Source organism: Spermophilus citellus (assembly GCF_964194105.1).
Source record: "Spermophilus citellus genome assembly, chromosome: 2".
In the NCBI taxonomy this organism is placed as follows: domain Eukaryota; kingdom Metazoa; phylum Chordata; class Mammalia; order Rodentia; family Sciuridae; genus Spermophilus; species Spermophilus citellus.
Window position 1 is genome coordinate 204589030 of NC_138183.1, and position 72089 is coordinate 204661118.

Below are 72089 nucleotides of genomic sequence, written 5' to 3' on the forward strand. Positions count from 1 at the left end.
ACAGGCCCCACCTTGCACAGGGACATCGAATTTACTCCTCTACCCTACTTTTCAATGACTGCCTATATATAAATTGAGTCAGACCACAGGATGCTCTAGGGAATTACATAATAAATCTGGGAAGAGAAGGTTTACTTGCCCCTCAAATGACAAGATTTGTTAAATTACAGAAGCCAAATGCTAGGGATATACATAGGAAGAGACTCCAAGGGTGCAAGATCAGAGAAAGAACATAATTTTAGATTGTGATGACTTGGTTGATATGAGAACACTTACTAGAAATTTTGGAGTCATACTAGTTACTAGTTTGGGTAGCTAGGAGTGTTCTAGATGTGTTCAGTTGATTAATTAAAAACTAGACTCAATTGGTGACTAAAACTGAGTTAGTTGCAGAATTTCTTGGTATGATGTTGAAAACAAATTCCAATGTTTTCAGAAGAAAGCAACATTGAAGTGTTTTTTTTAAGATCATCTACTCCTGTATACCCAAATGGCCTAGAGCACATTTTCTTCATATCATAGCATGAAGAAACAGATTGGTAAGGAAGATACATGAATCCCTAAACATTACTGTAATGGCTGTCCCTTGGGCATAAAGGTTTCATGTGCTAGCATTGAAATGGGCTTTTTAATTTAAGGATGGTGAAGGATCTTGAGGTGGCAGAGGCCAGGTAGCAGAACATAACTGCCATTATCATGTTGTACATGATTACCAAGTAGGGTTAGAATGGTAGATCAAAGTTTTGATCTACAGATCTTTGGTGGTGGCTAATTGATCAGTTTCTAGTACCAGAAAAATAGTTTGGATCTATAATACCCACTAAAAACTCTTGTGTTGAAAGCTTAAAATCCCAATGCAGCAATGTTCAGAAATAGGGCTTATGGAAAGTGATTGGATCATGAGGGCTCTGATCTAATCAATGGGTTGGTTCATTGATAGGTTCCTAATTGAGTGGTCTATTAGGATGTGGGGCCTAGTTGGAGAAAGTATGTCACCATGGGTGTATCCTCAAAGGGTGTCTCTTGTCCCTGGCCCCTTCTCTTAACCCAGTTTCTCTTATTCCTGGCTTTCCATGAGGTAAGCAGCTTTGTTCCACCACCCCTTCCACCATAATGTACTGCCTTACCACAGGTCAAACACAATGAATCCAGTTAACCATGGACTGAAACCTATGAAACTGTAAGCCAAAATAAATCCTTCCTCCTCTAAATTGATTTTCTCAGTTATTTTGTCACAGTGATGGAAAGCTGTGTAACAGGTAGCTCATTAGGACTTAAATATTTATACAAATGAATACTCTAAGCTGGGAAAACAGAGGCCAGACTGTGGATATTATTCAGCGTAAAAGCCCTCAACCATTTTTTAGTCTTGGGAAGTTCAGACCCTGAGGCCCTTCAGTACAGAGTATTCTATATACTTTTAAGAAAGGAGCTTTTGATTATGATATGTAAATCTTTTTCTCAGCCTTCCCTCAAAGGGATATATAGTTATTTGCTAGGGTAAAACCAAACATGGGGAATGGAAACATTTTTCTCTTTAAAGGGATTATTAGGCAATAGTGCTAATCCCTGGTTGCCCAGAATAATATACTCACAAGACTCACTAGAATCTTACTGTATAGTATATCTCATCATCCAGAAGCAGTTGGTCTTAAGAACTCTTAAATGGCCTTTTAAATACCAATGCCAACAGGGAAGGAACACTTTGCAAAATTAGGTGTTGCCCTATCATAGCAAATTAGAGTCTGAGGGCAAATATGGCCCACATCCTGTTTTGTATAGCTTTTAAGAATGGTTTTTACACTTTTCAAGGGTTGTAAACAAAAAAACATGTTATGTGGCCCTTAAGCCTGGAATATTTGCTACCTGGCCCTTTATAGAAAAGAAGTCCTCAAACTTCTCTCCTACAGCATTATGTGTAGGGAACCAATAATCAACATAAAATGCTATTTTTCTTTTATCTGTAATTTATCAGCTGGGAAACCCAGAAGTGAGATGAATACCTCCACTATCGTACCTACTGATCCACTCATAATATGTTTTGCTTTCTATTTCCCACAACTTTGAGCTTTGCCTATTTAAAGGTCTTTGTGTCCAAGGAAGGAATACTCTCCCCAGAGAACCCAAGAATGGTTTTACTTAACTGGAAGTTTTATTCTATTACTTGGTTATTTTGAGCTTTTCATAACATTGGAACAATAGAAGGAAAAACAGGTTACTGCACAGGCTTGATATCAGGGAAATATGATTGCTGCTATACGTTGAGCACAAAGATGAGGAAGTCTTAAGCTCAGGAGATACTTCAGATCATCTCCTTGTATTGCCAGGTACAGTGGCAAATGTTAAAAGGACCACAGGAACCTATTAAAGCAGAACATCAAGAACTCAAAATTTCTCAAGTTTGAGGATCAACACATCACACGGAAACTTTAACCAGCTGAAGATATTGAAAAAAAGAATATGAAGAGATGAAAGGACATAGTAAACTGTGGCACCAAGACAAGTTATGGAAATAAAGATACAATAGTTATTCATTTTCTTTTTTTCTATTTTGCATTTATCTGTGTACATTAATCATTCCCGTTGACTTGTTTTGCATCCTTGTTTACATAAGGCATATTAATAATTTGGTTAATGGTACTGAGCTTATGTTAATCGATTAATTTTGATGATTACACTGTACTTATGTAAGTTGATAACAGGGGAAGCTGGGTGAAAGGTATTTTTGCAACTTTTGTTAGGTGAAAATTTATTTCAAAATAAAGTTTGAAAACCCAGCATAATTGTTATAAAAACATAAAATATAATTTAGAAATACATATTACAAAGTGATGGAATTTTAGATGCAAATTGTAATAAAAAATAGATACACTTATGTAATGCTTGATCATTTTAAAAAATGCAAATGGCATTTTTAAATATAAATTATGCTAGAGTAATACTAAGAATTTTTCTTTTATCACTTATTCAATTATTCCCTCCCCCAAATTCTTGTCTCTCTCTTTAGAACTATGAAAGAGACATTAGTTTCTGGATCTATAGTCTCTAAAATCATATTCCCCCAATCCTTGTTCTTTTTGGAATAATTTTTTCAGCTTACTTTTGCAGTTTTGCTAATTTGCACTTCATCAAAGTTCATTTGCTGTTTCATTCATCTTTTAATTTTTTAATTTTCACAATCTTTAAGTGGTTCTTTTTCATAAGTTAGTTCTCCTTTCATGATGCAACATTCTCACATTCCTCTGGGATAGTCTGTATAAGAATTAAATTAAAATTACATTTAAGGTCCTTAGAACAATGCCTGACACCATACCAGTATGCACTAAATAAATATAATCATAATTTCTAAGATCCTCCTCTGTTTACTCTAATAACTGGTTTCTTGGGTGTTAGTCTTTTGTTTGTTGATTGGTATTACCTTTTCATGATATTAGTCTTCTTTGGGTATTTGGTGTTTTGTTTTTTTTTTTAACCAGGGACTGAACCACTAAGCCACATCCTCAGCCCTTTTTTTGTATTTTATTTAGAGATAGGGTCTTACTGACTTGCTTAGGGCCTTGCTAAATTGTTGAGGCTAGCTTTGAACCTTCTCAGCCTCCCAAACTGCTGGGATTATAAGTGTGCGTCACCGCGCCTGGCTTTTTGTTTTTGTGTTGTTATTTCCTGTTTTATGTACATGATACCATTTCTGTTCAACATAGTTTGCTCTAGTGATTGTAAGGGAAGAATAAAATATAATCTTGGACAGGGTATGCCACTGGCTAGTGTTGTAGGTATGAAGTTAGGTTTCCTTTCCTGGACATAGCCTTCTGGGTTACTGCCTGGCTTATCTGCCCCAACTTTCCAGTCACTGTGCTAGCAAGGGATAAATACCTTTCTGGGGTACCCTTGGTTTTGAAGAGAGTGAATGGGGAAAGAAACCAATTGAACTAGAAGTTTCAAATTCCATTCTCCAACAGTTACCCTTTATTTTAGGACATATGTACTCCCTCCATTCTCACACCCCAACTCCATGTTTCTATCACTGCTGGTCCTGAAGTTTGACTGCTGTTTTGCCAATCAGATCTCATCTGTCCCCTATATTTCAGAAAATACTCAAAATTTCAAATTTGCTAGGAATCAGCTTAGGCTCCAATAATCTTGGACCATGCTAAATTATGTTGTTATATGGGTATATAACAATGAATCCCAGTATTATGTATAATTATAATGTACCAATTACAAATATGGGAAAATAAATACATAAAAGCAACACTGCCCACCCCTGCAAAAAAAAAAAAAAAATCTTGGGCGATACTTTTCTTTTTTTCTTAAAACAACTCAGTGCCATAATAACCTGATACACTCAGATCCATGGTTCAAGTCTCAATGTATTTTTTTTCCTGAACGAATTCTTCATTAACACAGGTCTTTCACTATATTTCTTCTCTGAACTTTATACAGTTCCATGTATACATCTTTATTGTTATTTACAAATTTTTATGTTCTTCCCCATTCAAAGGTGAATAAAATTAACAAAAAGATATGCTCCCCAAAGGCCCATTAGTAATACTGGTGTGGCTACCAAGTTGTTTCCTTTACATAATCTTGCTGAGAAGTAATTTCTTTGTATACTTTCTTAAAAATGAAAATTCTATATTGCCAAAATGTGGAAGTTATTATACAGACCAAGAATAAAAATGGTTTACCTTGACCTATCTATAAAGAAAATTAGGATGAACTATCCTATGAAAAACAATTAGAATGCAGATGGCTTATTCTATCCTTGAGAAAAAGACTTGTAACATTTTAGAAGAATTCTAGGAAAGTTTATTCTAGGAAACTTTATGCTGACAGAACATCATTCCTATGTATTTACCAGAAGAACAGATGAAAAATAAAATAAATAGATGGAAACACTGTGGGTTTTGTTGGCAGATTATGACATGAAATCCCAGGTTTGCTACTCATTAGCTTTGTAAAACTGGATCAGCAATTTGTACATTCTCAGCCTGTAGGAGATGCCTTCTAAAATGGCTCACAATGACTTCTGCCCCCTGGTATTCATGCCTTTGTGCAATACACTCCCTCCTAATATGGGTTAGATACTGTGCTTTTTTTGTGTGTGGTGCTGGTGTTTGAACCAGGGCCTTGTGCATGCTAGGCAAGCACTCTACCAACTGAGCTATATCCCAGCCCTGTGACTTACTTTTAATGAATAGCATATAACAAAACTGATGGCATGTCAACTCCAAAATTAGGTTACAAAAGATTGACTTCAGTCTGACATTATTCGACTTGCTCAATTTGATAAAGCCAGCTGAGATGTTGTGAGCTGCCTACAGAAGTCCATGTGTCAAGGAATTTCCAACAACTTGTGAGAAACTAAATCTTGTGGGCAGGAGTGAGCTTAGAAGAACATCCTTTGTTAGTGGAGCCTTGAAATAACTGCACTTCTGGCCAACACTTTCATAATGGCTCGTGAGACTATGAAGCAAAATCTGAACTAAGCTGCATCTGATTCCTGACCTATAGAAACTATGAGATAATAACTGTTGATGATTCAAAGTCACTAGGTTTTAGGGTAATTTGTTATGTAATAGATGACTAAAGCCTTAGTTTTCTTATCTCTAAAATGGGGCTGATAGCCTACTGTGGGGAGCCACTCTGAATGACTCATGCTTTCCATCCTGAAGCGAGAGGCTTTGACTGGTCACTACATTTTTTTAAAATAATTTTTTAATATTTATTTTTTAGTTTTCGGCAGACACAACATCTTTGTTTGTATGTGGTGCTGAGGATCGAACCCAGGCTGCACGCATGCCAGGCGAGCACGCTACCGCTTGAGCCACATCCCCAGCCCCATGGTCACTACATTTTGTAGTGACCTGAACATTGTCACAGTTCAGGAAGTTGAGGGCGTGTCTTCAGATGTAGTCATGTCACCCATGGGGTTCAGCTACACTCACCTATCCCTTTGTAATACCACCCCTTTGCCCTGTTTGGGATAGAATGTTTCATGGAAATGCCCTTTGTGTGTCCCCTTCTCTTGCTCTGGCTTTGGGTGTGGCCTTCCTAGATGTCAGTCAACCTGCTGACAGCAGACATCATGAAGCTAGACTCAGCCCCCTGAAACCTGACCCCTTGCCTCATTTGAATGGTTTCTCCTCAATAAAAGGGTTCAGCATGTGCTCTTTCTGTGGACCCTTAAGGTCAGAGGAGCTGTCACAGGACCCAAAGAAAAAGATATCTCTGTCTCTTGTGTGATTATTTCACACAGCCCAGTTCACCTGGAGTGACCCTGAGTGTTTTAGTCGTGAGGAATGTGACAGCCTACCTCATAGAGTGCTGTCATAATTAAATGATATCTGGCACCCAATATATGGTCAAAAAGAAAAAAGGATATTATTAACCAAGTTAATAGGATCTCTACCAGGCAATGTTGTGTTATAACACTGTTGGTATTAAAATAATGATTTTTAGTAATGAGATAGCACATTACATAATAATTTTACATAATAGGATTTCTTGTCTCAGAGAAGGCCTGTGAGTAAAACAGAATAAAATATTCTTAAAACAGATGAAGAAACTTAAGCAATGAAGATACTTCAGTACCTTGTACAAGTCTCTACAATTAGAAAGTATGAGAGCTGAGATTCAATCCTAGACCTTTTCACATCACTGTAATGCTGACATTTGACATTTTAGCAAACAACTATTAGGTATCAGACATTATTCTAGGCCCGGAGAATACAGAGGCAAAGAAATTCGACATCCCTGCCCTCTTGAAGCTTATATTTGCTTTTATACTCTATTATAAAATTGGAAAAATGAATTTAAACATCATTAATTAAATCTTTCTTATGTGTAGTATGGATGTTTTTGGATATTTAATAATGCAGAAATGCATTACTCTATCATCAACTTTGTCTTGATTTGAGTCCATTTCGCTCACAGTGATATTACATAAGACAGAGGCATGGCTGGGTTTCAGTAATTCACTGGCTAAATTCAAGACCACTATATTAAGATGATTTTGCCTATGGTAGTAGGAAACCCAACTTAAATTTTCTTAATAAAGGGCATTTACTGCCTATGTAACAACAACAACAAAAAAATAAAGGCAAGGCAGTGACCGATTGTTCTGGTATCTCATTAATTTTTTGGGTTGCCCTCTTATGCGTTGGCTTTATCCATAGGCTGGCAGCTAGGGAGCTGCAATATTCCAGCTCTTACATACATAGGATATTTATCTCTTCCTCAGAATGAAGAAACACCTTTTGAAAGCCCCCCCTAAATTGTCCTTGCTTTTTACTGGCCTGTATTAGGTCACTTGCTATTCCTGTGACCAGAGCAATACAATACCTTATTAGGCTTATCCAGGTTCTGAACAATTTTCTGTAAGGGCAATGGCATATACTCATCAACGTTTAACAGGGGCTATAAGCCAAGAATGGATCATGAAATTAATTTCTGGGTCCTAACCATCATTTAAAAAGTTACATATAGTATGTAAAATTCGAAATTAAACGTAAGGTTAGTTGTTTATTATTAGTGTACATGCACACACTTGGGTCATAATGTAGTGTTTCTTTTTGTGGATTATGATAAACAACCAGTTTGAAACTACTGCCTCAAGGGTCTCATGCTCTACTGACTGAGCTAGCTGGGCCTAATGAAATGTTTGTTTCCTCTTCAATATTTTCTAAATCTAAAAAGTATGTCTCCCTTCCAAAAGTTCATCTTTCTTTCCATCCAGTAAGTATGCATGATGATGCAATTTACAAATTTTCTCTTTTGGCTAATAGAAAGTGTTATGATAAGACTGAAAAAGCTTGTTTTATAAGAAAGTTCTGTTTCAAATAACTGAGCATGTATCATCACTGTAATCTTCAGTTGTAAAAATATTGATCTTATGGATAAAAACTTTTAAGAGTTCATTCTAGTTCAATCCCTTTCGTTTACTAAATGAAGAAACTAAGGCCTAGAGAGGGAAATGAACTTATCTAAGGCATTAATTAGTTGCAGAATACAAATCTCTTGACACCCACTTTAGAATTCTTTCCATTGTACTCATTAACAGTTATACCAACTTTAAAAAACGAAATAAGCATAGATAAGTTCCAGAGGTACTTAGGTTTACATAGCTGATGGATTCTTGGCAACAGGGGAGATTAAATAAATGTTGACTTTGAAATCCATGATAGACAAAGTCTAGTTAATCACTGCCTTTTCTGTTTAAGTAAAGCTAGGGGTCATGTTAATTTTCATAATAAAGTATGAATTATATTTCAGCTTAATACTTTACTTTTTAAGCTAAGATATAAAATTCACTAAGTACCTTTCACGATTAGATATTTGTGAAGTTTTACAAATGACCCAAAGAAGCCTTAGCTACCGAGAGCTTATGAGTGTTATTATTATTATGTGCAGTGGGGTAAAGAAAGTTGAACAAAAAAAAAAAAACATATTCATTAAAGCCAATTACTTGAAATACAGGGAATAAGGTTAGAGTCCTTTGGGCTTGGGCACATCAGAACTTTACTGTTTCATTGATAGGCAAGGAGGGTAGCTATCACTTGAGGGTGCCTCAAGAATATCAGTTAGACCCAAATAGCTCTTCTATTATTCAGTGAAATGTCTCTCGTTTCTTCTTTAATAGTAGTTCTTTTTTGTGTGAAAGGTTTTCAGAGAATTCCTGCTAGCTCCAGTTAGAAGCTCTAGTGTCAGTCTTGGGGATGCTGTCTGGCAGAAGGGTAACCAAAGGACTGTTAGTAGGATGGCAGTGCTGCTTACTCTGCTTTTTATAGAAGAGAAAGCCAATTCTGAAGGGCAGGTTATGTTAAACATAACCTGAAAAGAATATTGTTTCTGGATTCTATCATGGTAACTATACTAGGTTAATTTAGATAGTTGCTGTCAGGAAGTAGACTTACCTATCATACAGCAGGTACCAGACCCACCTTTAGGTGCTAAAACCCTGTTCTTACTAGCCTCACAACCCATAGGAAAGTCCTGGTAAATTATAAACAAGTGGAATTGGCATCAAAGTTGGGTAGCATCAGCAATATCTAGTAATAGATGACAGGATCCCAACTGTGAAATTGGATTTAAGTGTAGGAATCTATAGATTCCCAGAGGAGGATGTTAGAAGAAAAAGGCTGGAACATAAGAGAGCTCATCTTAAGAGGATGACATCCTGAATAGAGGATACTGCCTATCTAATCAAGAGCTCAGGTTCCGCAGTTGCATGGAGTCTAGTGATCAGACTTCAGGTCTGAGCCAGACAGACATGGCACTGAACAAACTTCTCAATCTAGGGCATATTTAATTCTGGAGTTAGTACATAAACAGTATTGTATGTATGAGCAGTTATGATGTGCCTTTCTGGGGAATTTACTTGATAGCAATTTAATCCATATTCTTACATGAAAATAGGCACTCATATAATTTATACATGACATTCATGTCTATCAAAAATTAGACAGCTAATTTTGGATGAATTCAGAAGAAAACAGATTTCAAAAAAAATCCAGATTTTAGTAAGGAGTTTTAGGTTATACACCTAAGTCACTCTTTGATGGTATCAGAAAAGTCTGCAAGGTAATGACTGAAAAAAATTCCATCTTTGGAAAGACTTATTTTAAACTAAATTTCACTTACTGTGTGACCTTGGGTAAGTTCAAAATTACCTAAATCCCAAGGATTGTAAAGATTACTGATAATATATATACAAAGCCCCTACTAAAGCACCTGACAATAAAAAGGTATTTAATAAGGTGACAGGGAAAAAGCCTGGGCTAGAAATGTTTAATCTTATTGCCTTGGTCAGGATAGGTCCTATGGCCAGGGAAACTGTTGAGTCTCTAGAGAATAAAAACTCAGAAGGGTGAAGTGAGTCAAATTTAACTGGAACATAGTTAGATGTGGTGGAGAAGTAACATAAGTTGTACACTTACTCCTGATCGCCCACTGTAGGAGTTTTATATATAGTCTCATCCAATCTTCATAATAATCTTCAAAAGAGACAATTATATCCTTACAGATAACTGAGGTTCAAGAAAGTTCAGAATGGTGTAGTCAGCTGGTTAAATAGTGGAGTAGGCGAGGTTTCAATAAGAGAGGTTAAATAAATAATGGCTCTTGACCACAGGAGCAACACAAAATATTTAACATTCAGATGGTGGACCTGTGTTGTATCATGTGATAGGGGAAAAGTAGTCCAGACAGCAGGAGCCTTTTATAGTATTACAAGAATAAACTGATAAAGAGTTAAAGTTTAATCATCCTCAAGTACTATTCAGAAAAGTCTCATTAATTTAGAATACAGTATATGGAATTTGTAATAATCTATTTGGAACTGGAAACAAAATATCTGAAAATATTCTCCCTACTTCTTTTCCTCTTCCTCAACAGTGCAGCTTGAATCACATAACTATGACATTCTTCAGTGACTTCTGCATAATGACCACACCAAATTCTAGTTAACAGAATAACTGAAAACAAAAACAAAACTAGAGTAGCACTGCATACTGAAAAGCAAATAGGAGTCTATCAGAAAGCAAGATGGAGATGAAATAGTTTTTTTAGACCTGAAAACATGCAACAGTGTGATTTGTTTAAAGAGTGGCAAGATGTTCCATGGGGCTAGAGAGTTGCAAGGAAAGCATGGCTAGAAAAATGGGTAGGGATGAGATAGATCCTGAGGAGGTATGTTATTATGAGGAACTGGAATTTTATCTTGTGGACCATCATTTCCCAGTTAAGATCTGAGATATCCTTGAGATCACAATGTAAAAAAAAAAAAAAAAAAAAAAAAAAAAAAAATGCCAACAAGTACGTTTATTTTTTTGATTCTTTAGTTTTCTTAACATCTATGCAGTATAAAAAATCTTGAATAACTTCATTTAAAATCTCAAATACTAGAGATGAAGTAAATCATCTTTTATTTTCATGTTACATTTGGTTATCAAGGGACATGCAAAACCTTCCAATTTTAATGAGAACAGTGTTTTTGTGTCTTTTTATCACATATCCGTTTAATATTAGGTGTAATATTACTAAGTCGGATCCGCATGTGAGGTGCAGCATCAAGTCTTTTCCTATATTTTGTTTTTGTTGCAGCATAATATGAAAACCCTGTTTCACACAGGTGCATTGTTGCAAAAGGAAGAAGTACACGAACTGCACGCCTTGCAATGCTTGGATATTCTTGAATTAGGCTACTCCAAAAATCATTTAGTGAAAGTTCACTGAAATTTTGTTTCACCTGAGAATCAGATGTTAAATCAATTAGGCTCTCATAATCTCGTGCTACTAATGAAGTTGGTTTAACAGTTACTGTAAATGGATTTCTAACCCAAGCATTATTGTCATTTGTTACAGGAAAATATTTTAGAAGAGCAGAGCGCAAACCCCTTAGGTGCTGTACAATGGCACTGCAAATATCTTTATCAACTGTAGAATTAATTTCAGTCAAAAAGTCACTGAGCGTAGGAAAACAATCAAAGTTTTCTTCTTCTACAGATGAGGCCCAAAATTCTAATTTTCTTAACAATGATGACATTTTATCAAACACTGTAAAAACTGTCACATTTTTCCCTTGCATTGACAGATTAACCTCATTTAATTTAGTAAAAATATCTGCAAGATATGCAAGTCTTAGCAGCCAGGATGAATTTGTTATACAATCAGATAGTCGAAAAGCAGAATCCATGAAAACCAGTAGTTCACGCCGAAGCTCAAAAAGTCTTACAAGAACTTTACCTCGCGAAAGCCACCTTACCTCTGTATTTAGAAGAAGTGCTGTGTGCTGAGCACCCATTTCTTCACATAAAATTTTTAGTAGTCTGGATTGATGTGGTCGAGCTTTAATATAATTGATGATTTGTACTGCTTGATCTAGCACATTTTTTAGAGATGTAGGCATTACTTTAACTGCTAGTGCATGTCGATATAATAGGCAGTGACTACTAGTGCTTTCAGGAGCCACATATTTTATCAAGGTGACAGCCTCAGCAATTTTCCCGTCTACTGCCCTAGAAGCATCACTACAAACATCGACACATTTTTCCCATTCAATTTCATGTTTTTGCATAAAACTGTTGATGCAGTTGAATATTTCTTCACCAGTAGCATTACTTTGCAAAGATTCACATAAAAGTAAGTCTTCCTCAATAGACTTATTAAACCTATAACGAATAAACACAAGCAGCACAGCAAGTCCTGAAACATCAGCTGATTCATCTAGTTGTAGTGAAAACCCATCACATATTTTCAGTCTACAAACAAGCTCTTCTTCGATATCAGCAGCCAGATCCTTAATTCTTCGAGCAACAGTACTGTTTGATAGTTGTACTGCATCTATTTTTTTACTATATTGTTCGTCAAACATTCGCATCACTACATCTTTTGCACAAGGTTTGATAAGCAATTCTCCAATAGTATGAGCCTCTCCACTCAGGGCTATATGGTAACTTACATTGTATGATGCCTCTGTAGCACTTTCATTATCTGTATTGACAATTTTAGGTGCTGGGGGTTTATTATTTTCAGGTGAATCAAGATGCTGCTTGAAAAAGCTTATATCTTTGTCTTTATATGCGGCATGTTTAGTTTCCAAATGTCTTCGAAGCTTACTAGGAGCTAAAGAGCTATTTGATAAAATTTTTTTACATAATACACACTGAGCATGAGGCGCATCTCTATTTCCAAAGTAAGTAAATCCAAAAGACAAATAACTTTCATCATATTTTCTTCTTTTTGGTTTTTTACTAAATGTTATTTTGTTGGAATTAGACATAAATTTGACCCTGGAAAGCTCACCTTCTGATTTTTTAGAAACCGAAGGCTGCAACTGTTCATCTTCATTTTGTAATATTCCAACCTTTTGATCATTTGATTCAGATACAATTTGGTAACAAAAAGATTCTACTTCTTGTTTAAGATTTCCTTGTTTCAGCAAAAGATCCATGGGCAATGAATTTGTGGTACAAAACATGGTTAATTTAGAATAAACATTGAGTATCACAAATGTGTTGAAATTATAAGACAGGATACAAAGAGGACGAGAGATGATACACAGTAACACATCAGTTAATTTGTAAATGCTGCCTATGCATCAATGCGCAGATGGAACATCACACGTTCGTTTATCAGGTGATCTCTCATGCGACTTCCTGGTGCTCTCAGGTATGGCACACCTTTCTTAAAAGGTAGATTATCACATAAAAATAAAAGCTATAGAAATGAGTTTAGTAGTATTAAACTTATATTTAAATAAATTTACATTAAAATAAACTTTAAAATTATTGCTAGTAGCAATCTTTTTATCAAAACACTTGGAATATTAACATGCTATAAAAAGCCTGAGGATCGTTGAACAAAGATATAATAGTTAATAAGATTATTTCTAAGGTTGGTGAACATTTTGGAAAGGGCTGCATAGTAAATATTTTTGGTTTTGTGGGCCATCATCTTTGTTGTACTACTCAACTCCCTAACTGTAGCATGACTGCAGCCATAACCAATACACAAAAGAATGGGCATGGGTGTGTTCCAATAAAACTTTATGTTCAAGAACAGAGAGCACAGGCCATAATTTACCAATCCCATCTCATGGTTTATCTTGGAATCTCTTTAGTTTTACTAATGGCCTTAGATGTACTAAGTGTTGATATAATCATACATCCAAAGTCTCTCTTTAGGGCTGGCAAAAATTCTCATGAGCTATATTAAAAACATTCACTGTTCAGGGCTGGGGTTGTGGCTCAGTGGTTGAGTACTTGCCTGGCACGTGTGAGGCACTGACTGGGTTTGATCCTTGGCACAACATAAAAATAAATAAAGGCATTGTGTCTATCTACAACTTAAAGCAAAACAAAAAACACTGTTGAAAGCATTGCAAGACAGAGTTCTACTGTATCCTGTATATTACGTGTTCACAATGAACTATAGACCAAAAATTAGGTATTATTTCTCTGGACTTAAAAAATTACATATATGTTTACATTATCCAACTTAGGACTCAAAGTAATATGTGTGTGTGTGTGTATATGTGTGTGTATGTATATATGTATATGTGTGTGTGTGTGTATATATATATACATATATATATATATATATATTTTTTTTTTTTTTATGGATACAATATCTTTATTTATTTTTATGTGGTGCTGAGGATTAAACCCAGTGCCTCCTATGTGCAAGACAAGCCCTCTACCACTGAGTTACAACTCCAGCCCCCAAAGTAATGTATATTTTTATTGATTATTCTGGATTCCATTATACTATAGGTGAAAACCCAACTAGGAACTAAAGAAAACATAAACTCTCATTTTAAAAGGTTTCTTCTCATATAATAAAAAGCATAATTAAAAGAGTAATACAAACTTAAGAACCTCTAATAAATAAGTTAAACTTTGTAACTTAAAACATACAAATTGTGTCTATAAAAATGCACCTACTTTTGATTTAAACTTTATAATCTTGGTCACAGAATAAGCCTTATAATCTCATGTTAGATCCTGAATCAAAATGCTAGTGGGTAAGATACCTGAAATGAGGAGTACTCCCTTCTGCAATCACGCTCTCCACCTTGGCAGCTTGAAATGTAGACTCTTCAAAAGAATAAAATTAAGGTATGGGGTGGAAAGGGGAGTAACCAAAAGCCTAAAATGAGAAAAATTAAAATTAGACATTGCAACAAGCAGAATTAACTACAAACTTCTAAGATGAGCATTCATCACAATAAATTTTAGATCTAGGCAGTACTAACGGTTCTTCACTGCAATGTTGCTCTTGGACTGAAACAGAAGATGCCTAGCATCTAGCAAAGTAAAACTGTGAATATTTTCATCTTCTTTAATACTGTGGCAATTTCACCGCTTTGAAATGCTTCCCTACCCACTGACTTCAAAAAAATACATCAAAAACAAAACCACCAGCTGGAGATATAACTCAATTGGTAGAGTGCTATCCTAGCATGCATAAGGCCCTGGGTTCAATCTCCAGCACCACCAAAAAACAAAAACAAACAAAAAACAGCCCCCCCCCAAAAAAAAAACCAAAAAACCTAGGAAAACTGAACTCAAGCAAAGCCTCTTCTTAATGTCTCTAAAATGAAGCACCAAATCTAACATGGAATTATACACAGAAGTGTTATATGAAATATACCTTTGGCTACAATTAGTTTTGTCCCCTCAACAAGCAATTTCTCAAGGCTATTAAGGTTTATTGAGCAATCATTATTTACTATGTGCAAGTAGCTGTGCTCAAATTCTAATACAGATCAGTTTGTCTAATCCTCAAACGAGAGCCAGGGGCTATTAACTCCACTTTATCAACAAGGAGGAGTTAAGTATCTACTAAGTTAACACATCTTCTAAGAACCAAGAACAAAGTCCCAAAAGTTTGACTACATAGCCCACATGCCTAGCTTGTTCTTTTAATTCCCCAAGCACCAAAAAAAAAAAAAAAAAAAAAAAAAAAAAAAGGACCAGGAGTTGGGCTATAACTGCCAGGAAGTCAACAGCTGGAAACTGGCAGCAGCACAAAAATCCTATTTCTTATTGAAAATAAAAGCGCAGATTCTTTCAGTTTCAATTTGGATTTAGCCAGAGACCTCCGTGGAGCGGCGGGGTTATCTGGGGTTAGGATGCCTCTCCCTCGCCGTCAGAAGACACCCAAGAGCACGAAGCCTCGTTTTCATAGGAGGGCCTCATCCCTAGCTCTACAGAGGGGCTTCCCCAAAGCACCAGAGGACAAAGAATCTCTACTCCCTTGAGGAAAGTTTTCATTCCACTCCCTGAAAAGGTGGGAAAACGTCTCTCTTCCTCTGACTAGACTAAACTGACAGGTAAGGCACCCTGTCGCATCCACCCGCAGGCGGTTCCAGCTGTGAACACCCCCCTCGGGGCAGGAGAGCAGGCCAATCACAAAGGCTAGGCTGGAGTGCGTAAGGGCAGCTCTGCCGGCACCTACGTGCTTTTCTACACAGTTACCTCGACGTGTGGCCGGGCCAGCCACCCTCGGCGCCTCCCTGTCACAGGTGCGCGCAGCCCGCAGACCACCCCGTCTGGGGGCGTGCTTCCTGTCCCTGCGCACCCTCGCCTCAGGACTTCTCTTGCGTCCCTGACGGTCGCCTCCGCTAACGACCACATGAATTCGTTTCAGCATCCAACGCCTTCCCTCTACTGCCTCTCCACCTGCGTTGGAGAGAACGGCCTTGGCCGCGGCTGGGCTGCACAGCAGCGCCGCGGTCCCCAGCTGTGCCTGCGACCGCCATTTTAGACAGCTCAAGGCAGCGGCCATTTCAGAGCGCGCCGTTCAGCCGCGGTTGGCGCCTCTGCTTCTCACCTTCACCGTGGCCTGAAGGGGGTCAAGAGCCAGTCGTCGCGGACTGGAGGGAGGAGGGAGGGGGAGGGGGGCAAAAAACAAAACAGAGGAAAGAAGGATGCGGGGACGGGGTGATGCTCTCAGATCAGGTATACCGCCTATGCCACCTCCATAGAGATCCGATTCGCTGCTGGCGCGGTCCTGGTCTGAAGATAAATTTAGCACTCTAGAGCAGCCGAACCCTAAGGTCTCCAGGAGCGACTCCGCCGCTGCCCAATCAGCGGCAGAGTTTCTCCCCGTCACCAATCCGCGCTGAGCAGCGGGGCGGGACTAACGGAAAGGACCAGGCTGGGTTGCGTCGCTACCCGGCCAACGCTGGGATGGTGAGATAGCGGTGCGGCCGGGCGTGAAGCGATTGTTCTCAAACTTCCCTGGCCTGCGGACGGCTCGAGCTCTAGTTTAAAATGCAGATTCCAGGGTGCAGCCAGATAGAGTTGATGACCTGTCGGACTGGAGCGGCCGGGAATCTGCATTTTCATCGGCCTGAGTCGGGGTGATTAGTATGGATCTGCTGCGGCCCCGGGAGCGCGCAGGTCTTCTCCACCGCTTTGTTCCCCCAGGCCGCGCCCCAGGCCCCTGACGTGCGCCCGCTGTCTTTTTACCTTGCTTTCCCGCAGGAATCTGGGAAGAAACTCCCCTGCTCGCTCCTCGGCCCCACACCCGACATCGGCGTGTCGGGCCCGGGCACAGCCGAGACAGAATGGCGGGGAGGCCCAGGTGGGCTCGGGCCTCGGGGTACTGTCCCGCTGTCCACTGTCCGCACCTCCCACTAGCGGCCGACCCTCCCTGGAATTCTCATTTTGCGGGCTGCTCTCCCGTTTTAAAAAACAGCATCGCCAAAGGCTACAGGCTGCCCTTACATTTTCTGGGAGATTCTTGGAGCCTTGGAGCCTTTCCCAAATTGGCCTCTGGAAACGAATATGGGTGGGGTTGGTAAAGTACAGTAGTGTTAACTGTGGGTCCCGTTTGCAGTATTTTAAGCTTTTGAGGCTCCATGGAAATGACTTAATGAAAATTGGATCATAATTTTAAACACTACCTACGAGACAAAATAGTCCTAACTTGGGGTCAAAAGCTAGGGCAGCTTCTGTTTTTCTTAATGTACTTTTTTGATATGTGATCGAACATTTTAGGTGCTGAAAGGGGCCTAACCCTAAACACAATTTTCAGAACTGCGTGGATTATTTCCTAGGATTGACATTTAGTTCCATATGTTTTAAAGGCCTTTTCAACATGTTCATCTTGCTCTGCAGTAGGCTGTCCATCTGTTATCATTATTATTTTAAAATTCCTTTTAAATTGATTCCATTTTAATGGAGATGATTTTTGGGAAGGGGGCATTGTTTTACTTCGAAAGAATCTAATTTTGCCATTCCAGGTGTTATATAGCTTCAGAACAATATTGGAATGCTATATTTTTGTGTTTTATATTTTAAAAAGCCCTTTAGGTGTATGCTCCCCATGTAATCCTTAGAACATCTAGTTTATGTCTTCATGAATTGGGAAACCCAAAAACATTAAACTGGTAGGGAAAATAGTGTTTGAAATAAATTCAGCCAATGGGGCTGAGGATAGAGCTCAGTGGTAGAACACTTGTCAAGCATGTGTGATATGGTGGGTTCAATACCCGGTACCATCAAAAATAAAATAAATGAGCCAGGCACTCCAAATGGTAAAGTTGAATAAGTTTGACCAAAATATAGGACTTCACTAAAATCTGAAAAGGCTGATAATTAAGGGTCTTTATTATCTAAAGACTTTTTCTTTAATTGCTTTGTAAAATTATAAAATGTTGGTTGATAAGACATATAAAATATGCACAAATAGAACTCAGATCAATGATTATAGTTAGCATTTATTGAGTACATAATATGAGCCATTTTATACACTTTTTAATGTATTAACTTATTTACTCTTCAAACCTTAAGATCAGACCTTTTTTACAGGTAAGGACATTGAGCATAGAGAGGTGAATAACTTAAGTTCCCAAAACTAATTATTAGTAGAGACTATTAAGGGCAATGTTGTTTGTGGGAACCATAAGCTGTATGCATGCACAAATTTAATTTATGTAGGGAAGAAAATCATTGTGAATAAGATTACAGTCATATATTGGGTGAACAGGTAGATACTCATTGTAATAAAGGAACTTGGTTTGTTAACCTGGATTAGTGACAATTTTCAACTAATATTCCAGATTTGTAGTCTTGGTTGCTGTAGGACATCTGAGATGGCACTTCTTGATTGCTTGCTTTAGTTTCTATTGTAGTTCGGTTTTACAGAAGCAAATAATTAGACACGAAGCTCTGGAGCCAGTATTGTGGGTCATAGTGTCCTATCCCAGGTCTTTATACCTCTTCCTTGTACCTTCCCTTTGTTAGTAGAAGTGGGCTACCTTGGGAAGGGTGAGACTGCTGCTGAGCACCTCCTGAAAAAGTTAGCTGGAGGACACCTGCTGATCACAATACCTGTCCCCAAGCAGGATAGCAAGTCCTTTCTTGAAGGAGGATTGGAGTGGCAACATCTCCATGTCTACCACAGTTTGTAATCTTTAATGTAAAGATGTTAGAATCATACAGTTTCATGATTTCTATGAACGTTGAATTATTGTAGCGATGTGTGCTTCATCAGCTATTGAAATGTATGAAACATTTGAGAGAATTTTGCACATGTATATTAGTATTAGATTTGCTGGAGTTACATAAATGCTTATGGATTTCACTGGTTAGATTTTGTAATTGTAGTTTAAAATGTCTGAGAAAAATTTGATTAGTTGAATATTCAAATCATTAAATATTTTAAGGAGTATTTAGTCTGTTTAGCTTGTGAATTAGCAGAGCATAAGTGAAAGTGTCTATATTTTTATGGAAAGATTATGAGATTTATAGACAGACTAATAGCATTTATAAATTAAGATTAATGGCTTAAGAAATTCAATTTTGGCTGGGTGCAGTGGCACATGCCTATAATCCCAGTGGCTTGGGAGGCTGAGACAGGAGGATTGTGGGTTCAAAGTTAGCCTCAGGAAGAGTGAGGCACTAAGCAACTCAGTGAGCCCTGTCTCTAAATAAAATACAAAATAGAGCTGGGGATGTGGTTCAGTGGTCGGGTGTACTTGAGTCCAATCCCTAGTACTGCCCTCCCCCCCAAAAAAAAAGCAAGATAATTTTAACATTTTGCTATTAATAAGAAAACTAATCATGGTTTTTCTTTTATGGATTTTCTTTCTTCACTCACAGGACTTTGACGATTTCCTCTATGTTCAATGATTCTTATAATTATCACTCAAACCTTGATTTCCCACTTGAATTTCAGTTCTTATTTTCAAGTTCAAATTTTCATGCTCTATGTTAATATATATCAATAGCTTCGATTCAGCATGTTAATTCTCTCCCAATACTTATGCTCAATGAACCAATGGCCTTGACTTTGTTAAATATTGTTTTTATTCTTTTAAAATCCCAAACTAGCAAACTTGACTCATCTGTATTCTCTACATACAGGCATTAAATTGTTACTTTTTGCTAATGTTTTTAATGTTCATCCTCCCCTCCACAATTCTTGCCTATTGCCTAGATCAGGCTGAAAAAAAGATTCCTTCTAAATGATCACCACAGTCTTATTATCTTCCTCTTTTCATTTAACCAGTTTTGCATATCAATCTTCCATATTTTAGAATCTTCAGTGACACAATAATTCTCCTATGTCATGTCAAAGAACTTATAAATTTTAGAGCCTAAGAAAATATAGAATATAATGTTTTAGTCAGCTTTGTATCACTATGATCAAAAGACCTGACAAGAACAACTTGAAGAGAAGTTTATTATGGTTCACAGTTTCAGAGGTTCAGTTCATGGTTAACTGACTTCATCACTCTGTGCCCAAGGTGAGACAGAACATTCTGGTTGCCTGGCATGGTGGAGGAAAGCAGCTGAGGACAAGTCAGCCAGGAAACCAGAAAGAGAGAGAGAGCTCTGCTCACCAGGGACAAAATATAAACCCTTAAACAATGTCCCTTAATGACCTACTTCCTTTAGGCACACCCTTCTTGCCTGCAGTTACCACACAGTTAATCCATATCAGTGGATTAATCCACAATTAGGTTTTAACTCTCATAATCTAATCATTTCACCTCTGAACATTCTTGCATTCTCTCATACCTAAGCCATAACAATATAATTCAATCCCCCTTTTCCTTAGTTTTATGGAAGAATGAATCCCAGAGCTATCGCATGACATTGATAATTGGTGACAATTCTGGAGTTGATCTTAAGGTGTATATAGACCATGTCTTTGAATTCCTTTTTATCTCAATTGTACTGGGTGTTAAATTGTTCATTAAGTAGAACATCTAATATTTATTGATAAGTAAATTAAGCCATCTCTGACTCCCTGTTAATAAGTTCCTTTTTAAAAAGATGTAAATTTAATTTAAACAGTCATAAGCAAAAAAGTTAATTTCCTAGCTCACAAATAAAAGTCCATTAGTAGAAGCATGGGAGGATTCAATGGCTCAAATGATTTCTGTTTGGTTCTGTCTCTTGATAGGCCCTCTCTCTGTGGCAGTATGATGACCTGTGGTCAAGATATCCCAGAACTTACAGGAAGAAAGCATTCTCCCTAGCAGGATTGGGAGAAAGGTTTCCAGAAAGGACTTTCACTCATTTTGGGTTTTATGAGTCTGTGAATGAAACACTGTCCAGAGAAGGAGTACTCTGAGCAGCCAACCTGGGATACATATCTCCTTCAGAGTTGAGGAAATGAGTTTATTCTGATCTACCACCAGAATCCTATGGAATAGATGAGAGATAAGTGCTTAAAAAGAAGAGATTTTGGAAAAGTGGGAGATAAGCACTAAATTTACTTTTCTTGTCCCTAATATCTGAACAGCCACCAAAAAATCCTCCATTGTTGGATCTCTCGGATCTACTTTCTCTCTTTGATTCTACTGTCAACAATTTAATCCTACTGTCAATCTCTTAACCAATCTTTTGTCTACCAGCCACTCTCTATAAAATTTATCCTATACACAGATAAGCATCTTAAAGAGGTTAAAGTCATTTCCTTATTCAAAGTTATCCCCTTTGTTGGGTGATTAACTCCTTAGCTTGGCATTCAAGGTTTTCAGAAACTGATTAACATTTTTTGATTTTCAGTTTTACAACACCAGATGCAGTAGGTAGGAATGGAGGTGAGGAGTTGAAGGACTGTCTGGAACACCTGCTCTTCAGCTAGTGGTCTTGTGATATGGAGGTTAGGTGTTCTGACTCAAAGGTACAAGCTTGGGGTATTCATTTTGTTGTTTTGTTTTTAATTTTTAATTATATCCCAGCAATATAAGCATAGATCCTAACAGCAGTACTTGAAAGGATTGAATACAACAAGAAAAAAATTCATTGGCTTCTTTTTCAGATGCAATCCTTTTTTTTTTTTTATAGATGAACACAATATCTTTATTTATTTTTATGTGGTACTGAGGATCCAACCTAGTGCCTTACCATGGTAGGCAAGCATTCTACCACTGAGCTACAACCCCAGCCCCCAGATGCAATCCTTTGTAACATTTTATTCCATATTTCTCAATATTTGTATAATAACTCTTCTCACACAGCCCATCATCATTCTGACCCCAAATCTATTTGACCGAGAATTTGTAAAGCCCTCAGTTCACTGGCTCAGTCCTTCAGTGTTCCAATCTCAACCTGAGAAAATAATCTGATTGTCCCAAGTTGTTTTCTCATCAGGCCATGGACCACTGGCTCAACTTTGAGTGGGCTGCTCCTAGTCAAGTCTCTACCCTGAACTATTGACAGGGTTGGCACAAGGTGGTAGGAACTCTAGGGTGGTTAATCATTTGATACCTGATTGTAGCTAACCTCACAGATTGAAGCATTTAATTCAACTACAACTATCTACTAGCAGTTCTTACTGTTTGAGGCTAGAAACTTAGAGACTACATTTCCCAAAAGACCTTACAGCTTAGGTTCATAAACCTAGTTTTTTAGAACAGATATAACAGTGGAAGTTGATGGTAAATGTTCTGAAGTGGAAGTTGTATTTCTGCCACTTCTTTTATTTCTACTGGCAGATGTTGGTTTCTCTTGAGACAGTTCTAGCAGAGGTCCCAGTGCTGGGTACCCGAATTTCAAGGATGATGAAAGACAGGGAGCAGGGCATCTATCTTGCTGGTTCAAATCATGGCAGAGTCAGCAGCTACTACAAGTTTCCTGACTCCCCTACTTCATAAACACAGTGCTCATGTTGGGCCGGTTCTGTAATGGTGTTCTGGAAATTATCCCTGAACCCCCAGCTTCAACTCTGTTGTTCCAGATCTTCCAGTGCTTTCATAAACTCCTAATTCCTCCTAGTAAATATACTTCTCACTAATTTGAGAGAGTGAAATATGTTATATATGCCATTGAATCCTAAATATGTGTTTAACACTTATTTCATGGTGGTGGTGAAAAATTAATTTTCATCAATTGAAATTATAGGCAGGTGCCTAAGCAGTGCTGATATTTTGAAACATTTTGGCAACATATTTCACATTTTTCTGTAGTGTCTATTGTTTTTGCTTTTGCATTTTTTCTGAACCAGACACATTCTTTGGAGATATTTTAGAAAGTTAAAATTTTTTATTCTATAATTGATCTGTGGTTCCTCACCAATAGCATGGCCCATGAATTATTTGGTTTTGGATTTAGTCTACCTGATGAATTTCATTGAATTGTACCTGCATAAATGCAAGACACAAACACATATGACAGACTTAGCTAGACTCTACTTAGCTAGACTTAGCTATGCTTACTGTGATGCATAGTAAGCATAAGTCCCAGAGGAAGACTTGTTTTAAATCATATCTCTGTTACCTGCTGTTGTACGATCTTGGGCATCTCTATTTCCTCACCAGAAAAATTGGTTTAAAAACAATCACATAGACAAACAGCTGTGACTCAGCACTAATCCATCCAGCTGAAACAACTGGTCAGCCCTTCTGATCCTACGGAGGTAAATGCCTACCGAGCCTTCATAGGTAGTGGCCACAGGTTTGAAACGGGGCTTGGGAGAGACAGTAAGGACCCACCCGTTGCATTGGTCGCCCAGCAAAGGGAAACGAACTGTCGCCATTTGCAAGAGACACCACCATGGCAGAGAACTGACTTCATCAGACTGCGGTGGAGGAGATAACTTCATTGAAACCTGCGGCTACAGGTGTCTAATTCCCTAGCCTTCCCTCTCCACACATCGGGGAAACCTTAAGGGCCCCTCCCAGCTCTCCCATAAGGGCCCCTCCCAGCTCTCCCGTGAGCGCTATAGTCAACCTGAGGGAATCAGAGGTGGCGCGGGACCCGAGGCACGGAACTACCGCTCCCACCAGGGCTGACTGCTGAGGCCTCTTGCACCAGCTACCGGGGGCGTGGCTACCGGAGGGCAAGTAAAATTCGCTGAGGATTCTCAGCCCCAAGCTCTACAAACTTAGGGTCTGAGGGAATGGCAAACTGGAAGAGTGTGCCCAGTCATTCATGCAAACAGGGCTCCCGGGAGCAGCAGACCTGGCGTGTAGCCAGTATTGTGGTGAGCGGCACCCGTGAGAGGGGCCTGGCTAGAGGAAAAGTGGGAAGTGACTAGACACAAGAGGAGGCCCTAGGCACTCAGGATTGGAGACTCTCCCAGTCTGGGAGGAGCTGCTGCACAGTGATTGGTTCCCGCGTATTGACAGGAGAAACTTGGCCTGGTGGGCACAGCGCCACCTACTGGAAGAGAAGTTAATCAAACTCTAAGACTGCATTTATTAGTTTTTCTTTTCTTTTTTTATTTTCTCTTTTTTTTTTGATTTGGGTTTTTCTTTCATTTTCATTTTTCTTGTTGTTTTTTTAAATTTTTTTTACGATTTTTAAAAATCTTTTTTTCTTCTAATTTTAATTTTAATTTTTTAAATTATTATTTTTTAATTTTTGTTTCTTTTTTATTTCCTATTTTTTCTTCTTTTGTCTTTTCATTTCTCTTATCCCCCCTTCCTTGAATTCTACCTGCTTACTCTCATTCTCTTTAGTGACTTCTTCCCTTCCCTTCTAATACCTTTCCTCCCAAGCATCAAATAAATTTATAGGAGTAAACAGTAACTCAGCAGTCAAACAGAACAAGAAGTAACATGAGCAGCTTCAAAAAGCAAGGAAGAAAAGGAGTACAAACAATGCAGGACAGCCTAAATATTCAGGAGGACCTAGAGTCATCAGAAAAATGGTCATATAAAGAATTCAAGGAACACCTTATACAGATGGAATGGAACCTTAAAGAGGATACAAGACAGCAAATTCAAGCAGCGAAAGAACACATTGAGAATGAATTACATAAACAGATAAAAGAAGAAGTTAAGCATCTTTATCAGGAGATAGAGATTATAAAAAATAAACAATAATTCTAGAAATGAAGGAAACTATAAACCAAATTAAAAACTCAATTGAGAGTATCACTAACAGAGTGGAGCAAGTAGAAGCCAGAACGTCAGATAATGAAGACAAAATATATCATCTTGAAAAGAGTCTAGCCAACTCAGAAAGGCTGGTAAAAAATCACGAGAAAAACATCCAAGAGTTATGGGATAACATAAAAAAACCAAACTTACGAGTCATCGGGATAGAAGAAGGTACAGAGATTCAAACCAAGGGAATGAGTAACCTGCTGAATGAAATAATTACAGAAAACTTTCCAGAAATAAAAAAGGAAACATATATACAAACTGAAGATGCATACAGGACACCGAGCACACAAAATCACAGTAGACCAACGCCAAGACACATTGTTATGAAGATATCCAATATACAGAACAAAGAGAAAATATTAAAAGCTACAAGAGAAAGGAGACAGATTACATTCAGGGGTAAACCAATAAGGTTAACAACGGATTTTTCATCACAGACACTGAAAGCAAGAAGGTCATGGAACAATGTATTTCAAACACTGAAAGACAATGGATGCCAACCAAGAATTCTGTATCCAGCAAAATTAAGCTTCAGGTATGACAACGAAATAAAAATCTTTCATGATAAACAAAAGTTAAAAGAATTTGCAGCCAGAAAACCAGCATTGCAAAGCATTTTGAGCAAAACACTACACGAGGAAGAAATGAAAAACAATAACCAAAACCATCAGTGGGAAGGGCCTCGGTAAAGACAGAGGGTGAGGGGAAAGATAATCATGGAGAAACAAACTAAATTTTTTTAAAAAAGGATAAATAATCAAACATGGATGGAAGTACAAACCATATATCAATAGTAACTCTGAATGTTAATGGCTTAAACTCTCCAATAAAGCAACATAGGCTGGTATCATGGATTAAAAAAACAAATCCAACAATATGCTGCCTCCAGGAGACACATCTGATTGGAAAAGACATAAACAGGCTGAAGGTGAAAGGATGGGAAAAAATATACCACGCACACGGTCCTCGTAAGCAAGCAGGGGTGGCCATCCTCATATCGAATAAAATCGACTTCAAGACTAAGTTAATCAAAAGGGATAAAGAAGGTCATTATATACTGTTAAAAGGAACCATTCACCAACAAGACATAAGAATTATCAATATTTATGCACCAAATAATGGTGCTGCGACATTCATAAAACAAATTCTCCTCAAGTTCAAGAATCAAATAGACCACAACACAATAATTATGGGTGACTTCAACACACCTCTCTCACCATTAGACAGATCCTCCAAACAAATTTGAATAAAGAAACTATAGAACTCAATACCACAATCAATAACCTAGACTTAACTGACATATATAGAATATATCAACCATCATCAAATGGATATAATTTTTTCTCAGCAGCACAGGGATCCTTCTCAAAAATAGACCATATATTATGCCATAGGGCAACCCTCAGTAAATATAAAGGGGTGGAGATAATACCATGCATTTTATCTGATCATAATGGAATGAAACTGGAAATCAATGATAAAAGAAGGAAGGAAAAATCCTACATCACATGGAAAATGAACAATATGTTACTGAATGATCAATGGGTTACAGAAGACATAAAGGAGGAAATCAAAAAATTCTTAGAGATAAATGAAAACACAGACACAACATATCGGAATCTATGGGACACAATGAAAGCAGTTTTAAGAGGAAAATTCATCGCCTGGTGTTCATTCCTCAAAAAAAGAAAAAAAACCAACAAATAAATGAACTCACACTTCATCTCAAAGCCCTAGAAAAGGAAGAGCAAAACAACAGCAAATGTAGCAGAAGGCAAGAAATAATTAAAATCAGAGCGGAAATCAATGAAATTGAAACAAAAGAAACTATTGAAAAAATTAACAAAACTAAAAGTTGGTTCTTCGAAAAAATAAATAAGATCGACAGACCTTTAGCCATGCTAACGAAGAGAAGAAGAGAGAGAACTCAAATTACTAACATACGGGATGAAAAAGGCAATATCACAACAGATGCTACAGAAATACAGAAGACAATTAGAAATTATTTTGAAAACCTATATTCCAATAAAATAGAAGATAGTGAAGACATCGATAAATTTCTTAAGTCATATGATTTGCCCAGACTGAGTCAGGAGGATACACACAATTTGAACAGACCAATATCAATGGATGAAATTGAAGAAGCCATCAAAAGACTACCAACCAAGAAAAGCCCAGGACCGGACGGGTATACAGCAGAGTTTTACAAAACCTTTAAAGAAGAATTAATACCAATACTTTTCAAGTTATTTCAGGAAATAGAAAAAGAGGGAGAACTTCCAAATTCATTCTATGAGGCCAACATCACCCTGATTCTGAAACCAGACAAAGACACCTCAAAGAAAGAAAACTACAGACCAATATCTCTAATGAACCTAGATGCAAAAATCCTCAATAAAATTCTGACGAATCGAATACAAAAATACATCAAAAAAATTGTGCACCATGATCAAGTAGGATTCATCCCTGGGATGCAAGGATGGTTCAATATATGGAAATCAATAAATGTTATTCACCACATCAGTAGACTTAAAGATAAGAACCATATGATCATCTCGATAGATGCAGAGAAAGCATTCGACAAAGTACAGCATCCCTTTATGTTCAAAACATTGGAAAAACTAGGGATAACAGGAACTTACCTTGACATTGTAAAAGCTATCTATGCTAAGCCTCAGGCTAGCATCATTCTGAATGGACAAAAGTTAAAGGCATTCCCTCTAAAATCCGGAACAAGACAGGGATGCCCTCTATCACCACTTCTATTCAATATAGTTCTCGAAACACTGGCCAGAGCAATTAGACAGACGAAAGAAATTAAAGGCATAAAAATTGGAAAAGAAGAACTTAAATTATCACTATTTGCAGATGACATGATTCTATACCTAGAAGACCCAAAAGGGTCTACAAAGAAACTACTAGAACTAATAAATGAATTCAGCAAAGTGGCAGGATATAAAATCAACACGCATAAATCAAAGGCATTTCTGTATATCAGCGACAAAACTTCTGAAACGGAAATGAGAAAAAACACTCCATTCACAATATCCTCAAAAAAAAAAAATAAAATACTTGGGAATCAACCTAACAAAAGAGGTGAAAGATTTATACAATGAAAACTACAGAACCCTAAAGAGAGAAGTAGAAGAAGATCTTAGAAAATGGAAAAATATACCCTGTTCATGGATAGGCAGAACTAACATCATCAAAATGGCGATATTACCAAAAGTTCTCTATAGGTTTAATGCAACGCCAATCAAAATCCCAACGGCATTTCTTGTAGAAACAGATAAAGCAATCATGAAATTCATATGGAAAAATAAAAGACCCAGAATAGCAAAAGCAATTCTAAGCAGGAAGTGTGAATCAGGCGGTATAGCGATACCAGATTTCAAACTATATTACAGAGCAATAGTGACAAAAACAGCATGGTACTGGTACCAAAACAGGCGGGTGGACCAATGGTATAGAATAGAGGACACAGAGACTAATCCACAAAGTTACAACTATCTTATATTTGATAAAGGGGCTAAAAGCATGCAATGGAGGAAGGATAGCATCTTCAACAAATGGTGTTGGGAAAACTGGAAATCCATATGCAACAAAATGAAACTGAATCCCTTTCTCTCGCCATGCACAAAAGTTAACTCAAAATGGATCAAGGAGCTTGATATCAAATCAGAGACTCTGCGTCTGATAGAAGAAAAAGTTGGCTCCGATCTACATATTGTGGGGTCGGGCTCCAAATTCCTTAATAGGACACCCATAGCACAAGAGTTAATAACAAGAATCAACAAATGGGACTTCCTTAAACTGAAAAGTTTTTTCTCAGCAAGAGAAACAATAAGAGAGGTAAATAGGGAGCCTACATCCTGGGAACAAATTTTTACTCCTCACACTTCAGATAGAGCCCTAATATCCAGAGTATACAAAGAACTCAAAAAATTAGACATTAAGATAACAAATAACCCAATCAACAAATGGGCCAAGGACCTGAACAGACACTTCTCAGAGGAGGATATACAATCAATCAACAAGTACATGAAAAAATGCTCACCATCTCTAGCAGTCAGAGAAATGCAAATCAAAACCACCCTAAGATACCATCTCACTCCAGTAAGATTGGCAGCCACTATGAAGTCAAACAACAACAAGTGCTGGCGAGGATGTGGAGAAAAGGGTACACTTGTACATTGCTGGTGGGACTGCAAATTGGTGCGGCCAATTTGGAAAGCAGTTTGGAGATTCCTGGGAAAGATGGCAATGGAACCACCATTTGACCCTGCTATTGCCCTTCTCGGACTATTCCCTGAAGACCTTAAAAGAGCATGCTACAGGGATACTGCCACATTGATGTTCATAGCAGCACAATTCACAATAGCTAGACTGTGGAACCAACCCAGATGCCCTTCAACAGATGAATGGATAAAAAAAAAAGTGGCATCTATACACAATGGAGTACTATGCAGCAATAAAAAATGACAAAATCATAGAATTTGCAGGGAAATGGATGGCACTAGAGCAGATTATGCTTAGTGAAGCTAGCCAATCCCTAAAAAACAAATACCAAATGTCTTCTTTGATATAATGAGATCAACTATGAACAGAGCAGGGAGGAAGAGTAGGAAGAAAAGATTAACATTAAACAGAGACATGAGATGGGAGGGAAAGGGAGAGAAAAGGGAAATTGCATGGAAATGAAGGGAGACCCTCATTGCTATACAAAATTACATATAAGAGGTTGTGAGGGGAGTGGGAAAATAAACAAGGAGAGAAATGAATTACAGTAGATGGGGTAGAGAGATAAGATGGGAGGGGAGGGGAGGGGGGATAGTAGGGGATAGGAAAGGTAGCAGAATACAACAATTACTAATAGGCATTATGTAAAATTGTGGATGTGTAACCGACGTGATTCTGCAATCTGCATTTGGAGTAAAATTGGGGGTTCATAACCCACTTCGATCTAATGTATGAAATATGATATGTCAAGAGCTTTGTAATGTTGTGAACAACCAATAAAAAAAATTAATTCAAAAAAAAATAAAAACAATCACATAAATAGTTGCTGGGTTTAAATGAAATAATACATGTGAATCCCTTGTCATAGGGCCTAGTATGTAAAAAGCATATAATAAATGTTAGACTAATACTGTTAGTTTCCACTTTCCTAAACTGTATTTCATGGAGGGGCAAATTTATGTTCCTCCACCTGTGTCATAATTTGAGTATGATGACCTTAACTCATTCTATAGTTACTAATTATCCCAGTGATATTTCAGTGTTTGTTTGTTTTATTTTTAATGGGAAAATGATTTGGCAGCTGCCCAACTGCCTACCCTTGAATGCAGCTCTGGCTGAGATTTGGAAAAAGGAGGATCATGTAAGCATCAGAAACTGAGGGAAGGAACTTTCACATAGAAAAGGCAATGGCAAATATTGAAGAGTAACATCTGGTATAAAGTTTAAGAAAAGCTTGTCACTTACTCTCAATCATGACACACTTCACAAATAAGTTTCACATACTCTTTTTCTAGATGCTGCAGCCAAGAACTGTTGGTCTAGAAATTACTAGACCCCAAACTGAGAGGCTTGAATATAGCAAATCAGATATTTTTTCACATCTTGTGGGAGGGGATAGGAAATACGTTTGTATGAAGAAGTCCAATTTCATATGTTGGTAACAATTATCTGGAACTTTGCAGAGCACCTCCATAATCTCTTTCTCTTATTTGAACCTCAAGACTACTTCTGTAGTTAAATAGGGAAGTATTCTTATTATAATTTCACAAATAAGGAATCTGAGACTTAGAGAAGTTGATAAAGTTAGTTGTGATCACACACATTTATTAGAGGAGGCACAATTTAGACCCGTTTTCCTGATTCAGATTAGTGTCTTTCATGCCTCCTTTTCTTAAGTTTTCAGATTGGGATAGTTTTAGAGCCAAGTGATATGATCAGAGCTGTCATTTGGAAAAACATTATGTTCTTCTAGGGTCATCCTCTTACAGAAGGTGAAAACTAATCTTATTCTCCTGACTTTCTTGGGAAGGTTGGTGTTCAACTTTTAAAAGCCATCTCTTTTCAAAGAATGCCAGACACTGGCAGTTTTTTAAAGCCAAAGTGAAGGTTTGCAAGTCATTTAAACTCTCAATTACTTGGGGGAGAGACTGAAATGCCAGGGGATGGGGTTATTTATAGTACTGCACTGAGAGCCAGTGTATATATTTATTTGTACAAGAGTGGAATCCTGGCTCTGCATCATTTCCTGACTTGTTTGAGAATTTGGGCAAGTCATTTATTATGTCTGCAGTTTTTGGAATTATAGCCTTGCCTCAAAGATGTGCTCTGTGAATAAATGAACTTCTGTTTGTAAATCTTGTTTAAACTTCTCTGATGAAAGGCCGATCAGTATTGGCAGCTGTAAAGAATAAGGATGCTGACAGTAAGGAGTATAATAACAGCAGCTCCTTGAATATATGCAGTACGTTGCTTGGAGAAACTTTGAGTGCTTTCCATGTATTCTATTAAAGAAACATAAATATTAACATTTCATGAGAAATCATTCTTATTGTTTTTTTTAAATAATAACTTTATTATTTATTTATTATTTTTATGTGGTGCTGAGGATCGAACCCAGGGCCTTGCATGTGCGAGATGAGCACTCTACCACAGAGCCATAACCCCAGCCCCTTATTGTAATTTTTAAAGTACAGATTGAAAGAGTCTCTTTTATCTCTTCCCTTTTGTTCCCCTCTCCAAAGCTAATGACAATAATAGTTTTTTGTATATCCAGACATATATATATACACATACAAATATATATTATAAATTACTTCAGCAACACAGTTTGACATCAATTTTCTTGAAGAAATTTTCATTCTAGCATATACAACTTTTTTGAACTGATGCATCCTTTTCCATTGATTTATTTGATTATTCCCTTGTGGGGAAATTTGAGGTTGTTTCTTATCTTTCAGCACTAGAAATATGCTACAATCAATGTCCTATATATACGTATTTGTGCATTTATGGGTGTACTTCTGTGGGTTAGATTCCTAACATAGAATCAATGACTTATTAGGATTTAAAGGTGTGTATTAAATTGTACTCTCCTAAAGACTGTTGTTCTAGGCCTGTAGTTACAGTTCCATATATAGCCCACAAGAGTCCCTATCTTCCATGCCTGTGCCAGTATTGCTTTGTATGTTATTTGTCTTTCTAAATTTTGCAATTTGACAGGTGAAAATTGATTTTAAAGTATATTTTCTTGATTACTAATGAGGTTACTAATGAGGTTAAACATTTTTAAAAAAATGTTTATCACAGCCACGTTTATACATACAGTATAACCAATGTGATTCTGCAACCTGTATACTTGGAAAAATGGGAAATTATACCTCATTTGATTCAAATGTATGATATGTCAAGATCATTGTATTGTCGTGAGTGACTAATAAAAAAAAGAAATGAAAACATACATTTATACAGAGAAAAAAAGATGTTTATCAATCATTTACATCTATTCTCCTGTGACTTGCTTTGCAGGGGGTTTTCCAATTTCCCTTCTGGGTGTTTTTTTTTTTTTTTCCTTAACTGATTTGTAAAATCTTGTAAAATACTGATCGTGAATATGGTGTTAGGTATGTTTCTCCCAGTTTGCTGTTTATCTTTTAAGAAATAGTTGATTTTTTTCTTTTTTTGGCTGAGGAATTAAAAAAATTTTTTTTTAGTTGTCTATGAACTTCTATTTATTTATTTATATATTTGCAGTCCTGAGAATTGAATAGTATGAGGTTTTTAAGTCCTTTGGGTATAGACTGAGGAGTGGGATAGCTGAGTCAAATGGTAGTTCCATTCCAAGTTTTCTAAGGAATCTCTATACTGCTTTCCAGATTGGTTGCACCAATTTGCAGTCCCACCAACAATGTAACATCTCTAGCAATTAGAGATATGCAAATCAAAACTATTCCAAGATTTCATCTCACTCCAGTCAGAATGGCAGTTATTAAGAATACATGCAGGGGCTGGGGATGTGGCTCAAGCGGTAGCGCGCTCGCCTGGCATGCGTGCGGCCCGGGTTCGAGCCTCAGCACCACATACCAACAAAGATGTTGTGTCCGCCGAGAACTGAAAAATAAATATTAAAAATTCTCTCTCTCTCTCTCCCCTCTCTCACTCTCTCTTAAAAAAAAAAAAAAAAAAAGAATACATGCAAAGGTAAGTGTTGACGAGGATGTGGGGAAAAAGGCACATTCCCCTTTTACTTTATGCTACATTTTTTTTTTAACTTTCTAAATTCTATACATGAGAGAAAACAGGTGCTATTTGTTTTTGCAGGGTCTGACTTATTTTATAATGATCTCCAGTTCCATCATTTTTTCTATAAATGATACACTTCCATTTTTCTTTATGGTTGAATAATACTCCATTGTGTATATATACCACCTTTTCTTTATCCATCCAACTGCTAGTTGGTGTCTAGCTTTATTCTATAACTTTGCTCTTGTGAATAGTGCCACAATTGCAGGTATCTCCACAGTATTCTTTCATTCCTTCAGATTTATATCCAGGAGTGGTATAGCTGGATAGTATGGTAGATCTATTTTTAGTTTTTTGAGGAAAACCCATCTGTTTTCCATAGGGCCTGTACTAATTTAAATTTCAACCAACAGTTTGTAGGGTTCCTTTTCTCCCACATCCTTGCCAGCATTTGTTATTTTTATTTTGTGTTTGGTAGTTGTAGACAGACAGCATGCCTTTCTTTTATTTATTTTTTTATGTGGTGATAAGGATCCCCCCCCCCACCCCTGTCTCACAGTATGAGGCAAGAGCTCTGCCTTGCCCCAGCATTTGTTATTTTTGTTTTCTTGATAATAGACATTTTGTCTGGGGCAAGAAGGAATCTCAATGTTTGAGTTTTGATTTGCATTTCCCTAATCGCTAAAGATGTTGAACAGTTTTTCATGTGTTTATTGGCTGTTTATACTTCTTTTAGAAAGTATCTGTTCAGCTCTTTTGCCTATTAATTAATTGGATTACTTGTTAATTTTTTCGAGTTCTTTATGTATTCTGGATATTTATCTTTTGTCAGATATTAATCCTTTGCTGCTATAGGGTTTGTCTCTTCACTCTGTTGGCTGTTTCTTTTGCTATAAATCTTTGTAATTTGATGTAATCCCATTTGTCAATTCTTGATATTATTTTTTGAGTTGTTGGAATTCCGTTAGGAAATTGTCACCTCTACCTATATCTTAAGATGTTTCTCTCATATTTTTCTATGGTAGTCTCAAAGTTTTAGGTCTTTCATGCATTTTGAGTTGATTTTTATATAGGATAAGAGATAGGGATATGATTTCAATTTTCTACAGGGGGAAGTTCAGTTTTCCCAGACCAAATGCTGAAGAGGCTGTCTTGTCTCCACTGTATGTTTTAGTCTCTTTTGTTAAGAATCATGTGGCTATAAACATGTGGGTTTATTCCTGGGTCCTGTATTCTATTCCATTGATCTACATGTCTATTTTAATGCAAATACCTTCTTGTTTTTTTGTTGTAATGACTTCATAGAATATTTTGAAATTGAGTATTGTGATGCCTCTGGCTGGCATTGTTCTTTTTGCTCAGGATTATTTTGGCAACTTGAGGTTTTATAACTTCCAATATGAATTTTAGGATTATTTTTCTAGTTCTGTAAAGAATATCATTTGTATTTTGATGGAAATTGCATTGAATCTCTTGATTGCTTTTAGTACTATGGCCATTTTAACAATATCAATTCTCCCAATCCCTGAACATGAAATGTCTTTCCATTGTCTAGTGTCTTCTTCAATTTCTTTCTTTCTTTTTAATATTTATTTTTTAGTTGTAGTTGGACACAATACCTTTATTTTATTTATTTATTTTTATGTGGTGCTGAGGATAGAACCCAGGGCCTTACACATGCTAGGTGAGTGCTCTACCACTGAACTACAATCTCAGCTCTTTAATTTCTTTCTTCAATGTTTTATGTTTTATAACTTTCATTGTAGAGGCCTCTTTGTTTAGGTTTATTCCCAGGTTTTTTTTTTTTTTAGATTATTGTACATGGGATTGTTTTCCTAATTTCTTTCTCAGTGAGTTCATTAGTGGTATATAGGAAAGCTACCATTTTTTTTTTAAAGAGAGAGAGAGAAGAGAGAGAGAGAGGATTTTTAATATTTATTTTTCAGTTTTCGGTGGACACAACATCTTTTTATTTTATTTTATGTGGTGCTGAGGATCAAACCCAGCGCCCCACGCATGCCAGGTGAGCACGTTACCGCTTGAGCCATATCCCCAGCCCAAGCTACCAATTTTTGTCCATTGATTTTGTGTCTTGCCACTTTGCTGATTCTGTTTATTATTAGAGATTTTTCGTGCACTCTTTAGGTTTTTGCAAGTATAGACTTATATCATCTGAAAAAATAGAATTATATCATCTGAAATAATTCTTTCTTATTTGTATCCCCTTTATTTCTTTCTCTTGCCTGATTGCTTTAACTTAAGTTTGTAATACTATGTTGAATAAGAGTGATAAGAATTAGAATTGAAACCCTTATTTCAGTCTAGATTTTAGAGGAAATGGTTTCAGTTTTTCACCATTTGTTGTAAATCATCAGTGATATGTCTCTACATGTATTTGCTTCTTTTTAGTTTTTTTATTTTTAATTTCAAGAATTCTTTATGTATTCTAAATATTCATCCTTTGTTAAGGTTTGCAAATATTTTCTCCCAAGTATGTAGCTTATATTTTAATATTTTCTACATGACCTTTCACAAAGTTTTAATCTTGATAAAATCTAATTAATTAATTCAGGACATATTTTGTGTTGTCTAAAAACTTTTTGCCTTACTCTAGATCCCCAAGATTTTGTATTATGTTTTTTCCTAAAAGTTTTATAGTTTTACATTTAGGTCTGTGATTCAGTTTGAATAAACATCTTGGCGCTCTTTATTTATTTGGCCTGTGTTTATCTGGTTGCTCCAGTATCATTTGTTGAAAAGAATTATTTTTTTCTTTTTTTTTATCGAAGTGTTTTGAAAACTTTGTCAAAATCTTTTTTTTTTCTTTTTCTTTTTTTAGTTGTATTTGGACACAATACCATTATTTTATTTATTTATTTTTATGTGGTGTTGAGGATTGAACCCAGTGCCTTGCATGTGCTAGTTGATCGCTCTACTACTGAGCCACATCCTAGCCCTGTTAAAAAATCTTTTGTGCATATTTGTATGTGTCCGTTTTGGGGTTCTTTATTCTATTTCATTGCTCTGTGTTTATCCATCTTGATTGCTGAAATTGGGTAGATAGATTCCTTGCACCATGTCCTTCTTTTTTGAAATGGTTTTACCTGTTGTAACTCCTTTGCTTTTTTCTATAAAATTTCAGTGATCTTGTTTATGTTTACAAAGTGCAGGAAACATTATGAGCAGGTTTATGCCAAATAAATTTCACAAATTCCTTGAAAAATGTAATTTTTGCATATTGATACAAGCTTAAATAGACCATCTGAAGAAGCTAATACCTCTTCAAGAAACTAAATGTTATTTTTTTTAATAAGAAAGACAAAAAAAAAAAAAAAAGGAAGGAAAGAGGAGCAAACTGGAATTTCAGTAGGAATAGCATTAAAGCTATCAATTTGGGGAAAACTGATATCTTTCATATTGTGAATCTTCTAACTGATGAATATGGCAAGGATCTCTGTTTTTTTTTTAGATTCTTTTTGACTTCATCAGTATTTTGTAGTTTTCAGAATAGAAGTTCTGTGAATATTTCACTACATTTGCACCTAAATATTTCATTTATTCTTTTCTGTTAGTGATTTTAAATGGTATTGTAATTTTTTTGTATTCATATTCATTGCCTGGGTAAAAAGAGATGCAATTTAATATCCTGATGTGCACAATCTTTTTCTTTTTAAACAAGAACACCTTATTATTTAAAGGCAAAACAAATAATATTGACACACATATAAACCTCAATAAGAGAATTCACTGGGATTTATACATAGAAATATATATTCTAGTATCCAGTATAAGAGAAACAAGGCAGTGTGACATATGACAAAGCAGTAATAAAGTGGCTGTGGTTACATTAGGAATAAGAAGATATAGAAGGTCACATGAAATATTAATCTTTCCAATAAGAGAGTTCATGGTTTAAAATGTAGTATTTTTGTTTCACAACTACAAACTATTATTAAGTCCTTAACCTTGAAATTAAGAAAATGGATAGCTTAATAATCTATGAAAAAGTATGCTTTATTTGATTTTCAAATGTTAAAGTAATCTTGTATTCCTTAGTCATAAGCATCATCATCACTTTTACATTTTATTGGATTCGATTTGCTAAGATTTTGTTAAAAATTTGATACCTTGAAATTGAATTCAACACATGTTGATTTATATTGCCATATTTTATGGACCAACATAAAGTCTATCTTTTTTTTTTTTTTAATCAAGAATTGAACCTAGCTGGGGATGTAGCTCAGTTGGTAAAGTGCTTGCCTTGCATGCACAAGGCTCTGGGTTAAATCCCCAGCACCACCAAAAAAAGAAAGAAAAGAAAAGAAAAGAAAAGAAAAGAAAAAAGAAAAGAAAAGAAAAGAAAAGAAAAGAAAAGAAAAGAAAGAAAAGAAAGAAAAGAAAAGAAAAGAAAAGAAAAGAAAAGAAAAGAAAAGAAAAGAAAAAGAAAGAATTGAACCTAGTGGGGCTGGGATGTGGCTCAAGCGGTAGCGTGCTCACCTGGCATGAGTGGGGTGTTGGGTTCAATCCTCAGCACCACATAAAAATAAAATAAAGATGTTGTGTCCACTGAAAAACTAAAAAATAAATATTAAAAAAATTCTCTCTCTCTCTAAAAAAAAAAGAATTGAACCTAGGGGTACTTAACCACTGAGGCACATTCCCAGTCCTTAATTTTTAAATTTTGAGACAGGATCTTGATAAGTTGTGTAAGGCCTTGCTAAGTTGCTGAGGCTGGCTTTGAACTTGCAATCTTCCTACCTTAGCTTCCTGAGCTGCTGCATTTATAGGTGTGCACCACCATTTCTGGCCATATAATCTATCTTAATGAATATTCTAGGTGTGCTTGAAAAGCAGGTGTATTCTGTTGTCATTGGGAATAGTGTTATGTAAATGCCAATTAAGTCAAGGTACTTGGTAATGTCGTGTAGATTTTCTAATACCCTTATTGATTTTTAAATCTAGTTCATTATAGAACAAGGGTCTTACAATCTCCAACTATATTTATAGACATCCATTTATCTCTTTAATTCTGTTAATTTTGGCATCATGTATTTTAACGTTCTTATATTCAATCTATACATATTTTTAATTTTTATATCTTTCTGATGTGTTAGCCCTTTTATCATCATGAACTGTCTCTTTTTATCTCTAATAATGTTGCATGTTGTGTTAGTTTTCCATTGTTGTTGCAAAATATCTGAGCAAATCAACTTAAAAGAAGAAAGATTTATTTGGGCTTACAATTTCACCTCTGAATGTGGCTAGATTGGGGATCAAGTCTTTAATATGTGAACCTTTGGAGAACATTGCAGACCCAAACCATAATACATACCTAAAGTCTATTTTGCTTGATATAAATATAGTGACTCCAACTTTCTTATTATTACTGTTTGCATTGCGTTATCTTTTTTTATCCTTACTTTGTGTCATTTTATTAAGGTGAATTTCTTGTACGGAAATGAAGGTGACCACACAAAAACCTAGACATGAGTGTTCATAGCAGTATTATTTATACTAGCCAAAAAATGGAAGCAAACCAGATATCTGTCAACTAATGAGTAGATAAATAAAATATAGCATATACATACTATTGAATATTTTTAAGACATTTTATTTATTATTGTTAAGTATAATTTGACATGTTAATATTGAATATTTTTCAGCTATAAAAATCAGTGAGGTCCTGATACATATTATAACATGGATGAACTTTGGAAATATTTTTTTTTTTTTTTAAAGAGAGAGTGAGAGAGGGGAGAGAGAGAGAGAGAATTTTTACTATTTATTTTTCAGTTTTCAGTGGACACAACATCTTTGTTTGTATGTGGTGCTGAGGATCGAACCTGGGCCGCACGCATGCCAGGCGAGCGCGCTACCGCTTGAGCCACATCCCCAGCCCCGAACTTTGGAAATATTAAGCTAAATGAAAGAAGACATAGAAGGTCATGTGTTATATGATTCCATTCATATGAAATGTCAAAAACAGGCAAATCCTAGACAGATTGTAGTGTTTGTCAGGGACGGGGGGGGGGGGGGAGGGATGGAAGGTGACTGCTAATGGGACAGGAGTTCTTTGTAGGTGATATAAATGTTCTGCAGTTAGATACATTGGTTCGTTGCACAACTCTGTGAATGTACTAAAAACCACTTACCTGTACGCTTTTAGTTAGAAGGTGCGTGAACACGAAATCTGTAACTTGTTCAGAGAAGAACACTAGGCCTAAACACTGTCCGTGCCAGTTATTCACCTATCGTCCTTCAGCTCCAAATCTACTTTCTGTGATTGCTGGTGCCAGTCATCCTCATTCCCAGAGGCCTGTGTAAGTTTGCTTCCTGTTAGTTTCTGTCATTAGCGGGCATTATAGAAGACCTGGAGGCTGGATGAGGGAAGAGACTTCCTATTCTTGTTAGTGTTGCTTGCAGGCTGGCAATGCTTCACTTGTAGCACAGTTCCCCGCAGCCTCATGGTACCCCCTCAGTGAGTACTGCCAACAGCCAGATGATTGCACTTTCTGAGAGGCCTGAGCCCTAGCTTCATGGGGTCCCTATTCTGGGCTTCTAGGTCCTGGCTATCTCATTCTCTTCTTTTTGTTTCTCCAGCCCCAGAATGGTAGCTGCTTCCTGAAGTTATTTCTAGGTGATCTCAGTATTTGCCTTTTTACTTTTTCAGCTAACACCTATGTAGCCAATTTCCCTATAATAATCCTCTCTATTGAAATACCTAGTGTGGGTTTTGTTTTTCTGACTGGATTCAGACAAAAGGATCAACTCATTATACATCGGCTCGGTGCTACTTAATTTTGAAAAAAAAAATTCTTCTATTCTTTAAGGAATTTGGGATTGATTCGTAGATGTCCTTGGCTGTGAATAAAGGGCTTAGTTTCTTGACAGTGGAAGACAGGATTCTAGTAATTTATAACATACAGTAGGGTTGTAAGTACTAAAAATATCACCTGTGGCTTCTTGGGATGTAGTACCTATTAAAGTAGTTATCTTTGGTGACCAAGTGCGGGCAGTGGGGTGGGATGACATCTCATGACTGCATTAGAACATTTTCAGAAAGAAAATGACAAATTTCAGGTTTTGAGATCTGAGCTCAAGTCACATTCAGAAAATCAGAAAACTTTTATGGCAACCCTAGAAGAATTTCTTAACTACATATAATCATAAGACTAGCCTTATTAAAAATAAAACTGGGAGGGTTGCAGACTTATAATGGAAACTAAATTCAGAGACGCAATGAGTCATTTATGTGACAGATCAATGGGAAAAAGTAGAATTCTAAGACTCTTGATTGGTTTGGATGAAGCTGAACAACTGAACACACTGGTTCTCTGAGCAAGCAAAAGCAACCTCTCTTCTTAGGACAAAAAGGACTCATTTTTTTCTTCTTGAAAACTCTATGATCACCTTCTCTGAGGCAGTTCCCTTTTAAGGAGATGCTTATTTTTCTAAAGATTCTTTCCCGTTGTTTATATTTCCTAGCCTAGATCTAAACTAGAGTCAGATCTCAGTGTGCTGAAGCATTCAAATGCAGGTTTTCTGAGCTAGGGAGAAATTGTTTACACTTCAAAAAAAAAATGCAGGACTTTAATGATTCATCAATCCAGAAATAAAAGTGAAAATAGATTCTGGATGGTAGGCCAAAAATAATAAAATATAATTTTGTATCAGGATCAGTATTTTGATATGGGTACATTTAGCAACTCTGAATTTAATATTTTAGCTAAAGCTAAAAATGGTTCTAATAGCTGGCTTGGATGACTAAATTTTGGACTCAGCAATGGCCTACTTTCAGCAAAGTTCGATGCCAGAACTTCCCTAGGATAATATATACTAGGACTCCAAAAGCTAAGGAGGTAGGAATGTTGGAGTAGACTTTCACGTGTAACCTGCACATCCACCTGCCTCTTACATTTCCTAAGAAGTCCCAGAGGTTACCTTACAACAAATTAGGAAATACATTAGTGAGGAAGATCCTAAGATCCTTGACAAGCTCTGTGACATCTGTTCTCTGTAGCCCAAAATGATAGTGGAAGATGCTAGCATCGAAACGGACATAATACCACTCCTCATTCACCTTTTAATTATATCTGTGTGACCTCCTTTCTCTCATAAGCATATGTGTTCTCTTACTTTTCTGGAGCAAGAGGAATTGTTAAAGTGAGAAGTTTCCATTTTAGGTCTCTAGTCCTTTTGCCTCTGACCGCTGGCAGCTATTTTAGGGAAGAGTGGGAATTTCAAAGAATATTGAAAGTAATAGTGGACAGGGACCAGGTGTTCTCAGACCTTTCCTCCTAGTTACCAAAAAAAAAAAAAAAAAAAAAAAAGAGAGAGAGAGAGAGAGAGAGAGAGAGAGAACCTGGGAATAATATATGAGAAATTAAGCATGTTATAAGTTAGGACTGTTTGCCATTTTCCCTGTTCTCCTAGGGACCCATAACTCCACCAATGATATGCTTTTTAAAATTTCAAATTAAGTTACCAGAATTGAGATAGGGAAAGCAGTTAATTTTATCAGTTGTCAAAGGAACTATATCGACTTGTTTTAGTCAGCCAAGGCATTTTACTGATAATTTTAGAGTGATTTGTATGTTCTCAGAATTAATGAAACATTATTGATTTACGGAAGTGCCTTACCTTATCACTGATAGGGTAATAATTTGTTTTCCAGACTGAAAGTAAGATGTCACAACTAAAAGGAAAAGAAAATTTGTGGTATTCTGAAAGAAAATGTATCTTGTAGCAGACTCGTTTATTTAAAAAATTTTGAAAAAGGAAATACTATCCTTTTCTTGTTCATAAAGGCACCAGTATTGGTTAACACATTTAACTCCTGCTGATTAAATAGATGACTAACTGCTTAAGCATCGTCATCTGTGAGAATCTGAATACTTGTACTGAAGTTTTGTCTGTGCCTTGAAATCTTTCATATCATGACTATTTTGTCTTTATAGCCAGGTCAGGGCCTTATCTTGTAAATTCTAGTGCATTAGGGTAAGAAAGTACCTGCTATCATGTACGAATTCATGTATTTTGCCTAAGGGAAGGGACTTGTAAACTGACATCAGATGACTTTTTTCTCTTTTCATTATAGGTTATTCATTTGGTCCCTCTATTTTCCTCAGGTTTGTCTGGGACTAGCCTAGCAGCTCCATCTATGAATGAGGGGTGTGGGAAAGCTTTCATGAGCTCCCCAAAACCTTCTCTCCAACTATCACTTCCAGCATCTGCTGATGTACCTTAGGAGTGTCTATGTTCCCACAGGACCTTGTCCCCATAAAAAGATATGAAGAAATTTACCCAAATAACAGATAAAATTAAGTGGCTTCACTGCTGTGAAGTATCATTATCCTTCCCATTTGGGTTTCTATTAAGACATTATTTTTCCACCTCTCCATCTCCTTTTTATTCCCAACTGTGGCAAGTGTGGAAATGAATATAGCACTCATTCTCCAAATTTACCTTAAGACTACTTTACACTCTTAAAAATTATTGAAGATCTCACACAGCTTTTGTTTGTGAGAGTTGCATCTATTGATAGTTACTGATTAGAAATTAAACAAGTATTTACTATTTTAAAACACAAAAAAACTTACTGAACATTAATGTAAATAATATTTTATGAAAACTTTTCTAGGCTTTTCAAAACAAAAAAATTAGAAGATAAACATTGTTTTAACATCTTTTAATGACCAAGAGAAGACAATTGGATTTCCATTTGTGTGTGCAATCAATCTATTGCAAAATATTTATTTGATGAAAGTATATGAAGATAATCCAGCACTAAAATACTCTTCAGTATTTTAATAACTTTTCTAGATAAATGTGGATACTCTTCTTTGATACAACACCAATACTTGACAAGTGTAAGTTTCTTAAATAATGTTTCCACTGTGGCATCTGAAACCATAGCAGCAAACACTTTCTATCTTATTAAAAGTCTTGTGATCTGTTTTGTAGCTTGCAGTTTTCAATTTCCCATGCATGATTTTGTAACATCATGCATTTGGAAAATATTAGTTGACCAGATGATGATGATGATGATGATTATTATTTTGTGGTGCTGGGAATTGAACCCATGGCTTTGTGCATGCAAGGCAAGCACTCTACCAACTCAGCTATATCCCCAGCCCCTGGATTACACAAATCTTTTAAATTTTGATACAGTTCATTATACAGCATCAAAAAACATACAATTGTGACTCAGCAGTAGAGCACTCTCCTAGCATGTGCAAGGCCCTGGGTTTGATCCTCAGCACCACACAAAGATAAAATAAAGATTATTGTGTCCAATAAAACTAAAAAAATAAATATTAAAAAAAGACATACAGTCATTAATATTATCCTTCTCTGCACTGAGATTTTTGTCAAGCTTATGGTGGCATTTAGAAGCTTCCTCAAATTCTTTCACTTGAAAGTTAGAATGTTATCATTGGCAACAAATCTGTCAGTTGTTTTCCTTGTAGAGGTAGTTCACTTCATTCATTTGGCAAAATGTCTGATAGATTCCCATTTCAGAAGTCTGAATTACTGTTGTTTGACTATTGGAAAAAAGATGGTTCTTCACAAAAAGTAGCAGCAAATTCAGCTTGCAACTCAAACAATTGTACATGAATATTTTTTTTCTTGAGACAATCATCACATTTTAGCATTCAAAAGAAGTGTTAATTTAGAATTTTTTTTTTGGTCACACAGAATGTTAAAAAGGATCAAAGGGTGAGATTTTAATAATACTATTTTTTTTTTTACTGCTTCATTAGGGGCATTACATAAAATTGGCTTTTTTTTTTTTAATTCTGTGAGTGCCTGGCGATGAAGAACATAATGGTTATTAACACGGGTTTCCTGTTTAATATGTTTTGAATGTTTTTGTCTCTTCTAAAATTCATGTATTGGAAACTTAATTGCCAGTGCAACAGTATTGGATGGTGAGCCTGAATGGTAGATGTTTAGGATTCATGTATTAATGTCAGTATGAAAAGGGCTTGTGGGAGCATTCTCTCTGGCTTCTGCTTTTTGCCAAGTTTGGACACAGTATTCTTCCCTTCTCAAGGACAAAGTGTTTAAGGCACCATCTGCAAAGGCAGAAACCAGATTCTAACTTGGCAGTGTCCTGACCTTGGACTTCCTAGTCTCCAGAACAGCAAGAGAATAAGTTTCTGTTCTTTACAAATTACACAGCCTTGGGTATTCTGTTATAGCAGTGCAAATCAGACTAAAATGGCACTAGTAGTTTTACCCATAATTATTTTTGCACTATCAATACAAATATCAACACGATAAAAAATAAGTAACAACTTGGTATGACTTGGAAAATAGTTTTATCACACAAGTCTTACACATTGAGAACTGCTGGTTTATAGATCCAGCATATGAAAAAGTAACCCAGTTCTAAAATTTAGGCCCTTTAATATAATCAGCCTGCCGGTTATTATTATTATTTTTTTGCTTGTTTTTGTTTTCTATGTTCTTGCTGTACTGATTTTTTCTTTTTTAATGGCTCCTTTGGGAAAACCTATCTACTTACTTTCCTTAGTGTGTTGGATCTTCAACTGTGGCACAAATTATTTTTTTATCAGTTTGCCCAGTAAGTCAATTATTACATTGAGGCATAATCTTAAGATATATATCAAGAGTTACATTTAGCCTATCTACTTACTATCCTCTAGAAATTCATCAGCTTTCCTTCTGGTGCTGACAATATTCTTCCTGATTTTTCTAGTATTGCTATTTGTCTTTTCTTTCTACATCTTTATTATTTCAATGGCATTTTTGGAAGGAGAACTGGAAAAAAACTTGGATTCCTTTGTCACTTCCTTAAATCTAAAAGTATTATTTGTATTTGGGAATAATAAAAATTTGGACTTTCCATTAATTTAATGAATCTTTCCTCTAACTAGTGGAATTGAGTAGTGAGGGTTTAGGTGCTGTGTGCCTTGGAAAAGCACTGCTTGCTCTTTGTCAGTATTGGCTGAGCTACCTCTACAGAGTTCATTTCAAGGGCAGGGAGGTTATACAAGCCAGAGATGTCATGGTGTATCAGCCTTTCTAGCTGGCTTATTCCCAGAGCAATGTTCTGTTCTTACTCCAAACAGTTCTTCATTGAGTTTGGCAACAGGAATTGGGTCTGACTCTTAAGGTCTTGTTTAAAAATGTCTATCCTTTTCAGTATGTTTTTAATGACTTCATATTTTCTGGCATGAAAATAAGATGAAAATATCTTTCTTTTCACCAAGTTCTAAATCATACAAATAGATGGGAATCTTTGGGGAACAGATATTAGGTAGGGGGCTGTAGCATGAGAAGAGGCTATGTACCATCAATTGACTGAGTAATGCAGAATTTGGGATGATGTCATTATTCACAATGTGTGCGCATGTGCATACATGCAACTATTAGCAAGGTCTTCAAGCCAGGAAAGATTAGACTCCATATTGAATTTATAGTAGATATTTTATACTTCAGTAGAGATGAAGTTCACAAAGATTTCTTTGAAAAGTTGAAGTTTTCTACAATAAGTCAAAATTTAGAAGGCAGAGAGACTTTTAGGAAGGTTTTCAGAAAAGGTGTATTTATTCAGTTCCTATAGATGGTGTCAGACTCATTCTTGTTGCCTTGATATACAGTACATTTTTAAAAGTTTCTGTTCAGGACTAGAAAAATCATCATTGAAGCAGAAGTTCTCTTTGAGCTTATAATTCTTGTTTAGCTAAGAATAAATTAGTATGTAAACATTTGATGATTGAATTTGGGTAAAATGGCCTGGAAGAATTTAAAACTTCTAAATGGCTTTTAATAGTTACAAATTCAGGAAGAAAAGGAGTCTTAATCATTCATTTCGAATATAACCAACATGGTTAATAAGAAAATATTATTGTTCCACATCCATAGCAGCAACAATAGCACCATTTTTCAAAGCTTCTCTCCAAGTGGCCTGTGGAAGACAGATTATTGCTCAAGAGATACTCATTCCGTCCCCTCCAACCTCTATATAGAGAGTAGAGTATCCTTCCCTTTTTTTTTTTTTTGATATTGGATTTGGATGTGATTTGCTTTGGCCAAGAGAATTGGGCAGAAGCAATTGGTCAATAGGATTGGGAAGAAGTGATATCTCCAAGATCTGAGCCTAGTTCTTAAAAGGAGTTGTATACATCTTCACCAAAGCTGTATGAGCATTTGTCCTCTGCCAGGAGAAAAAATGCCCCCAGGGGTCCCTTACCTCTTCAGCCTGACTACCTAGCTTCTCCACAGACCTGCAGCCTGCAGAATGACTGTCAGCCAATTTTGAGACCTGTGAGCATGGGAGTAAATGTTATTGTTTTGTGTCAGTTGTAGGGTGGTTTGTAATGCAGCAAAAGCTAACTGTAAAGGAACTCATGCATTTCCTAGACACCATACAAGTTTTCTTCTAGGATATTAATGTAGTAGGTGTGAATTACTGAAACAGGTAAGATTGACAAAATTTTGCTGAGTGGGGCCAGGGTTGTGGCTCAAGTGATAGAGTACTTGCCTAGCATGTGTGAGGCACTGTGTTCGAATAATATAGATATTGTGTCCACCTAAAACTAAAAAATAAATATTAAAAAAATTTTGCTGAGTGCTTCTTAGACCCATAGGTTGTTTGAGTGTGTTGTTTAATTTCCACATAATTATAAATTTCCATGTTTCCTATTATTTATTTCTACTTTCATCCCATTGTAGTTGGAGAATATCCTTTATATGATATCAGTCTTCTAAAATTTTTGAGGCTTGTTTTATGGCCTAGCATATGGCCTGTCCTACAGAATGTTCCACATGTGTGTACTTGAGAAAATATGTATTCTGCTGTTATTGGGTGGAGAGTTCTATATATGTCTCTTAGATCTAGTTGGCTTGTAGTGTTGTTCAATTCTTTGTTTCCTTATAAATCTTCTGCTAATTATTCTATCCATTACTAAAAGTTCACCATCATGTACATCCACAGGACTGGGATCCTAATTAGAATAAGATATATTCCATGTTTGTATAAATATATCAATAGATTCTACTGTCATGTATAACCAAAAAGAACCAATAAAAAAGTGGGGTTGTCCAAGACTCCAACTATTATTGTAGATCTGTTATTTTTCTCCTCTTCAATTCTGTCAGTTTTGTTTCATGAACTTTGGGTCTCTGTTGTTAGATATATATGAGTTTGTATATCTTCTTTTTTTTTTAAGTGAGAGAGGGAGAGAGAGAGAGAGAGAATTTTTTTTAATATTTATTTTTTAGTTATCGGCGGACACAACATCTTTGTATGTGGTGCTGAGGATCGAACCCGGGCTGCACGCATGCCAGGCAAGCGCGCTACCGCTTGAGCCACATCCCCAGCCCAAGTTTGTATATCTTCTTGACGGATTGATCTCTTTATTAATTATAATATTCTTCTTTGTCTTTCTGGTCAGAGGCTCTTGACCATCTAGAGTGATAAATTGTGAAAATTCAATCTATTTTCCCACCAACATCTACTTTAAGCCTAACTTGAATACAATAAATTCTATAACATTTGATGCTCAAAAGGTATGGATGATATTTGGTGTTTCAAGGAAGGAAACAAGACCAATTTGGTTAACATAGTGGTATCAAGAGGAGTCAAAGAAGTAGGTAAAGTTCAGTTCAGGTAAGGGTTTGCAACATAGGGTAAGGATGAAGGTTTTAAGCATGATAGTTGCATTTAAAAAAGATTACTCTGGGAGCTGTATGAAGAAGGAGTCATAGATAGTTGGGGAGAACAATGAGGCTTGTTTGGTAGTCTAGACAAGAAATACTGATGGTTTGCATCAGAGGAACAATAGTGGAAATGAAGAGAAATGTAGACTTTTGAGATGATTCTTGGGTATAGGACTTGAAGATGGATTCATGTGGGGAATGGGAGAGAGGACTACAGGGTAACTCTTAGTTTTTTGTTTGTTTGTTTGGTGTTTTGTTTTTAGTTCTTGGCTCAGACACCTGAACAGCCTTTCCTGAGACAAGGGAAAGAAGAGTAGCAGATTTTTGTTTTCACTGATTGGCCAATTGCTTGGGTAAGAAGAATAAATCACTTGGTTTTCTTAGTTCAAAATGCTTTAGAACTATTTCAAGAAGGAAAGAGTGGTCAGTTGATTCAGATACTGTGAGACACCAGATAAAATAAAGATCATGAAGTGACCCCTGAATTGGCAATATGGCTGTCATTGGTCATGTTGAAAACTGCCGCAGTCTTGGCTGGGCACAGAATCACGAGCCACCACACAGCTTTGTAGATTCAAACAGCAATTCTTTATTCCCGAACTCACACCGGCCTCCACACACGTTCTGGGGCAATCCCAGTTCTGCTGCCACCCAATTCACCTACTCCACGAGGCTTATTTCCCAAAATGCTCTCTGAATCTCACGAGAGTTCAACAGGAGCTTAGGCAGCAGGAACGCCCTAATTCCAGCAGCAATAATCCTCAACATCGAACTTCCCTAAAATCCAAGGTCTTAAACTGGGAACGCCTTGTCTTAAACCGGGAACGCCCTAAACCCAAGGATTGGGATACTTCCTCAAACTGCAGGATACACCCTAATCCTGGATCCACCCTCGTCCTTGGGCAGGGTCACCTAACATGCAATGTCAACAGCGAAATTAACATGGGGTACGCTGGCAAGGAAATTTCCTACTTGGTAATGGCCCTCAGCATCTCCCCCCTTCTGATTAATTAAACAACAAGCAATGTGGCTTAAGGACCGTGCCTGGTAGGTTGTCCAATTCAACATATGGTTCTTACCCGTCATGGGAAAACTGACCTTTAGGCGTCAGCCTCCTGTCTTAGGTTGAATCCACTGCAATCAGATCAACCCGTCACTGACTACCGGTCCAGCATTCAGCCAAGCTTGTGGAAAGGCCTATGCACCAGTGGGGGGGTGAGGTTTCTTGCCTCACCTCTGTTGGCCCCCAAATATCCTTGGTGCCAGTGGGGGGGTGAGGTTCTTGCCTCACCTCTGTTGGCCCCCAAATTTTAGACCATCACTAGTAGAAGGGAGGAGGATACAGAAATGCCACGACACCAAGCCAATTGACGGCTCCTTTGGAAAAATTGCGTCACTGGTGACACCATCAGCAAAGATATGCCAGCATTACCACAATTAACATGGGGTGCGCTGGCAAGGAAATTGCATCACTGGTGACACCATCAGCAAAGATATGCCAGCAGTACCACAATTTGCTGCATCAGATGATATTTCACAATGCATGCAACTGATATATAGTCCAGGCAAGTTCTGCAGGCAGTTCAAATCGGAGGAGTCTATCAATATGTCCATTTCCTCCCAAAGTAAATCGAGTCCTTGATTGAGCATAACTTGTTGAGTTATATTCATTGATGCATCAGTTTATACAGTTACTGTGATGGCTATCATAGAAGCTGTAGTTTGGTTTTATCTTAGTCTTCACCGGCACTTGGATGGAGATGGGAATTCTGGCAATGATGCTAAAGAGACATTATCCTGAACAGAATTATTAAATATAATGAAAAGGAAAGGTGAAAGTAAACAAACAGATCTGTTAACCTCCTAAAAAACAATCCTTAACAGCTGTTTACCTAATTTAAATTAGTAAGCAAACAGATCTGTTAACCACCTTTAAAAACAATCCTTAACAGCTGTTTACCTAATTAAAATTAAAGCATTTAAATCACGTGAATAAAAAAAAATTCGGATCCATTTTTTCATGAGCGCTCCTTATATATGAAATATGGACATACACACATACAGACATACAACACAAAACAGAAATGTGCACACATAACATACAACACATAAGACAATAAAGGCCTTGTAGTTTTACCTAGGTGAAATCTCCATTGCAATGTTTAAAAACTCCACAGTCAAAAAATAAAACAGTCAAAAAATAAAACTGATCAGAAAAACATTAACCTAGGTTTGTATGAGCTCAAAAATAAAATAGAACTTTACGATGTGGGAAAAATGCAATAATAAAATAGATATTGAAAAAAGCACCATGGTTAACCACTGTCGCAGATGTAAGAATAGCCAAACTGGAGCTCTGGATATCAGCTGTTATGGATTTGAGTCAAATCATCTTCTTTTTCTGTAGAAATTGCTTTAGTTAATCTCTCTGGAATCCGAATCGGCTGCTGTTCTCCCTGCGGAAAAACACAGACGGAACCCCGATTCCAGACAATAACTGGATCAGGACCTTTCCATTGTCCTGTTAGAATATCTTTCCAAAGTACCTTAGGCTTATGTACATTTTTCGGATACATATGTCTTTCCGCAGCACTAAGTCCTGATGAATCCAAATTTAAAAAGTTTAGAGTAAAAAGGGTTATTTTATCTTTGGGGGATATATACCCCTATAAGATCCTTTTAAATTTAAGTCATTCAAAAGCATTCTGCCTTAGTTTTTAGAATTACTTTAGTCCTTTTAATTTTTTGATGTGGTTTTAAACCATAGTTGTCTTAGCCTCTTGCATTTTCTATCTGAAATACCTTTACTTGACATTTTCAACCATTTTCTATCTTATTTCTATCTTCTAGTTTTCTTCTAAGGTTTTTATATTTACCCTTAGTTGCTTTTTTCTCTCCTAGTTTTCTTTTGTTTCCTATTTTGTGGGTATAAAATTCTTGTCTTTCTACATCTTTTTTATCTTCCTATATCTTTTTTATCTTTCTACATCTTCTCTCTTTTTTTACCTTTCTGTACTTCTGTTTTTAAAGTTTTTCACTTCAAATTTTTAATCTTCTTTATCTAAATATCTTTTATCTTATTATCTACCCATTTTCATGGTTTTTTTTTTTTCCTCCATCATGAAGGCATCTTAACCACCTTCAATTTAACCATTTAAAGCCTTTTGCAACTTATTTAGACATTTTACAACTTTTTACTTTACCACACAAAGATTATCTCATCTCCCTCTTTTTGGTTTAATCAGTTTGATGAGTAAAGCAATCTTTTTTCCACCATGAAGGTATCTCGACCACCTTCAATTTAACCTTTTAAAGCCTTCCAATTATCATATATACTGTACTTTTAAATGTACTTTTTCACCACCTACAGCTTCACTCTTTTAAACGAGGCTTCGATTCTGTTTAAATCACTTAATGTTAGTTTACATGGCTGCCCTTCAACCAAAGGCTTTTTTTTTTTTACTCCATTAAGAAGCTTTGTCTCAATCTGCCATGTACAAATATCTTTCTCTTCTTTCTTCCTTTCTCAAGCTTTTAAATTAAGTCTAGTTTCCTCAAAATCTTTTTAAATGGCATTTTACAACTTTTTACTTTACCACACAGAGATTATCTCATCTAGAAACATTTCTTTTTCCTTTAACCTTTTATATTAAAATATATTTCCACATCTTGAATCTTTTTATATCTCTTTTTTAACCATTAACCCTTTTTATAAATTCACATTCTGAAACAACCCTTATAAAATTTCTGATTTAGACAAATTACTCCACTTTAATAAGATGAAATACTTTCATGTTTTTTAAGGTACTATAATATTGTAATTGAAACCGAAATGAAACTTCTTATACTCTTTGTATATAAATTACACATGATAGAATCTTAAGACTTAGTAACCTTGTTTCAGCAAAGACACAGACCAAAGCAATATTAAACTTTTTTCCATTTACCAATTTATGAAAACACACATAATGTTTAAATATATTACCTTATGGAACTTAATAAGTAAAGAGTACTTGATTTCATATTTAGTGGTTGATATTTTAACACTTTAGCTTTGTAAATTAATCAGATGTCTGTAAAAACCAAGATCTTAGACAAATGTAGTAAACAGAACTAGCCATCTCTTTCTTGTTGAAGAAAAATCCTTCTACAGGATACCATGATGGTCCCATTGATAGACTTAATAACTCGTCTTTAAAAAGCCATGGGCTACATTTTTGTATTGTATCAACATATGTCCTAGCTGTTCTTGGTCTCACTGGGGTGCCTCCTTTCTCTAACAATTTCTCTTCCTCGGAGGCGAACAACTTCAAACCTCGAGTCAACCATTTTCCCCAGTTTGCCTGAGAAAGTTCTAGGAACAGGCAACTTGAAATAAAAACAAAATAAATCAAAACAAGAACACATTGTTTTTTGATATGGTCACCCATTTTTTTTGCTCTCCTTCAGGAGCGAGCAAATTCACTTACCCCCAAGTTTCAGACGCTCCCCGTACGGGCCACCAAATGCCGCAGTCTTGGCTGGGCACAGAATCACGAGCCACCACACAGCTTTGTAGATTCAAACAGCAATTCTTTATTCCCGAACTCACACCGGCCTCCACACACGTTCTCTCGCAATCCCCGTTCTGCTGCCGCCCAATTCACCTACTCCACGAGGCTTATTTCCCAAAATGCTCTCTGAATCTCACGAGAGTTCAACAGGAGCTTAGGCAGCAGGAACGCCCTAATTCCAGCAGCAATAATCCTCAACATCGAACTTCCCTAAAATCCAAGGTCTTAAACTGGGAACGCCTTGTCTTAAACCGGGAACGCCCTAAACCCAAGGATTGGGATACTTCCTCAAACTGCAGGATACACCCTAATCCTGGATCCACCCTCGTCCTTGGGCAGGGTCACCTAACATGCAATGTCAACAGCGAAATTAACATGGGGTACGCTGGCAAGGAAATTTCCTACTTGGTAATGGCCCTCAGCATCTCCCCCCTTCTGATTAATTAAACAACAAGCAATGTGGCTTAAGGACCGTGCCTGGTAGGTTGTCCAATTCAACATATGGTTCTTACCCGTCATGGGAAAACTGACCTTTAGGCGTCAGCCTCCTGTCTTAGGTTGAATCCACTGCAATCAGATCAACCCGTCACTGACTACCGGTCCAGCATTCAGCCAAGCTTGTGGAAAGGCCTATGCACCAGTGGGGGGGTGAGGTTTCTTGCCTCACCTCTGTTGGCCCCCAAATATCCTTGGTGCCAGTGGGGGGGTGAGGTTCTTGCCTCACCTCTGTTGGCCCCCAAATTTTAGACCATCACTAGTAGAAGGGAGGAGGATACAGAAATGCCACGACACCAAGCCAATTGACAGCTCCTTTGGAAAAATTGCGTCACTGGTGACACCATCAGCAAAGATATGCCAGCATTACCACAATTAACATGGGGTGAGCTTGGCAAGGAAATTGCATCACTGGTGACACCATCAGCAAAGATATGCCAGCAGTACCACAATTCGCTGCATCAGATGATATTTCACAATGCATGCAACTGATATATAGTCCAGGCAAGTTCTGCAGGCAGTTCAAATCGGAGGAGTCTAACAATATGTCCATTTCCTCCCAAAGTAAATCGAGTCCTTGATTGAGCATAACTTGTTGAGTTATATTCATTGATGCATTAGTTTATACAGTTACTGTGATGGCTATCATAGAAGCTGTAGTTTGGTTTTATCTTAGTCTTCACCGGCACTTGGATGGAGATGGGAATTCTGGCAATGATGCTAAAGAGACATTATCCTGAACAGAATTATTAAATATAATGAAAAGGAAAGGTGAAAGTAAACAAACAGATCTGTTAACCTCCTAAAAAACAATCCTTAACAGCTGTTTACCTAATTAAAATTAAAGCATTTAAATCACGTGAATAAAAAAAAATTCGGATCCATTTTTTCATGAGCGCTCCTTATATATGAAATATGGACATACACACATACAGACATACAACACAAAACAGAAATGTGCACACATAACATACAACACATAAGACAATAAAGGCCTTGTAGTTTTACCTAGGTGAAATCTCCATTGCAATGTTTAAAAACTCCACAGTCAAAAAATAAAACACAGTCAAAAAATAAAACTGATCAGAAAAACATTAACCTAGGTTTGTATGAGCTCAAAAATAAAATAGAACTTTATGATGTGGGAAAAATGCAATAATAAAATAGATATTGAAAAAAGCACCATGGTTAATCACTGTCGCAGATGTAAGAATAGCCAAACTGGAGCTCTGGATATCAGCTGTTATGGATTTGAGTCAAATCATCTTCTTTTTCTGTAGAAATTGCTTTAGTTAATCTCTCTGGAATCCAAATCGGCTGCTGTTCTCCCTGCGGAAAAACACAGACGGAACCCCGATTCCAGACAATAACTGGATCAGGACCTTTCCATTGTCCTGTTAGAACATCTTTCCAAAGTACCTTAGGCTTATGTACATTTTTCGGATACATATGTCTTTCCGCAGCACTAAGTCCTGATGAATCCAAATTTAAAAAGTTTAGAGTAAAAAGGGTTATTTTAAGTTTATCTTTGGGGGATATATACCCCTTACCAATTCCCTCTTTTTGCTTTAATAGGTACGTTTTAATAGTTTGATGAGCTCTTTCAACTATGCCTTGTCCCTGTGGATTGTATGGGATTCCTGTTATATGAGTAATACCGAATGATGAGCAAAATTGTTTAAAAGAGGCAGATGTATAACCAGGACCATTATCAGTTTTTAACTGTTTAGGAACACCCACAGTGGCAAAATTTTGTAAGCAATGAGCTATAACATCTTTAGTTTTTTCTCCGGCATGAAGGGAGCCCATCAAAAATCCAGAAGAAGTATCAACTGTAACATGTAAATATTTTAATTTTCCAAATTCTGGCAAGTGTGTGACGTCCATCTGCCAAATATGGTTAGGTATCAGTCCTCTAGGATTGACTCCAAGATTAACTTGTGGTAGAAAGGTCACACAATTTTGACATTGTTTTATTATATGCCTGGCTTGTTCCTTAGTTATTTTAAAACGCTTTTGTAAAGTATTAGCATTGACATGAAACCTTTTATGAAAATTTGTAGCTTCTTCTAATGTAGAGAAAATATGTACGTCATGTGTAGTTTTATCTGCTAAATCATTGCCCAAACTAAGGGCTCCAGGCAATCCTGTATGTGCCCTAATATGTCCTATAAAGAATGGATCTTTTCTGTCCCATATTAGACTTTGTATAGTGGAAAACAAAGAAAAAACAGTAGAGGAAGGGGAAATCCTACCAGCATCTTCAAGGGAATTAATAGCATTAACTATATATTGACTATCAGAAAATAAATTAAATACAGAATCTTTGAACATCACAAAAGCTTGTAAAACTGCATTAAGCTCTACCTTTTGAGCTGATTGTTTGGGTACTAAAAACATAAAAGTTTGATCAGGGGTAACTACAGCTGCTGTACCATTATTAGACCCATCAGTGAATATATTTGGAGCATTCATGATAGGTGTTTTCCTTGTCATTTTAGGAAAAATTACAGGATGCTTAGACCAAAAAGACAACAAAGGATTCGATGGCAAATGATTATCAAATGAAACATTAGATTTACACATGATTATTGCCCAAGTATTTAGCTCATTAGCTAACTCATCAATTTGATCCATAGTATATGGAGTAATAATTTTATTGGGAGAAATTCCAAACACTCCTTTTGCTGCTCTTATTCCTTTGAGTATTAATTGTCCTACAGCCTCAGGATACCTAGTAAGAATAGTGTTAGGAGAATAAGATAAATGTATCCACAATAATGGACCTTCTTGCCAAAATACTCCTGTAGGAATATTTTTTGTTGGTAGTACAATAAATAATAAAGGCAAACTTATATCAATTCTATCTAAATGCATATTTTCCATATAAGTTTCAATAATTTTTAATGCCTTTCTAGCTTTAGGAGTTAACATTCGGGGTGAATTAGGATCTGATGGACCCTTTAGAATATCAAATAAAGGTCCCAACTCTCCTGTTGGTATGCCTAGATAAGGCCTTATCCAATTTATGTCTCCCAATAACTTTTGAAAATCGTTGAGTGATTTGAGTTGATCTACTCGTATTTGAATTTTCGGTGGACGGACCATGGTTGAGGATAATAGAACTCCTAAATAATTAATTGGAAAATTTAATTGTACTTTATCTATTCCTATCTCTAGATTATAATTTTTTAATAAGTTCGTAAGTGTGGCATAACATTCCAGCAATATGTTTTTATCTTTATGTGCTAATAATACATCATCCATATAGTGAAATATTTTTAGTTCAGGATTTTGATTTCTAAGTGGCTGGATTGCTTTATTTACATAGATTTGACACATAGTTGGACTGTTAGCCATACCTTGAGGGAGTACTTTCCACTCATATCTCTCATCAGGACCTTCATGATTTAATGCAGGGGTAGCTGCAGCAGCAGCAGCTGCAGGACGTGGACCCATTGTCTGTGTCTGGCAAGTGATGAGGACAGAAACTTGATTGGAGTGGATTGAGGAGAGATTGTGAGATAAGGGGTATATATAGACCACTCTATCAGGAAGCTTTGCTATGGATAGTTTGATAAGTAATTGGTATTAGTTGGAAGTTATGAGAATTAAGAAAGTTCTTTTTAAATACTATGGAACACAATTAACATCCCTGGCCTCCACTAAATGTCACTAGGGCTCCCTGGTCACTGTGACACTAAAATATACGCTCATCTATTTCCAAAGACTCCTTAGAAGGGAAAATCCTGTCCTTCTTCCCTTTCCCAACTACAACATCTTTGTGTAATGATACAAATGATCTAGTAGAGAAGGAAAATGCTGGAGAGAAACTGAAGAATTGCAGGAGTGAAGACTGAGAGCTTAAGAGTAGATGAGGTCTAAATGGGACAGAGATGTTTTGTTCTTTGTGATGGAAAGAAGGAAAGAGAATGTATGCTGATTGAATATGTCGGTATTTTGTTGGTGGGAAGATGAGGGAAAGCTATTAATTGTCTTTAAAAAAAACAAGGTATGATGGTAGGTTGTCTATTGGGTGTTGGGACATATATTGGGGTAATGAATTTGTAGAGGGAGAATAAGATGGGGCATAGTCATTTTGAGTGGAAGAAAGTAAATGCTAGCAATGTGTTTTTGGATTGAAAGAAGATGGAGAGTCAATTTAAGATTTCATAATCTGTTTCCATGGAGAGTAAATTTAATATTTCATAGTCTGTTTCCACTATTCAATGCATCTATGTAAGTACAGAAGCCATGTCTCATTTATTGTACACCAGCATATCTACAACATTTGGTATGATGCCCACTGCCCTGAAGGTACTCAATAAATATTTATTCAATGATATAATAGTGCTTGGCTCCCTGTTAAAATTGCCTTCTTAGAAGATACCTGCCCACCAACTTTACCAGTATGCCATAGACATGACTTCTTAGATATTTCTAATCTTAGTTCATTCCTTGTTCTGAGACCTCTGAGCCTTCTGCAGGTCTTGAGCTGATCTGCTTATCTAAGTGGTATATTCTGGATGCTATCTCACCTGCTCATCACCTTCTAGATGATGCTTTTTTTTTTGTGGATCTACTTGGTTCCCTTGTCATCTCTTCATTTAGACCCATATGTTCTCTGGAGAGTCCCAGTTCTTTGCCTTTTCCTCTTTCCCAACTGCTAACCGCGTAGGTGAACTCCTCTTCCCCTCTCCATTAACTTGGGGCTTGGCTCTATGGCTGCTTTGGCCAATTAAATTTGGAAATATGACATATACTATGTCTGAGTGAAAGCTTTGAATGCAATTGCCTAATTTGGCTTGGCCATTTCTGTTTCTGCTTTTTACCATATGCATAGTAAGTTTTAGACCTTCTTCCTGGGTTTTGGAATGAGAAGAAAGCAGAATAAGACGCAAATCTAACCCATAGCTGGACCCTCTGAGTGGTGAAAAATATGTTTCAGGTTAAAAACCACTGAAATTGTAGGGTTATTTTTTGTTGTTTGTTAGTGTAGCAGAGTTAATCCATGTTCCTTAACCTAAGAATTGACTTTCAAGCTTAAAACTTTCAATCTACAACAGGAATGTAATGCTTGGTCCTAGTTGGATCAAGGCATTCTTTTCCACTGAGTCCAGATATCACTTCAGAATCCTCTTGAGTACTGTGCTCCAGGAAGCTTCCATCAAACATAGATGAATAGTGAGATGAGACCTGTTTGACATGTTTCCACTATACTATTCTATCTTCCAAATTTATTGATAACTTTTACTTAGATGAGTCCTTCAAAGCAGGAATGTCTGGAGACATGCCAATCAAAGATTCCTGAGCTCAGAGAACTCATTTATTTTTAATGCTTATCATGTAATTAGTGTCTTTGAGACAATAATGCTATAATACTAATAATACTCAAGTTCATCTGTATCACCTGTTCAAGGTCACACACTAGGATTTAAACCTGATCTGTTACTTCCAATGCCCACAATTTTTTTCAGTATATTCATAGACTCAGATGTGGCTAAGGGATTCTACCAGCAAGAGCCCTTGAATTTCTTCTCTTTCAGTGCCCCAAATTCTTCCTTTTTAGGCTCCAGAGAATATCTCTTTCCATTAAAGTGTTATTATAGTTGAAGAGAACTGCAATGGAACTGTATTTAAAAAAGGAGTAATATATTAGTGGGACCAAGCGAGGCAAACTATGGGGTTCAAAGTAGCATCTTAGGCTCTACTGAAAAAATGGATGAGGAAAGTCAAATATTCTCAGCACATTGCTGTCAGCCTGCCCATTAAAAAGGCACAGTGAAGGCTCCATCAAAACACAGTTTGGAGGATGAGGCAGCTAGGAGCTGTACTGCGAATTTTCTAGTAATGGTTAAAAATTTAACTGAGATCCAGTGGGGTAGTAGTCCTTGAGTCTACCTGCAGAGCAACTCATTCATGGTACAGCCAGTCATTATAATCAGGGTAACCAAATATAAAAAGAAATCCCTGCTAAGATATAGGCTTTTCCTGGGGTATTAGGCAAAGTGTTCTTCTACAGCTCTGGGGATGAGGTTGCTATTGTCCCGTTTTACATTTATCCTTCAATGATGACATTTTTTTCAAAGTGGTTATGATTTTGGCCTTGTCATTCCTGCAACTAGGAAGCTTTCAAATTGTCCATTCTTGGCAATGTTTAATGCCTTGCCCCCTGTCCTTCTGTCAGGGGCAGCTCATTTGAGCTGTCAAGAGGGTCTGCTTTATTGCTCAGCCAGCCAAGGCCTAAGCTGCTTTATGACATTTCAAAGTGAATTGATGATAGAGATTTCAATTTCCTTCAGAAGAGAGTTGTCAACAGGCCTAGAGCTCAGAAAATGAGTGGCCAGATCTTCAGAAGGCATTGATTTGACTGGACATGGATGAAAGACATCCTGAGTGCTATTTCAGCATGCAGTTACTCTCTGAAATTCGTCTTTACTGATATGGAAGTGCTGCTTCTGAAGAATGTGTGGGTAGCCCAGTATCTATGTCTAGAATTCCTTTTTAACTACTTTGTTTGTGGTGATCATAGGCTGTTTTTCCCCGTCCTTTTGGAAGACCACCCCTCCTCTATTTTCAGTACCTGTGGCTTGAATGGAGCTGATTTCTGATCTTTATTCCAGGAGTAGGCATGTGAATTCAGGACTAGCCATTGAGAAACATGGATTTGACTTAGGGATAGACTTTTTAGCTGTATCTGTCAGGATCCTGGAAACAGGTGAGACTTTCTAATTGGGTTATCAAATAGCCAACCTTTCCACAGAGATGTGGGCAGAGTGTGGGTAGGAAAATCATAATGGATAATGCAGTTTTGGTGGGCATTCACTGTTAGGTCGAAGAGGTAAGATTAGGAAGCCATTATTGGAATTTAAAGAGAAGGAGTGGGTGGAGAGGGAGAGGATCAGGCATGGAGAGCTGTGATCAGCAACTGACTATCTGCTAAGAAACACAACCAACCCAAACAAACCCTTACAAAGGGGCTGGGAAAGAAACTTCTTAGCCTTATTTTCCCTTCCTCCAGTCTACCTTCTTTCCATAGGCAATACTCCAAGGAAGGTATTGGGGAAAGGAGCCATTGATACATCCACACAGACCAACCTCAGCTAGAGAAGGGAGAAGAGTAGAGTTGGATTTGGAGGTCAGGACAATTGAAAAGTGGTTCTAGGACTTTCAGTGGGACAATTGGGACATATCTTCCCTGGAATTTCTGTGGACAATAAGCCTGGGGCTACTTGTGGCTATATTCTCTCTGGAGACAGAAAGCAGAGCAAAGAGATGGTGATAAATTCCTGGTATACCTTTTAAGCACTTGGATCCAGTTACACTTGAAAACCCCTCCTAGAATTTTGATCGAGGTGCCAATAATTCCTCCTCTGCTCTAACCAGTCAGGTTTCTATCATTTGCATATGAAAGATGCCTGACAAATGACCTATTTGCTTACTTCTGTACATTGCAGAGCTCAGCTCCTGGGTCCATGAGTGGCTCCTAATTTATTCATGTCATCAAATCTAGTCTCCTTGGTCTGCACAGATGGCATCCTGTCTTTCTAAAACCCTCTCCAATTGCAGCCTCAGTTCCATCTAGTTCCTTGTAGTCTCAAGAAAGCCAGGATATTAGTGGCTCAGAGGCATTATTGAGCAACATCTGGAATTTTATGAATTCAGTGTGTTTCAGAGACACTATTTCAAAACATGCAGGGAAAACATGCAGGAAAAAGTCCCTTTTGGTATGGGGACAAAAGGCTATAATTAATATAGATTGAGCTAGACAATTTAATTGAGATGTAGAAAAGTCACAAATTGGCAAATATCAAGCCAGATCAAATAATTCCATGGGAGAAATACTTTAGCATAAGGATAGCACCATTCCATGTGCTCAGGCTGAAATGTTCTGAAAGATATTTGGCTTTGAAGGACATTTGGTATCCTTGGTCAGTGTCTTTGATAGGTGGCAGGTCCTCTATTTTTAGTAGTCTTCTTTTTGGAGAGTGTATGTGTGTGTATAACTAATAAAATCATCTTTATTATTATATTTTTCATCAGCAAGAAAAAAAAGAGAAATAATTTGTAGATTGAAGTCCAGGAGTGATCAGTCCTTATCAGAGAAGTCCTGCAGATTGACCTTCCCTCTAGGCCCACATCTCTAGCATTTCCTCCACCATCCAGAGCAGGGGAAAAGTTCTTAATCTGCACATATAGAAGTGGGGAGTAGGAGAAAGGATGAAGTACATTGTGGCAGAGCAGAAAAAGCATACACTTGAATCTGGACAGGGTATCTTGTTCCTTTTATTAGTTGTGGGACCTTGGTTTATACTGTCTGAGCATCTGCATCCTTCTTTATGAAATGGGAATGGTAATACCTGTCTCAGTCTATGGTTGTAAAGATTAAATGATATAGAATGAACAAAGCTTCTAATATACTATCTGCAACTGCCTTCATAATGGTCAAAACAATAGCAATGATGACAAATATGGGCAAGTCAGATCAGCAGCATATCAGAAGTTCAGTTTGAAGCCTTGTATGATATCTGATACATTAGCAAATGTTAGCTCATTTTTTCCTTCTTTGTGCTCTTCCCAGGAGAGTTTAGTCCTCAGATAGAACCCTCTACTAACTATCTCAGGGATCCATGAGATCGTAGAAGCAATGATAGCTTCAATTTGACTCTTTTATCTAGTAAGCCTATCTCTGATATTAGCTTAAGAAATTATCTAAAAGGAAGAAAAAGCCATTTGTGCTAAAATGCTTACTGTAGAATCATTTATGATAGTAAAAAACCACCAACATCCAATGAGGAGGTCAGTTCATTTGCAGAAATTGAAATGAATGTGTTGTTCTTTAGTAACTGAAGTGCTAATTTCAAAGACTATACATTGACATGGGAATTTGGACAGCTTTCACTGGGAATTGTTCATGAGTTAATGATAAGATAAAAGATTCATTCAGAAATGTGTCCTTATTATGATATACTATGATATAGGCATGTGTTTATATGAGAGGCACCATTAAGAATTACTCTTTCCTGGGTGCTTCATTTTTATCATCTTTACACATCAGGTTTGTATATTCTGATATTCTCTGATCTATTATGACTTAGTTTATTTTTTGATCAGGTATTAATATTCATTATACATAAAACTCACGAAGGCTAGAATCCTTTGGAGTAGCAGAAATTGTGATGAATTTTGATAATGTATCAAAATTTTGTTGATGGGACTTATACATGAATATTAACCACAGTTTAAATTATAATTATGGAATTATCCTTCTGTCCGTGTTTATGGTAAACGTTAACAATAATTAAAATTAGAATTATGGAATGATGTTCTGTCTCTTGTTTTACTTCGATTAGGAAAAAATGAATTACTGGATGTAGAGTATTTAGAGAAAGTCTGAAACAGGGAATATAATCAGTATACAAAAAGCCTATAGCATTGACACACTTATTACGTAAGGGGCATCATTCTTACATAAATTAATGCAAATATTCACAACAATGTGGTGAGGTGGGGACTATTAGAGTCTTAACTTTAGAGGTGTGGTAACATGCATAGAGAAGTCATTTACCCAGGGTTGCACCACTAGCAAGAGGCAGGGCTGGAATCCCTCTGGGGCCAGGCACCAGAGCCTTGCTTCTCACCAGTCTGCCACTGACCATGTTCATTAAGCACAGTTGCTATCTTCTAGGCTTCTGGAAAAACCAAACCAAAAACTAAACAAACAAAAACAAGTGGCCTATTGGGATTTTAGGGGAAAATGGTCTTTGAATCCTGGGTCCCCCAAGGATGATGAGAGCTGGTGAAGGGGCAGGCCTTTGTTTCTGAGCCTTCTGGAATGGAGGGCGTGGAGACACTGGGAGTGGGAGAATCTTGGGTGGACTCATTTGCTTGTTGGTGGAGGAGTTAGTACATCCATGACAAATATGTTACTAAAACCACATATATAGAGTGTAGCAGAAAAGGAAAAAGTTCTGAGCAACAGGGGTCTGAGGGTTGTCTCTGATCCTTGGCTTCTAGGACTTTGGAACTTCTAGGATTTTGGAACTTGAAAGCTGTCCAAGGTATTTTCTAGAACAACATATTCCTCCTCCTGCACATGCACACAGTTTAGAGTAGTCAGGTGCCTTGATTTCTGCTGCCCCACTAAGCTTCACCTCATAAAGACTCACTACATCCCTGTAGAGAAAAGTTCCCAGAGAACTTCTTGAATGTATCCCAGCCTGAGAGATGTGCCACTGTCCCCAGCCTCTGTGCTCTGTCAGGGCTCTGCCTCAGGCTGCGTTGCTCTCTCCTCTCTGACCCCTACTTGACTCAGAAGTTTGTGAGCCCCTTCCCATGCTCTGATCTCAGTGATATAGCAGGGGAATGGACTTGAGGTAACCCAGCAAGGCCAGTATGAAATCAGAAGCCAAGAGGATAGAGCTGTTCTGGGAAAGGGAGAATTTTCCAGGGACCAGGGCCCATTAAGATTCCGTAGCCAGGAGCATGACCAGGGAAGCACAGGTGTTGGAATTGAAGGGCAAGACAGAACTGAGGATCAGAAGCCATGCAGAGAACACAGGAACAAATTCTCCCTCTCTGCCTCCCCTTAGCAGGATCCCAGCTGAGGGAGCACCCAGGGTCTGGGCTGGATCAGGAGTCCTCACTGAGTTCCCACTTAGTCTAGGAGGAAAGCCAGCCCTGCAGAAACAAGTTGAGTCAGAAACACGTGAGAGGCTGTGATCTAAAAAGAGAAGTCGAAGGGTCACCAAAGTAAAGGGGCCAGAAGTAGCCGTGGCAGCTGGGATATGGAGCCAGGACTCTGAGAACCAGGGAGTTGAGAGCAAAAATAGTAGGTCTAGTGTAAACAGGATTGGCTAGAACATGTACTACTTGTTGCTCTCTCTGGTGGGCCAGCTGGGCATGTCCCTGCTAAATTTAAAGGGCCAGAATAGACACTAATGTCCAGGAGACCTTGAATCTATCCCAGTCTGAGAGCCTCTAACCATAGCTCAGGATGGGTCTGAGATGGTCTCAGGAAGGGTTTTCATCTGGACTTGAAGCTGGTGAATCAGGCTGAGTCTGCAGGGGAGGGGAAGGCTGTGTTGGAGATAAGGACAAACCCTGATGAAGGCTTGGGTGGATGGACAAGTCTGGGCACTGAGGCCTCAGCTCTGTGAGGCCTACATGCTCAGGCCTGCATGAGAAGGTAGAGCTAGGGAAGAGAGTGGCTGGTGAATCACAAGTTCCAGATGTGGAGCAGATGCCACAGGCAGATTTGACCACAGTTTGGATCAGCTGTCAGGCTCAGGCCACTGGCCCTCTTCCTGGCATAGAAAATGAATACCTAAGAACCCGCTTCTCTGTGAAAGGCCTCAGAGCCCTGGGTGAGCAAATGTATTCTCTGAGTCAGGCTGTACAAGTTGATTTTATGATGCATCTAGGCAGAAGGTGAAACGCCCCAGTCATTAGCTCACTTCCCTTGTGGGCAAATTCTGCAACGACTCCTTAGTCTGAGCTGTGGGACGGGTTTCTCCAGCACACACAGGCCTGTCTGTCAGTGAACGAGAAAGTTTGGCTGCTCAGATAAATCCCTGGCACCTCAGCAGATGTCCCTGGTTCACCTCTGAGGCCACGTGCTTTCTCTTGCAGGCAGTTTTGCTGCCTCTTCCCGGAACAGGTTAGGACACAGGGACAATATGAAGGCTGCCCCTGTGTCACAGAGGTCTTGAGTTCTCATCTAGCTGTTTCACCGCCAGTACACCGCAGCAGCCAGATGGCTTCATGTCTCCTGTGTGTGTGTATGTGTGTGTGTGTGTGTGTGTGTGTGTGTGTGTCCTTCTAAATTCTAGCTTAATGGCTACATGATTTAGCCTACTAGTGTCCTCCTAAGATTGGGCTCTGGCCATGTCTCCAAAGGAGGGCCCCGATGCACACCCAGTGGGCTGGCTGCCAAGGCTGGCAGAATGAGAACAGTACTGGAAATAAATTCAGGGTGTTTGCTTGCAGATTCTTCTCCACCACCTCATGGGTGAGTCAGATGACTTCTCACCCCAGATTCTGTTTTTACCAACTGTCCTACTCAGAGGCAGGGGTGGGAGGATTCTGTACGGTTTCAAATATATCCTCAAATTATATACTTTTGTCCTTTGAGTTTTAACGTACAATAGGAATCCTTCTATTCTTTGATGCAGTAGGGAATTATTTTTGACTTTTTCAGTTTCCTTCTGTTTTAAGTCTTCCCTGGTTGTGGCATGAGCGCCAGGAGTTGAGAGAAGTGAGGCCGAGCCTCTGCCCTGCTAGTTAGTAACTGTGGGATTTAGGGTGAGCCAGTCCACCTCTGGAAGCTTCTCACTGGCAAATGCAGAGGCCAGTAGCTCCCTATGGCAGGGCAGCCATCCCTCCCTGAAGCCCTGGAGTCTGACCCCTGACTCACCTTCCAGGCTTGTCATGGTAGCCAGGTCAGCCACTCACAGATACTTGAAAGCCGACATGCTGCATTCCTTTGAGGGATAATTATTATTCACACCCGGCCCCCACCCCAATCTGTTTCTCTTTTCTTCACATTCCACTTAGTCTTGTTTGTGGATAGTGCTTTTTTGAGATCCCGGGCAGAACACTTCTCTCTGACTTTCAGGGTGTGGACTAACCCTTTGCTCCATTCGTGACACCTCTGCATCTGCTGCTGCTTCTCCCCACCCCTACCATAGTGGTGCACAAATGCGTTATTTGTTTATTGTTGTGATAAAATATAACTTTTACCATTTTAACTACTTTTAGGTGTACAGCTCAGTGGCCTTTAGTGCATCCACACCGTTGTGACACCATCACCACTATCCATCTCCAGAGTGTTTACATTTTATAAAAACAGAAACTCTCTACCCATGAAGCAATCCCTCTTTCCCCTTCCCCAGCCCCAGGCAACCACTGTTTTGTATTCTCTCTCTTGGACTACTCCAGGTACCTCTTCTAGGTGGGGTCATTCAGCATGTGTGCTTTAGTGACTAGCTTATTTCACTTAGTGCAGCAACCTCAAGGACATTCATGTCTACTTCTTCAAGAATTAAGAGGTAAAGATCTGGGCTGGGGTTGTGGCTCAGCAGTAGAGCGCTTGCCTAGCATGGGTAGGACCCGGGTTTGATCTTCAGCACCACATAAAAATAAAGGCATTGTGTGGTGTCCATCTACACCTAAAAAATAAATATTAAAAAAAGGTAAAGTTCTCAGAGCTTCTAAGTAATACATAGAAAAACAACATTTTCTTCTGGCAAATCACATATAAAAACATATTAAAAAGATAGTGCACCACAATCAACTGTGGTTCATCCCAGGGATGCAAGGTTAGTTCAACATATGGAAATCAATAAATGTAATACATCACATCAATAGACTTAAAGACAAGAATAATATGATTCTCTTAATAGATGCAGAGAAAGCATTGATAAAATACAGCACCTCTTCATGTTCAAAACACTAGGAAAAACTAAGGGTAGGAGGAACATATTTCAACGTTGTAAAAGCTATCTATCTCCGCCAAAGGTCAACATCATTCTAAATGGAGAAAAATTGAAAGTATTCCTTCTAAAACCTGGAACAATATAGGGATGCCATCTTTCACCACTTCTATTCAACACAGTCCTTGAAACTCAGGGACTAGAGCAATCAGACAGATGAAAGAAATTATAAAGCGATATGTGTAGGAAAAGAACTCAAACTACCACTATTTGTTGATGACATGATGCTATATTTAGAAGATCCAAAAAATTCCACCAGAAAACTTCTAGAACTAATAAAGAATTCAGCTAAGTAGCAGGATATAAAATCAATACTAATAAATCAAATGCATTTCTATACATAGGTGATGAATCCACTGCAAAAGAAATTAGGAAAACCACTCCATACACAATAGCCTCAAAAAAAATTAAAATACTTGGAAATCTAATAAAAGAGGCAAAAGACCTCTATAATGAAAACTACACTAAAGAACACAATGAAAGAAATTGAAGAAGATCTTAGAAGATGGAAAGGTCTCCCATGCTCTTGGATAGGCAGAATTAATATAGTCAAAATGGCCATACTACAAAAACTGTTACACAGATTTAATGCAATTCCTATTAAAATCCCAATGACATTCTTCATAGAATTAGAAAAAGCAATCATGAAATTCAGTTAGAAAAATAAGAGACCCAGAATAGCCAAAGCAATCCTCAGCAAGAAGAGTGAAGCAGGAGGCATCACAATACCAGACCTTACACTATACTACAGAACAATAGTAACAAAAATGGCATGGTATTGGTACTAAAACAGACACGTAGACCAATGGTACAAAATAGAAGACACAGAGACAAACCCATATAAATACGATTATCTCATACTAGACAAAGATGCCAAAAACATACATTGGAGAAAAAGTCTCTTCAACAAATGGTGCTGGGAAAACTGGAAATCCATATTTAGCAAAATTAAATTAAACCTCTATCTCTCACCCTGCACAAAAATTAACTCAAAGTGTATCAAAGACTTATATACTAGAAGAGAGATCCTGCACCTAATAGAAGAAAAGGTAGGCCCAAATCTTGGCTTAGAACCTGAGTTCCTTAACAAGACTCCTAAAGCACAAGAAGTAAAATCAAGAATCCATAAATGGGACGGATTCAAACTAAAAAGCTTCTTCTCAGCATAGGAAACAATCAATAATGTGAAGAGAGAGCCTACAGAATGGGAAAAAAATCTTACCACATGCACTTCAGATAGAGTGCTAATCTCCAGGTTATATAAAGAACCCAAAAAAGTTAACAACAAAACAAATCACCCAAACAATAAATGGGGAAAGCAACTGAACAGACACTTCACAGAAGAAGAAATACAATTGATCAACAAATATATGAAAAAAGTGTTCAACATCTCTAGCAATTAGAGAATGCAAATCAAATCAAAACTACTCATTTCATTCTGTTGCAATGGCAGTTAGTTATTAAGAATAAAAGCAACAATAAATGTTGGTGAGGATATGGGGAAAAAGTTACACTCATACATTAATGGTGGGACTGCAAATTGGTACAACCACTATGGGAAGCAGTATGGAGATTCCTTGGAAAACTTGGAATGGAACCATCATTTGACCTAGCTATCCCACTCAGTTTATACCCAAAGGACTTAAAATCAGCATGATACAGTGATGCAGACACATCAATGTTCATAGCAGCTCAATTCACAATAGCTAAACTATGGAACCAACCTAGATGCCCTTCAGCAGATGATGGATAAAGAAAATGTGGTACATATACACAATGGAATATTACTGAGCCTTAAAGAAGAATGAAATTATGGCATTTGCATTTATAAATGGATGAAACTAGAGAATATCATGTAAGTGAAATAAACCAATGCCCTCAAACCAAAAGCTGAATGTCTTCTCTGATAAGTGGATGCTGATTCATAGTGGGGCAGGGTGTAGGGTGGTAGGGAAGAACGAAGGAACTTTGGTTTGTGTAGAGGGGAGTGACGTGAGGGGTGGGGTTTTGAGGATGGGAAGGATGGTAGAATGAGACAGACATTATTACCCTGTATACATGTATGATTACACTATTACAGTGACTCAGCACCATGTATAGTCAGAGGAATGAGAAGTTGTGCTCCATGTGTGTATAATATGTATAAATGCATTCTACTGTAAAATAAGTAAGTAAATAGTGTATCATCTGGGGGAAAAAACTATTGTAATGTTTTGACCACACAATTTACAGAAATATCTTTGAATACAAATAATCAAAAATGCAGGGGCTGGGATTGTGGCTCAGTGGTAGTGTGCTCGCCTAGCATGCATGAGGCACTGGGTTTGATTCTCAGCACCACATAAAAATAAAGACAATAAAGTCCATCAACAACTAAAAAAATATTTAAAAAAATCATCAAAGATGCAGTCCTAGCTCATGTCCAATGTTATTGATCATGGTATTTTTTTATATTAGAAAAACTTATTATTCCATTATTATGTGATGATTAAAATTATGCTAGGTTGATTTCAGAGATAATCCTTTATCAATTTTAAAATTATATTTTCAAAAAATATTTAATGGTATGATGAAGAGTATACTTTAAAATTATCTACAGGGAGAACAATTATATGTGCACATGTGCTCATAGAGAAAGTAGAAAAAATACACCAAAACTATAGCAGAAAACAAAACGACATTTTCTCCCAGAAACTTTTGTAAATTGGGGAGTAAATGGTGAAGGAACTTCACACCCCCTTGTTAGGTTGGGTGTTTGTAGATGTAAAGTACCTTCTTAAATAAAATGTCAAATATACTGTGTACCAGTATCTTGGGTCTCACCCGAGGAGGAGCTGCATGAGACACCACCATGTGATATGTGGAACTGGGTGATTCCTTTCCTCTCAGGTGTTCATTTCCACCTGATGATTTACCTGGGGACTGAAGAACTCTTACTTCATGCCCATTCAGGGACTCAGGCATATACTGTTTCCACTAATAGTTTGAGGGGATTTGATTACAGCCAAGTTTCAGGAAGACAACTTGGCCCTTGAGGGAGAAATCACTGCAGGGCAAATATAGCCAGTAAGCCCAGGCAAGAGGGGAGCAGTGCTGGGGTCCCCAGAGCACTCTGTAGGAGGACAAAGTGTGGATGCTACAAGACCTGCTTACCTAAATTCTGTGATGCTTTGGGGCCCAAAGCAAATTTGCTGAGGGAAGTTACCTCAGGACTAAGGGCCTCATTCTCTTCATTTCCTTGGCAGTGACTGGGGAGCCAAGAGTCAGTATGGTGAGCATCAGGGGCTCAACAATTGGTGTTGGAGGGAAGTCTCCTTCCAGCTCAGCTGAGGCAGTGCTGCGGGTTTCTAAGGCACTGTGATGGTGTTAAGTGGACGGGAACTTCTGTTCTCAAACCTGGCAGATGGTGAGTAAATAGCTCCAGTTTGTGGGGATACAGGCCAGCAGCCTGGGGAGATCTGAGCTGACCTCCACAGGAATGGGACACCTGGAGAGTCTTGGGAGAACTTTGCAAGACACTAATTCTCGATTGGCTGGCGTCCCAAGCAATGACATTCAGATTTAATGTGAATGTGGCCTTATTGTACCTGTTGGCTGGTGAGGGCCAACAACCTTTGGGTAACATACGTTTTGATTTGTTACGAACACAATTATGTGGTGTATTCTATTGCCAATTCATTAATCTCATTTAATTTAAAATGTTTTTCCAAGAGGAATCATAAAATGCCATTATGTGGGGACAGAACCATGACCTTTGTATTTGCTTAACTGTGATTAAATAATTTTTAAAATTTTGTTTTATTTTCTTTAATAGGATATCTATAGGAACCACTTCAAAATACATTGTAGACACCTCACTATTCACTATGCCTCTCCTAGGAATAAGGACATTTGTCTACATAATTACAATGCTATTATCCTACCAAAGAAAATTAATAGCAACTTGCTAATATCATCTAATTTAAATTATATGTTCACATTTCTCCAAACTGTCTCCAATATGAATATTTAAACTGTTTTTTTTAGAAGCAGGATTCTATCGGAGTCAATATATCACATTTAGTTATGGTTTTAAATTTATTTTATTTTAAAACAATCCCACTTCTTTTCTTTTTTATTACATTGGCATCTGAGGAGTCAGGCCAGTTGTAATGCAGAATGTCCTACCTTTTAATTTGTTTGATCCTTTTTGTGGTTATCACTTAACTTAAAAAATATAGCCCTTATTTTTCTGTAAATTGAGAATTAATTTTAAAGACTTGATTAGATTTGGTTAACAATTTTGGTCTGAGGCTAATTTTTAAACAGATAAACATGATGCCCTATGCCCTTGATAGTCTCCCTTTCAACATGTTGTCTTTCTCTCTTTTACTCAAAAAGCTTATTTGGCAAATTGTTTTTTTCTCCCTTAGCTATTTCTACTGATCTAATTCACAAACCCATTTTGAAAGTAAGAAAATCAAAAACGAAAAGCACTTTCTTAATTAACATTTTAAACATCTAAAAACAAGGGTCACCTGTTGGGGAGAATGAAGCTTCTGAAGCAGGTGAGAAGCAAGAAGTAGCACAGGATATGTGCAAAGATCTTGTTCCACAGACCTGGATTATACCCTCAGAGTTCCAGATTGAATTCCTAGATGTGCATCATGTGGAACCATAGGCTTTGGTCCTTTCCCAACTCCAGGCCCGAGGATAAAACTCATCATGCAGTTATTCACATCTATCAGCAGTGCCATCATCTTCCCTTAACATTTTCTGCTGTTGACTCAGATCCCAGGGATTTGTAGAAGGACAAATGATCTAATGAAAATCTTCTTGATTTTGAATAATCTTATAGTCTTTAGTAATAGTTAACTAGTGGGTTCCATTTAATGGGGGAAAATTATCTTGGATTTTTTTTCTTTTTTCTGTTCAGCAAATGTTTATTGAATTCTTGTCATACACCAGGGAAACTATCTTGGGCCCGGGGAGTAGAAGAAACACAAACATATATTTTTATTATTAAATGGTAGAGGCAGTTTCTATATGTCTAGTCTATATTGGACTAGGGTCCACTTCTGGGGAAGATGAGGTCTGAGCTGAGACTTGAAGGATGAGCAAAAAGAACAAGAAGAGCTGTTGTGGTTTTGAAGTATTTCTTGAAAGACTCATGTTAAGGCAAAGCAAAATTGTTCAGTTAAAATGATTAGATTATAAGAACTAGCTTAATCCTGGTCAGTGGATCAATTCATTTGATGGATTAATAATTTAAATAGATCATTGGGTGATAACTGTAGGTGTGTAGGGCATGCCTGGAGGAGATAGACCATTGATGTGTCCCCTCAGAGGATTATATATTCTCCCTGGATCTTTGTGTTCTCTCTCTGCTTTCTGGCTTCTATGTTCTGAGCAACTTTCTTATGCTATATCATCCACCATGATGTTCTGACTCACCTTAGACTCAGTAATGGAGTTAGCCAACCATGGACTGAGCTTCTTAAACCATGAGCCCACAGTAAACTTTTCCTCCTCTAAATTGTTCTTATCAGGTATCTTGGTCACAGCAACAAAAAGCTGACTAATATTGGTACCAGAAGTGAGGTCCCTGCAGTTACTAATCTGACCACATGGTGAAGAAATCTTTGGAACTGGTTTGATGGAGCAGTTTGGAAAAGTTTGGAGATGCAGGATGGAGAAGATTTAGAATGTTGTAAACAGAGCTTAAGGGTGATTCTGGCAGAAACTCAGAAGAGCAGAATGCTG

General features: G+C 37.4%; 1 protein-coding gene across 3 annotated transcripts; it reads right to left on the reverse strand.

Annotated features, from left to right (window-relative positions):
- Positions 1-559: 559 nt before the first annotated feature.
- Positions 560-17560, reverse strand: ZBED5 (zinc finger BED-type containing 5). Of its 3 annotated transcripts, none has more exons than XR_014020676.1 (3): positions 16336-17416; positions 14534-14649; positions 560-3252 (listed from the first exon to the last, which is right to left on the reverse strand). XR_014020676.1 is itself a non-coding variant. In XM_081282427.1 (3 exons), the coding sequence occupies exon 3, from the start codon at positions 12977-12979 to the stop codon at positions 10976-10978; it is 2004 nt and encodes a 667-aa protein (XP_081138553.1). In that variant the 5' UTR covers positions 12980-13185; positions 14534-14649; positions 16336-17560; the 3' UTR covers positions 10900-10975. The 3 variants fall into 3 exon arrangements, 2 of the variants coding, with proteins under 2 accessions (XP_081138553.1, XP_081138554.1); XM_081282427.1 differs by lacking the exon at positions 560-3252 and adding an exon at positions 10900-13185 and having other exon boundaries at positions 16336-17560; XM_081282428.1 differs by lacking the exon at positions 560-3252 and adding an exon at positions 10900-13218 and having other exon boundaries at positions 16336-17560.
- Between the last annotated feature and the right edge of the window lie 54529 nt (positions 17561-72089).

Excerpts from the sequence above, each read along its gene's own strand:
- ZBED5 (XM_081282427.1), bottom strand. The coding sequence starts at position 12,979 with ATGTTTTGTACCACAAATTCATTGCCCATGGATCTTTTGCTGAAACAA.